Below are 60,948 nucleotides of genomic sequence, written 5' to 3'. Positions count from 1 at the left end.
ACTGTTCACACGGATCCATTTTTAGAAATCAAGCCAGCATTGAAAATCTCTTGCAGCTTTTGATGCAGTTGGAGGTGATACGGATGCATTTCAGCCTTCCTAAGAAGTCTTGACACTGAAGATTTTAAAATGCCTACCTCACCACTCACATCACGGACGCTGGAATGAGGGTTTGCAGCCATGCAAGGCAAAATGTCTCCTTCAGCCTCTTTACTGGGGGTACCCTTTCTGTGCCGCGTCTTCTTGAAGCTACCTATTTCTTTAAACTTCAAGTAACTCCTCATGATTGTGTTCGCGCTAGGTCTTCCCCCGCAATGCCAATTTCGGCATACCTTGGCAGATTTCCTCTTGTCGCCCCGTGCCGCTCCTAAGGCTAAGACCATGTCCGCCTTCTGCTCGCTTGAGTACGGCATGCTTTAGGCAAACAAATTCTGCGAAACGGTCGCGCGGCACTACAGTAATCGACAGTCGAGCGCACATGCATCTAGCCGCTGGCACAGCATAGAAGAAAAGCGGGGTTGTAACAAATGATGCTCCCTCTCTCACAGCTTTCAGATGTATGATGCATGTTTCATGTGTATTTTTTTTTATTCCGCATCGATTTGAACGCTGGGAAAAAAATTGCTCTTCTCGTTATATCGGAATAAACCGCTGATGACGGCGTATTTTTCGGCGACAGGCTCGAGCGGCTGCTGACGGAGCGCTTTTTTGGAGCGCCGTCGCCAGCCCCAGTCGGTAATGTCATAGCCGAGCAAAGGTTGAAGTCCTTTCTCGTAAGTGAAGAGAAGGCGCGTCGCTGGCAATGTTTTTACAAATCACTCACGAGCGCTGAAATCGCGGCGCATTCAGGTGCACAAAGCGCGCTGTCACATTGTATTTTTTTTAACTCCGCAGGCTTTCGTTTTTCCCGAATGAAAACAGACACGCTAAGTCTTTTTCGATGGAAGTACCAGGGTTGGGCAATATTTCCGAAGCTCCACAACTTTCCTATTGACGTCTGAACGTTTCAATCTATATTTAAAAAGTTAATTAATGTATTTCGACTAATTACTCAAACAAACGCCCTCAAAATATTGGCACTGTAATTTAAATAAACGCTCACAACATCCACGCGATTTCTGTTCTGGAGTACACATAGGTTTTTTCGAAATCGTGGTCGAAGTTAGCTGGGACAATATATATATATATATATATATATATATATATATATATATATATATATATATATATATATATGTATATATATATATATGTATGTATGTATGTATCATGGCAAAGAAGTCCGACAGGGCTGTGGACGTGACGAAGGACGTCGACAGGACGAAACAGCACCGTAGGCAAGCCAGTCATACCAGGAACAGCGTCTAGCCCGAGCCCCACTTCAGTAGCGCTGGCGATCCGGCTGCGGAGCTCTGCGCGGAGCACTTCTTCCTTACAACTTCCCCCCTCGCTGAAGACCTAGCCGCACAGGAGGCCTAAGGCGTCGTGAGGACAAAAGGCACGTGATACGGCTTGCGCCGATCTACGTGCACAGTTTGGCGGCCTCGGCGACGCAGGTCCGTAGGGTTACGTCAGACGTTCGATGACTTAGTTGACCGGAGAAGTTTGCTGTAGAACCCGGTAGGGTGCATAGTATCGGCATACAAACTTGGAGGAGACACCTAGTATCGAAGTAGGACGCACCCATAACCAAACGAGAACGTCAGGCGAAAATTGGGGATAGGGACGCCCGTCGTCATGACGGAAATTCTGCAGCGCTTGTTCTTGCGTTATAAGGGAGCGAGCTAGTTGCCGACGTTCTTGCATACCGGGCGGCTTCGGAAACCGGTCCCCTTTGATAAGTCGGGACAGTAAGGAAGAATAGTGTCAATGGGTGATGATGTTTCGTGGTCATATAGAAGAAAGAAGGGAGAAAAGCCCCTAGTTGTCTGAGGTGCCGTATTGTAGGCGTACGTGACATAGAGAAGGATGAGGTCCCAGTTGGTGTCGTTGGAGGCGACATGCATTGAAAGCATGTCGCCAGGACTTCCGTTAAAGCGCTCTGTCAATCCGTTCGTTTCCGGGTGATATGCGGTGGTACAGCGATGAATAAGGCTGCATTCAGCGAGAAGTTCTTGATTGACATGGGCGAGGAAGACGCGGCCTCGGTCGCTCAGGAGGTCGCGGGGAGCGCCGTGACGTAGAATGAAGCGTTCAAGCAGGAAGGAGGCAACGTCACGCGCCGTCGCGGCTGGTAGAGCGGCTTGTTCTGCATGCCTCGTGAGGCGGTATATAGCTACAATGACCCAGCGATTGCCAGCAACTGTGTATGGCAGAGGCCGTATAGGTCTATCCCAACCCTATCAATTGGTCGCGAAGGGCACGGCAAAGGTTGCATTGGTCCAGAAGGGTGGCAAGGATCAGGCATGCGGCGTCGACATTCCGTGCAAGAGCAAATGTATTTTGCACACATGTGTACACTTTGCACAAATGTGTACATACCGCGCCAATAAAACCTACGACGTAGTCTGGAGTAGGTAGGCACTGAGGGTCGGCGTGGAGGATCATACATCAGTGCTGAGATGCCGGGGTATTACAAGCAGCCATTTGCCGCCGTCGGAACTGTAATTTCAACAATAGACCATTCCTTTGCGGATGGCGAAGTGCGAAGCTTGGGTGCGTATCGATGGGGTTGGTGGGCGTGCAGGTGAATCAGAGATGTAATCTATCAAAGCTGAAATCCGGGAATCCTTGCGCCGCTCCAAGGCCATGTCGATAGAAGCGAGTGGAAGACGTTGGTCGTTACGATGGAGGCACTGACAATGTCGGCGTGGACAGGCGAGCGCGAAAGAGCATCGGCATCGGCGTGCTTCTTGCCTGAGCGGTAGACAACCCGGATATCGTACTCTTGGAGCCTCAGTGCCCACCGGGCTAAGCGGCCGCAGGGATCCTTGAGAGACGACAACCAGCGAAGTGCGTGGTGATCGGTAATGACATTGAAGAACCGACCGTACAGGTATGGCCCAAATTGTGTGATGGCCCAGATGATCGCTAGACTTTCTTTTTCCGTGACTGAATAGTTCGCTTCAGCTTTCGTGAGAGCGCGGCTCGCGTAAGCAACAACATATTCTTGGCAGCCAGGCTTTCGCTGGACGAGCACAGCGCCAAGACCAACACCGTTAGCATCCGTATGGATTTCCGTGGGAGCAGTTGGATCGAAATGGCGCAGTATCGGTGGTGTTGCGAGCAGGCGACGTAGCTTCGCAAAGGCATCATGGCAAGCCGGGGCCACGCGGAAAGATCGGGGTCTCCCCGAACAATCTCTGTCAGAGGTGCCGTAATTGAAGCGAAATTTAAGATAAAGGGACCGAAGTACGAGCAGAGGCCAATGAAAATGCGCAAGTCTTTGAGAAACGTTGGCCTCGGGAATTCTTTACCAGCACTGAGCTTAGTGGCATCAGGGAGAACGCCGTTGTTCAACACAACATATCTGAGAATTGTCAGCTTGCGTGCCCCAAAGTGACATTTTCTCATGTTTAGTTGAAGGCCAGCGTCACTGAGGCAGCGTAAAACCTGCTCTAAGCGATGAAGGTGAGTAGGAAAATCTGGTTTAAACACTGCTACATCATCCAAATAAAACAAGCACGTGTTTCATTTGAGGCCTCGAAGAATATTGTCTATCATCCGCTCAACAGTTGCGGGCGCGCTGCACAGTCAGAATAGCATCACACAAAATTCGTATAAGCCATCTGGTGTGATGAAAGCAGTTTTAGGCTTATCGTCTGCAGCCATAGGCACCTACCACTAACAAGAGCGTAGATCGAGGGAGGAAAATATCTCTGCACCTTGTAAGCAGTCCAGGGTGTCGTCGGTCCGCGGCAATGGATAAACATCCTTACGGGTTATTTTGTTTAGGCGACGGTAATCCACGCAAAAGCAGATCGAGTCATCCTTCTTTTTAACTAAAACAACTGGCGACGCCCATGGGCTGTCGGAAGGTTCAATGAAATCACGCTTTAGCATGTCGCTTACTTGCTGATCAATGACGCGCCGTTCTGTCGAAGTTGCACGGTATGGTCGCGGCCGTAGCGGTGAGTGAGAACCGGTGTCAATCCTGTGACATTTAGTCTTCGTTCGGCGCAGAGAAGTGTTATGGGTGACAAAAGCAGGGCGAAATATTTTGAGGAGACGGAGTAGGTCATGGCATTGCTTGGGGTTTAAGGCGTTGTCGATGACGTCGCTGAAAACGTCTTCAGGCGATGGGGTAGTTATGGGACTACAGTAGAGGGTGTTGACCTCTGACGATCCATTAGGAAGTTCCAACGTGTTTATGGTGTCGTAAGGCTGCACAGTGCCGAGAGATTCACCGCGAAGCAATGTGATCGGGAATGGGAAGTGGCTGTATGGAGGAAGTTGAGTCGCACCAGCTTGAAGGCCTAGCAGCGCTGTTCGGAGTGGTGAGAGATGGCGACGGACGAAATCAGTGGAAGGTGCGAAGAGTACGGTAGAGTCAGAGGCAACGGATCAGGATACACGTGCCAGAACGGATGCGTTGGAGGCATTTGGATGTCGTGAGTGAGGGACACCTTGGAGCAGGAAAGCGAAACGTCATCAGATATGGCATTGCCAAGCGAAGGGAAGGCGACTTCTGCACGGAAGCGATCAATGAGAGCTTGGTGACGGGAGAGAAAATCCCAACCTAAAATAATATCGTGGGAACAGTGGCGCAGAACGACGAACTCGACTGTGTATAGCACTCCTTTAATTTCAAGTCTTGCGGCGTACGCAGCCACTGGCTGGACGTTCTATGCTGTGGCCATGCGGAGTAAAGGACCGAAGATAAGCGTCGTGACTTTTCGTATTGAGCGCCATAGTTTCTCGGTACCCACAGATATGGCGGCATCTGGGGCAATGAGGGTGAGCACAGAGACACCTTTAACGTCGAAATCAATAACGTTGGGCGGAGAAAGAAGAGAATCCTTGCGGCGATGACGCAGTTCTTGCCTCGGGAACTGCGCCACTTAGTTTTCCGTGTCAGCGGTAGAGGGACGTCGACGCATCGCGGAGAACGAGCCACGACGTGGAGAAGGTCAACGGTGGTCAGAAACTGGGCGAAGGCTTGGGCGGGGAAGCGGTAAACTGCGGTCTGGAGCGTAAGGCAACGAATGGTCGTACGCGGCTGTGTGTGGGTCGTCACGTGGATGAAGTGGACGGCGGCGGCACAGGCCTGCAACGTGTCCGGGAATACCGCAGGAATAGCAGATGGGCCGATTGTCCGGTGTGCGTCAGGGATTAATTACTCGATGGACCGGAGGTCGTGGCGGCGTGGAGCTAAAAACACGTCTAGGCATCGGAAGCAGAGGCCGGAAGGTTGGTGGTCGGGGTCGTGCGACGGCGTCGGCGTAGGTCAATGGGGTGGTGAGTTGAGGCGCCCGTTCCAGAGGAAGGACCTCGAGCACTTCTCCTATAGCGTGTCGTAGGGTCGGACTAAGGGACGCACTCGACTCCGGCGGGTTGAAGATGAGGGAGAGCTGGCCAGGCAATTGTTATCGGACGAAAGCCTCGATCTGCGTGAGGTGGGTGGAATCTTGAAAAGGGGAGGTCAAGCCGGACAACGATTCCTGATGGGGAACAGGACGGCGGTTAAGGAGGCGTTGACGGTGGAGCTCGTCATAGATGTGGCGCAGTTCAATAACTTGGGCAACAGTAGAGGTGCTCTTTGAAATGAGCATCTGAAAAGCGTCCTTGTCGCTACCCTTCATTAGATTCTTGATTTTATTGCCCTCAGTCATGGATGCATCGACGCGTTTACAGAGATCGATGACATCTTCGATGTAGCTTGTAGCGGTCTCACCAGGCTGCTGAGAGCGCAACTGCAGACGCTGTTCGGCACGAAGCTTTTGAACAGCAGGGCCGCCGAAGACCTTGCTGAATTTTGTCTTGAACACCGTCCAGCTTGGGACTTCACTTTCGTGGTTCCGAAACCACAAGTGGGCAATGCCGGTGAGGTAAAAAGGGACAGTGGTCAATTTCGTGATGTCATCACATTAGTTGTTCAGAATGACGCGTTCGTATGATGAGAGCCAGTCATCAACGTCGTTGTCGTCAGTGCCGCTGAAGATGGGAGGGTCCCGCTAACGAAGTGTGCCGGGGGCATTAGGACGACTGGGGAACAGGCGGTGGTAAGCTCGAGGCGCTTTCGGTGGTTATGGTGGCAGGGAGAGTCCGGCTGCGCAATCCCAGGATTACTGGAGACCCAGCGAACCTCCACGAATTATGACAAAGAAGTCGGACCCGGCTGTGGACGACACGAAGGACGGCTACAGGAAGACGCAACAGCGTAGGCTTAGCCAGTCACACCAGGAACGGCGTCAAGCCCGAGCCCCACCTCAGTAGCGCTGGTGATCCGGCTGCGGAGTTCTGCACGGTACCCTTCTTCTTCCTTACACTATATATATATATATATATATATATATATATATATATATATATATATATATATATATATATATGTATTACTCGGTTGCCTTCGCCCAAAAAGATCACGGTCTCGTTTCGCGTGCGGCAGAAAGGATGTTGCACATCCGCTGACACGGCTTTTAAGTGGTGGCGATGGTTATAACACTTCCTGGCCTCTACTAGGACACACAAATGCACAGGAACGTGGATGGGGAAACTGCGCCGCGGTAGCTGAATTGGTCGAGCATCACACGAGTTATGCGACGGTTGTGGGATCGTCCCCGACCCGCGGCAAGTTGCTTTTTTGTCCACTTTCATATCCATTAATTTATCGTTTCCTTATTTCATTTATGAGGCACGAGTTACTTCCCTGATGTCGTCCTTCGTGTCAATGTTCGTTGGAGTCTTATGATATTACTAATAAAAATTGGGCCCCTCGGTTAACCATCCTTCCTCTATATATGAAAGTGTTGAAGATGTGAATGACAATCTTATGGGCATCATTAAGGAGTGTGCAATAGAAGTCGCTGGTCACTCCGTTAGACAGGACGCCAGTAAATTATCGCAGAAGACGAAAGATCTGATCAAGAAACGCCAATGTATGAAAGCCTCTAACCCTACAGATAGAATAGGACTGGCAGAACTTTCCAAGTTGATCAACAAGCGTAAGAGAGCTGACATAAGGAAGTATAATGTGGTTAGAATCGAACATGCTCTCAGAAACGGAGGAAGCCTAAAAGCAGTGAAAGAAACTAGGAATAGGCAGGAATCATATGTATGTTCCTCAGTTCCCCTGTTCCTCAGCAAGTCCTAGTGTTTTGGTCAGCGCTGTGTATGTCGTCTATCGCTGTCCTTGTCCTTCGCGCTGTACGTTATTTTTGATAATGAATTACTAACTAGCCCAAGCAATCACCCTACTTCACTTCATTTCTAGTACAATGGGCCCTTTCCCTTCGTCTTTCCCCTGTTCCTCAGCAAGTCCTAGTGTTTTGGTCAGCGCTGTGTGTCGTCTATAGCTGTCCTTGTCCTTCGCGCTGTACGTTATTTTTGATGGGTGTAACGTTAAGGGATAAAAAAGAGCAGATTGTGGGAGGGAACAAACGCGACTTAATGACATCTTTGTTGAAATCAACAAAAAGAAATGGGCATGGACAGGACATGTAATGAGGAGGGAAGATAACCGATGGTCATTAAGGGTTACGGACTGGATTCCAAGGGAAGGGAAGCGTAGCAGGGGGCGACAGAAAGTTAGGTGGGCGGATGAGATTAAGAAGATGGTAGGGACAACATGGCGAGAATTAGTACATGACCGGTGTAGTTGAAGCATGGGAGTGGCTTTTGCTCTGCAGTGCGCGTAAGCAGGCTGATGATTATATATATATATATATATATATATATATATATATATATATATATATATATATATATATATATATATATATATATATATATATAGTGATCATAGCATAAGAAGCGAACAGACACCACGGACAACACAGGGGAAATAACTGGACCTAATAATGGAATTGAAGATATGCCAAATTAGTAGGAATGAAAGTTGATGAGCAAACTACATATTCATCATCATTTATTAACCCTCTAGGACCCCTTAAACGGGCATTACATAAGGGGGGGAAAAGTATTGAAATAACATGTAATGGAGCGAATGCTATTCAACAATGAACCAACTACGTTACAAGTACAGATGGCGCGCGCGCGCGCGCCCACACACACACACACTCACGCACACACGCACGCACACACGCAGGCATACACGCAGGCACACACACGCAGGCACACACACACACACACACACACACACACACACACACACACAAAGGATACAGTAAAGAGCAGTGGAAAACACATGGCAAAAAAGGTAAAACACACATCCTTCCATAGAAGGATGGCATGGAGCAAGTAATTAGGAATAAGCTAACAAACTAAGCTATACATTGTAGTAAGAGATTGACATACCCAAGCGGACATTGAAATACAAGTCAAAGTATACAAAGCATAATGTAAATCACTGGCTTCTATTGGACAACGCCTGTGATGTAAGAATGGTGCGAGAAATGAAAAATGCGTAGTTCGAGTTATTTTTCTAACAAAAAGGTCAGTTAAGGACTGCCTGAATTTTTCTGGATTTCTCTCAAGAACAACTGTTTCGGGAAGGCAATTCTAGTCTTCAATGGCTGCGGGAAGAAACGATTTGTTGAATGCAAGAGTCGAACCATGAAGGCGTTGGACGCTGTTGGAGTTGAACAGGCGGCGAGAAGTTTGAGTGGGTGGCAGTAACAGTGTACCATGCAGGTTAAAAAAGTTATGATATAGCTTATGGAACAGGCTGAGACGTGAGATTCTGCGTCTTACGGCTAAAGGAGGTTGTTCAAGAGTTGATTTAATGTGGGTTACGCTGACGTGTTTTATAGCTTGATGAAATAAATGGAGCAGCATGATTTTGGACCGACTGGAGAGATAATTAAACAATCTTGGTAAGGGCTCCCAATGGGAGAGGGATATTCGAGTTTGCTCCTAACGAAGGTTTCGTAGGCTATTTTCCTAATTTCCGGGAAGGGGGGGGGGACAGACGGTGTGTTCTTTTTAAAGAACCTAGCCACTTTGAGGTATCACTTACAACATTTGAGATATGCTCCGGCCATGTCGGTTTACTGTTAGTGAGGACGTTGGACGCCTAGGTATCGGTAAGAGCTAGCATGTGATAAATCTATCGAATTAAAGGAATACTGTAAGATCAGATTAGTTTTTTTTTGCATTGGAGAACCATGCATTTGCACTTTCAGGTATTAGGCTCCATCAACGAGCGCGAGCACCACGTTTGAATTAGGTTTAGGTCGCGTTGTAGTAATGATTGATCGCTACAGTTTGAGATTTGACGATATACAAAGCAATCATCAGCAAAGAGGCGAATAGATGGCGTTATTCCAGATGGCAAGGCATTTATGAAGATAAGAAAGAGAAGCGGGCAAAGAACTGATCCCTGACGGACGCCAGACACTACTTGTGCTGCTTTTGAAAGCTTACCGCCAATGACTGTGAACTGAGATCGTGCTGTTAGCAAGCATTTGAACCATGACAACGTAAGCGGGTCAAGATTAAGACAACTGAGTTGGGCCATGAGACGACGATGAGCTACACGACCAAATGCCTTTGAAAAATCGATGTAGAGGGCGTCGGTCTGAAAAGACGAATGCAAGTTCAAGTTAACATCTGTAGCGAATTCGAATAATTGTGTCTCGCATAATAACCCGGAGCGAAAGGCGTGCAGCTTGCGGAAAAAGAAAGAATTATTATCGAGATGACTGGTGACGTGGACATATAAGACGCGTTCCATTAGTTTGCATGCAACGCATGTCAGCGATATAGGCCGATAATTTGATGGGTCAGAGTGGTTGCCCTTATTGAAAACCGGGGTTACTTTCGCAGTCTTCCAGTCGTGCGGAATTTCACTTTCTAAACGGGACTGCGCAAAAACTATCTGCAAGATGCGACTCGACACGTCCTGAGTATTTTTAAGGAACTTTGCAGGAATATTGTCAGGTCCCGGAGCACTCGAAATTTTCAATTTGTTAATGAGGCACAATATACCTTCAACTGTGATGACGACCGGCGGTATTGCACCAAAATTTGGTCTAGGCAGCGCCGGTACATCATGAACAGGTTCGGAGGTGAAAACAGACGAGAAATAGCAATTCATGACATCAGCCCGCTGATCAAGTGGAACGTCAGAGCCGCCTGGATAAACAGGCGCAATGTTATGGGATTGCATCTTTGGTTTTAAGATGCTCCAAAATATTTCAGGGTTAACACTAATGATGGAGGAAGACGAAGAAGAGCACGGAGCAGACACGTCTCTCACATCGGCTCCGTCTTTTTCGATGTTCCGCTGGCTAATTTTTCGAGGTACGACGATTTCAAGCACATCATCAGATTCGTGAAGTTGCCCAGACTCGACTGATACGAAGTTTCGAGGTGGGAACCAATTTTTGACAATTTTATTGGACTTTCTCTGTTCAACCTGTTTGGTCAGCTCTTCATTAGCTTTACGCAAAGAGTTTACCTCCCTAATCAACTCTTCTATTCTGGCATCATTGCTTTCAGTCACCGCCGGCGTAGTGGCGCCACCAACGATTCTCACCGTACCTTTGACTTTATCCGCCCAGGCGGTCCCAACTGTCGGCTTGGCACCAGGTGTTCCATCTTCTAAGCGCGCCTGCGCTCCTCCCGACTTGGAGCGGCTTGTCTCCCTCGCGGCCGATCGCGACCGGGCGCGTTCCCTTTTCACCTGCGCTCCTCCCGACTTGGAGCGGCTTCTCTCCCTCGTGGCCGATCGTGACCGGGCACGTTCCCTTCGCCGAGCTCGTACCACATAGGGTGTTTGAAATCTCTGCTTGCACGTCTTGTCTCCGGTGGGATGGTCTCCTCCACAGAACTTGCACTTGGGCGTGCAAACGTGGTCCGCTCGTGGGTTGGGGGCTCCACACCCTCTACACTGAACGCGTGGAGTACATGGGAGGACCGTGCGAGGATATGGACCGCGATTTCACCGAGGGTGAGGTACGGGCCGCCCTCCATGGTCTCTCTAGTAGATCGGCAGCCGGACCCGACGGTATTACCAATAAACTCTTAATGAATCTAGACGATGAGTCGATCACTTTCCTGACGGATCATTTCACCGAGTTGTGGAGAAAGGGAGACTATCCGGAGGAATGGAAGATAGCTAACACCATCCTCATACCAAAACCGGGCAAACCACTCCATCTGGATAACCTACGTCCAATATCGCTTACATCGTGCATAGGTAAAGCTATGGAACACGTTATTCTTAATAGACTCACTAGATACGCCGAGCAAAATGACATACTCCCATATAACATGATCGGTTTCCGGCCCGGACTATCGACTCAGGACGCCATGCTCCTGATCAAACACCAGCTCATACACGTTAGCCCGGTGCACGCGAGAGCGATTCTGGGACTAGACGTCGAAAAAGCTTTTGATCGCATAGAGCATAAGGCCATCCTCAAGGTCCTGTCCGAGCTGGGGTTGGGCGAGAGGCTATACAGTGTAGTCAAGGCGTTTCTGGGCGGTAGGCAAGCGAGCCTCACGCTAGGTGAACTAAAATCGAAGGTGATGAACCTGGGAAACAGGGGCACCCCGCAAGGGGCCGTACTTTCGCCCATGCTATTTAATCTAGCAATGACCAGAGTCGCGAGGAAACTGGAGAGTATAGAAGGTATACACTTTGCAATATACGCCGATGATATAACCATATGGAGCGCCAACGGTAACGTAGGGCAAACGGAGACCAGACTGCAGGAGAGCATACACGCCGTGGAAAGCACGCTAGGCGAGATGGGACTCAACTGTTCGGCGGCAAAGTCGGAGCTTTTGGTCCTAAAACATCGACGCAGGGGTCGAAGACCCAGGGGCTACGTCCCTGGGGAGGAACCCAAGATTATGTTACGCTGTCACGACGGATCCGCGATCAGGCAGGTGGAAAATATTAAAGTTTTAGGCTTCCACATAGCAGCGGGAGGTACCAACATGAATGCCATTCAACACATTTCAAACAAGACGGACCAAGTCATCAGATTACTAAGGAGAATAAGCAACAGACACAGAGGCCTGGGTGAGGACAGCGCTCTAAGGCTAGTGCACGCCTTGGCTCTATGTCACTTCACCTACGTGGCAGGTCTATTTAAATGGTCGCAGGCCGAGCTGAACAAGCTAAACACTCTGATCAGAAAGTTAGTGAAGGCTACCCTAGGTATACCCATCAGCACCTCGAACGTGAAGCTCATGAACCTAGGCGTGCACAATACGATAGACGAGATGGCGGAAGCGCAACAGATGGCGCAGCAGGAAAGACTGACGAAAACGCGAGCGGGCAGGCTTATACTCAAAGCGATAGGGACAGACGCAAATAGATCTATGAACCCGAAGGAATCCGAGGTAGAATTGAGCGGGCAACTTAGAGACGCGATCAGAACCACCCCCCTCCCGAGAAATATGCACCCGGAACACAACGTTAGCAGGAGAAAAGCGAGAGCGAAAGCTTTGTTGAAAGAAATTGAACAGCTAGGACAACAGGCGGCCCTTGTAGACGCTGCCTGGGTCCAAGGCAAAGAGGCCTACACCGCCGTGGTGGTCGACAGCCGGGGCGAGGTACGGGACGCCGTCACCATCTTCACTAAGGATTCCACGGTGGCGGAGCAAGCCGCGATTGCTCTAGCCATCAGGAACCGTAAATGGTCTTTCATCTATAGCGATTCCAAAGCAGCAATTAAGAGCTTTGACAAAGGCTATGTAGCTGGGACTGCGGCTAAAATTATCGACAAGGTCGAAACTATCAAAACAGAAATCCGATGGTTTCCTGCACATATGGGACAAGTGGACGAGACTCGGCCCAACTTCAACGAGGTGACGAACGACCTGGCACGAGGACTTGCTTGCCGTGCCGGTCAGAACCGAACCGACGCCCACTACCATTCCGGGGAACATAAAGATCAGTTACTAACTTACAACGACATCACTAAATATTACTACTTGGGGCGTAGGCGATTCCCTCTGCCACACGTAAAATTGAACAGGGCTCAGGCAGTGACGCTACGTTTACTGCAAACCGGGACGTACCCCACTCCGTATTTCATAAATAAAATTCACCCCGAAAGAGAAATTAGGAAAGAATGTAACGTGTGCGATGGCATCATTCACATCAGACACATGCTGGCGGGCTGTCCCGCGACTCTCGCCGACCCCGAAGAAGAATGGCTTTACTGGCACAAGTTTATAACAAGCTCTTCATATCAAGATCAGCTACGGGCTGTCCAGAGGGTCCATGATGACGCCATAAGGCTCGGCCTGGCGGTGCCGACGTGGACGCGGCCCGCCTCGGTCTGAAAATACCGGGCTTCAGGACACTAATAAAGTTTTGTGAATGAACGAATGAATGAACACTAATGATATTTTTTTAGATCCTCAAGATGAAATTTGCGTTTCGAGTGCCTCAAAAGACAGGCATATTCGCGCAGGCAATCCGAGTATTTCTTCCATTTATATGCTGAGTACCAATTCTGAGCGACGCGATACAAGCTTTTTTTCTTGCGTGATAGCCTTTTTAGCGAGTTAGAATACCAGGGCCGGCCTGCATCACCTCAAATACGAATCAGAGGGACCTGTTTTTTCAATTAAATTGTGAATTTGCTGTTTGGACAGCAACCGGTCATTGTTAACTGCTCGTGAAGAAGGAGATTAACGAAAACATTCATAGAAAGATTCGAGTGCGGAGTTAAAACAGCAGATATATACAAATATATATATATATATATATATATATATATATATATATATATATATATATATATATATATATATATATATATATATATATATATATATATATATATATATATATATATATATATATATATATACATATCATACGCAGCCAACCAAACACCAAAGACAACATAGGGGAAATAACTTGTACTTACTTGAATGAATTATACTTTCTGATTAATTTCCCCTATGTTGTCTTTGGTGTGATTGCTTGTTGGCTTATCATGATATGATTAATAAAAATCGGATTCCTCGGTTAACCCACGTTCTTCTCGCATGTATAGAGCAGTATTTCACGGATGTTTCGGGCGGGGTGCGGAATCTCTGGTATTCGCGTGTCTTCTAGAGAGCACTATGCAACTCGCGTCGTGAATAGCATACAATCGGAGTACACAAGATTTGGTGACAAGAGAAAACTGATACAACCATGGATAACATTCGCGAAATTTGCGATACATGCAGGCGCGTCCTGCACTGAGGTATAACTTTTAACATTTTTAGCCGGTGAAAAAGCGGTCACCCGAGAAAGATAAGCAAGTACAGAAGTCAATATTTAAGTAGCACTCGCTGCTTCTTTTGGCAATTCGTAGGAGAAGGACGCTTCCATCAGCACAGCTGTACCTGTAAGCCGATTTCACGTGTGTGTTGTCTCGAGCGGCTGGACTGAGGGCGTCGACCGCGACAGCCATTCACCTCTGCCACGGAGCCCTCGCCCGCGTCACCGCGGGGGATGCTGTCAGGAGTAGAGGAGGGATGTTCTGTCTGACAGCAACATCTAAACTTTGAGACGCTACAAAGCTCCGAGGAAAGCACCCCGCAAGTCGACTGTGCTTGCGCAAGCGCCCTTTGCAGCAGAGCCTTTCCGTCCAACGAACACCTTTGTTCGTTTCATGGAAATTACTGGAAGAGCCCAAGAAAGGTTTTCGCTTCAAAACAACAACGGCGTTTGTTGACTCGGTTGCGGCTGTGAAACTGTTTTGTATCATGTATGATGGCACAATCGCCACCACCCTACTCTGCTGCACTGCCTGTCTGTTGGCGCTGGCGCTACGTCATGGCGAAAAACAAATAGCTGGGTTCTGGTCACCCCTCGCGACAGTGGACGCGGCGTCATTGCAAGGCTAGCAGCACTAGCTGGTAATACTGTAAGAAACAAAATCCACAACAAAATTTTCGAATGTGGCTTCCGACAACTTTTCTCAGCTCCCATTAAATTGATCAAACTCCGACCTTTATTTTTGCGAACTATAAACTGTATAAAGAAGAAGTATACGCGTGCAGCCGTTGCCATCGCGTTTAGCGGACCCTGTGAACGCCACCAAGCGTGGCTGGGACGACACTAAAATAGAAGGATTCAGTGGCCAGGTGGCCAAATTCGGTGACACATATTGTCTGGGAAGCCAGATAGCAGCCATTATCAATCCGTCTATTCGAGCCCACAACCTGTGACCGAACTTGTCGTCCCACACACACGTATATATATATATATATATATATATATATATATATATCCACAGTGAAGTAGATGCGTGTATGAAGCGGTTTATCGACGTTTCGGCCGGGGTCCGGCCTTGATCAGAATACATTGCATGGTGTCAGTATAGTTAATATACCAGTGCCTATCAACCAAATGAAGATATGTTTACATGAAAAACGAATAAAATAGGCGAACAAAATGCAACTGAATCGTTCAAAGTACAGCTGACACGTGTATAGACCGATGGCGATTGCAAACATATCATATAATATACAAAGCATAAACTGCTTTTTTTCGGGTATGTTGGAACAATGGTTCCGGAGAAGACCGCCTTGAAGCATGTCTACTAGAAGTACCCAAAGAGAGCTCCGTCAGTGACCGTTGTAGGTGACTCCCAGACGAAGCATATTTACCAGTACTTCGATCCTGCGGTGAACGAAACGCCAGCGTTTGTGTCTCAGTGCGGGCATCAATCAGTGACGTACCAGCACTATTGGATTTCGTCCCCCAGAACATCAGAACAATCGTTCTTCATGTAGGCACCATCGACCTAGCTCGAGTATCAGCCCGAAAAGCTTTCCAAAGTTACAGTGAAGTCATCAATCACATCGCCCAGGAACGTCCTGAAGTCACCAGAATCTATGCCACTCTCATACTACCAAGGACCAGGAAACGCCGACGAGGGTACCCCAGCGCCACATTTGTTCGCTGCTTTAAACAAGAAGCGTGTTATTTCAACACTCTGCTGAAAAAATTCTGCAGTCGCTCTCGACTAGTATTTTTCGTGGACCATGGGTTCGAATGGCTGCCCCCGCACCGCGTGTTCGCAGCTGATGGTTTGCACCCGAACTTCGAAGGCGTCTCACTCATGGCCTGTCACATTTGGCAACTCTCTTACAAGCCGTCCAGTGCTATGTACCATTCTTGGTTAGACAGTGCTCCCAGCAATCCGCCTCAACACTGCACTAAGGAATCGAGCGTTGAAGGCCCATCTTGTGACCCGCCGCTATTGATAGGACAGACAACGAATGGTAATCCCTCTCAAAAGGAGTCATCACCCCACAATCGAAAGACACAGGTCCATCGCAAGAAGGCTACTTCAAAGAACCGCAAGAAGGCTGCTTCAAAAAATCGCCCAAAGAGCGCCGCAGCGATAGCTCCGTCAGCTGAACAGTCGCCTTCAGCACAGGGCGCTACAGGTTCCTCCCTGAAAGATCCCCGCTACGAGTTTCACAGAGCCCACACGAAAACCATGGATGATGCACCGGCGAATTGACTGAAGGCTGTGTCTCCGGGTAACAATATTCTTGCCTGTGTTCAAATGAATTTCTAAGGCTAAGGAAGGTTACAGAAAAAATAATTCGCAATGCTCTACATGTAGATCCGCTAAATACCTACCTAGCTGCGGCTGTTGCACCAAAGGGTCTCCGTATTGTTGTAAAACCAGCTCTGTCGGACATGTCTGAGCGCAATATAGCTAGATGGGATACCATACTAACAAATGCTTCACTACAACTCACCCGGCCGTGTCCTGTTAGATCACTATCGTTCTTCCAGTAAGAAATTCATGAACCAAGAAAGTCAAATTGCTGCGAGCTTAAACTTGTCCTCTAGCCAATCCGCCGCATTAGAGGCATTCGCAACGAAAAAACGGAATGAAATCTACGCCAAAGCCAAGAAACCGTCTCGTGACGGTGTTGTGTGCCCTTCTGGAAGCCAGGACAAGGTATTCAACTCTGCCCCTTTTCAAACCAAACCTCTAGAATTACACTCCGGCTCTTCTTCGTCATCCTCTGTTAGTAGGTTTGCCCATCAGGAGCAGAATAATATTGTTAATATTTCGGACATTCTGCTAACAGCTGAGGAGTGCAGTGTTCTACGTCGTGGTCTTAATTTTTGTCCAGCAACAGGTGGACATAATGAATTTCAACTACTGAAAGATTTGGATAATTTCGCCCGTAACTTACGCTTGCGCGAATACTTCCATGGCCGGTCCAATTCAAGCGATTCGAAACACACGTTACCCTCTGGCAAGCGCTGGGTCCCTCCTACACAGCGTGATAGATTTTTGGACATGTATATCAAAGCAGTACAACGAAATGCTCTGCAATTGTATCAAAAACAAGCACCATTCCTCCGTAATTTGTCTGCCAGCGAAATGAAAGCACATGATATCCTGCCCTCTCACCAAGACATCGTCATTAAGCCTGCTGACAAAGGTGGTGCCGTTGTCATAATGAACAAGTCCGATTACGCCGCAGAGGCCCACAGACAGCAGGCAGACGCGACGTTTTATAAACGCCTTGATGCATGACCCCACTGAGCAATATAAATCTCTGATAAAATGCGCAGTGCTAGATCTCGTCAAGAAGAAAAAGGTGCCTGATAATTCGGTTCATTCTCTAATTTCACTAAGTCATGTTGCTGGTCGTTTTTACCTTTTACCTAAAATACATAAGATAAACAACCGAGGTCGTCCCATTATTTGTGGTATAAGTACAGTAACACAAAATTTGTCCAGCTACGTAGATTCCCTGATTAGCAATATCCCAGCTACGTTGGCCTCTTACGTAAGAGACACTACCCACTTCCTGTCGGATATAATCGATCTCATCATTCCTCAAGGTTCTCTTTTGGTCACACTTGATGTAGCATCTTTGTATACTAACATTCCACATTCTGATGGCATCATGGTCGTCAATTGCTACGAATGTGTATCACCCGAGAAACTCATCGACAGCGACACATTGGCAACTTTGCTAGCCCTTATTTTAGAACCTAATAACTTCGAATTTGAAGGACAGCACTATGTGCAAGTTAGTGGGACGTCTATGGGTACGCGAATTGGCCCGAACTACGCCAATATATTTATGGGTCAGCTAGAAGATAAATTTTTGCTAACCAGGACGTGAAAACCTTTTTATTACAAACGTTACATTGACGATGTTTTTCTGATTTGGCCTCATGGGGAACAGGAACTGCTTTCTTTCATATCTGACTTTAACAACGCCCATGCATCCATATCATTTTCTCACACGTATTCTGCATCTACTATTAACTTCCTTGACGTCAGCGTTTCAGTGCTAAATGATAAACTATCTACTGCCCTATACAAAAAGCCGACAGATAGATGTGAATATTTGCACTTCGATAGCAGTCACGTTAAACATTGCAAGACTAGCATTCCTTATAGCCAAGCCTTACGCTTTAAAATAATTTGTTCTGAGCAATCAGCGTTTCAAAAGAATTGCGGTACCCTAAAAAACGCTTTGGCCAAACAAAATTAACCACCACAATTAATTGACGATGCAATAAAACCCGCAGACGTGCATGACCGAAGGACGCTCCTTTGCATTAAGAACAAACCGACTTCCTCACCCCAGAGAAATCTTGTCCTAACCCACACTGCGCCATTCTAAAGTGTTTCACATGTATTAAAGAAACACCACCATATTCTAATGCAAAGTGAACGTCTCAAAAACATATTCTCAGATCCGCTTAAAGCAGTATACCGTAAAGCTAGAAGTATTCGTGATATACTACCATCATCATCTAAGACTGACTGCCCTGATGCCATCGGATGGCATCCTTGTCGAAAACCGCGATGTATAGTATGCCCCTACATGGTCACATCACAACAAGTTACTAGCACGTCTTCAATCTTATGTTTAAAAATCAAAGGCGATTTTGACTGCGACACAAAAAACGTAATATACATGCTTGAATGTACGCTCTGCAAAAAATGGTACATCCGACAAACAGAAGGGCCTTTGCAGATTCCGCTTTAACAATCATAAATCCCACGCTAACACGTTGGCCAAGACACGTGCATCTTCTTGACCACTCATTTGATAAACAGAGATACACGTTGCTTGAATCTGGATTTTGTTCAAATTATGATAGAGAAGCCCGCGAATCCTTCCTTAGCTATAAGTTTGATACCGTCGCGTGTGGTATGAATGAATGTGTAGGAAAATTGAGTTGCCTGTCTTTGTAGCCCGTCACTTGTCCCTTCTTGTACTAGTACGTCGCTATTCCCCTTTTTCTGTGCCTGTGTTTGCCTGATAACATAGTCCATATTGACGTTTTGTTGTCACGTGGCGATTGTTTTTTACAATTCATTTCGGTGCGTTTTTATGCTTTGTATTTTAGATATGTTTGCAATCGCCATCGGTCTATACACGTGTCAGCTGTCCTTTGAACGATTCAGTTGCATTTTGTTCGCCCATTTTATTCGTTTTTCATGTAATCATATCTTCATTTGGTTGAGCGGCATATGTATATTAACTGTACTGACACCACGCAACGTATTCTGATGAAGGCCGCATCCCGGCCGAAACGTCAATAAACCGCTTCATACGCGCGTCTACTTAACTGTGAATATATATATATATATATATATATATATATATATATATATATATATATATATATATATATATATAATCTTGAGCGGCGCTACAAGGTTAACAGAACGCGAATTTAATTTCAGCAGTTTAATAATAATAATATTAATATTAATATTTGGGATTTTACGTGCCAAAACCACTTTCTGATTATGAGGCACGCCGTAGTGGAGGACTCCGGAAATTTTGACCACCTGGGGTTCTTTAACATGCACCTAAATCTAAGCACACGGGTGTTTTCGCATTTCGCCCCCATCGAAATGCGGCCGCCGTGGCCGGGATTCGATCCCGCGACCTCGTGCTCAGCAGCCCAACACCATAGCCAATGAGCAACCACGGCGGGCTTCAACAGTTTCGACCGGTGGACCAATCTTCCTCAGGTAAACCCTGATGAAGATTGGCATATATATATATATATATATATATATATATATATATATATATATATATATAGTAATATTAGTCATATCATGAGAAGCCAACAAACACTGACACCAAGGACCGCATAGGGGTATTGCTTGTGCTTAATAAATGTAATGAAGAAACGATAAATTAATGGAAATTAAAGTGGATGAAACAACTTGCCGCAGCTGCGAATCAAACCCACAGCCTTCGCATTTCGCGTGCGATGCTCTACCAATTGAGCTACCGCGGCGCTGTTTCTCCATCCACTTTAATTTCCATTAATTTATCGCTTCTTCATTACATTTATTATGCACAAGCAATTTCCCCTATGTGGTCCTTGGTGTCAGTGTTTGTTGGCTTCTCATGATATGACTATATATATAAATATATATATATATATGTACAGGGCGCTGATATAGGGCGCTGCGGCATATATTGGACGTTTCTGTAATGATATCGACAGATCCATCAGTTCTAAGTTGTCACCGAACCTTGTGTGTAATTGACTGCGCGACGCGAATTGCGTACTAATGTTTTCTGGAAGACAGGCGGTGACGAGCGATTTTTCGGAACTTTTGTATGACTCATGTATAAAAGCCGATGCGCTTGCCCCGCAAATGAGATTTCCGAAGATGCAGTCTTGGTTCGCCGCTATCGTGGTGATTTTTATATAGCCTGGTTTTCTGGGCACATTTTCGCCCAATAAGGAGTTATTTTCGCCATTATTAGTTTTGCTGTGTTCTCGACAGTCACTACGACGTGACAATGTCTTCATTGTAACTGTCATACGCCATCTAGCGAAATTTCCTTTAATCAAGCGAATAGCTTTCGAGAAACGTTCAGCACTCAGCTCACAGTGCCAATCATCGCCTAGGGTTTCCGCGCGATTTATTTTTAAAGGCAAGGGTTTTTTGCGAACCTCTATCGGCCGTTCTTGACCATTACTACTGGATGCTACCGCTGTTTCCTCACAAAGCTCAAACTTACAATGATTACTACGGTGGGATCGAGGCTCAGTGCCCCAGCACATCAGCGCCTATGATCCAACCATTGCGCCCCAGTCACACGCACAGCTGCATCGTTGTAACACTAACGACATGTTTGACGTGATTGCCTCGCGTGTCGCATTGGTGCACACGGCTGCGCGAGAGCACGTAAGCCCGTGCCGCCTAACGCCTAAACGCCGGAATGCATTGTGAAATTTAATTAACCCATTAGGGACCGGTTTCTTTTTTCTTGCTATCTTGAAATAAATCTAATATATTAACTTACCTTTGTACTAATAATTCACATGCAAAAAAGCATTACTCTTGCCTAATTAGTTTTTGCAATATAGCCCGTGACCATATGGTCACACTGGGCCCTTACGCTACAGCAAAATACGCGAAGGGAAAAACATTTATTCCAAGCCATGAAACATCACAGAAAACATGCATAACGAATAGTCGAGCACTTATTTAGTGTGACATGGTTTAGATCATGGAATACACATGCCGTCGTTATACTATGTGCATTGTGTGTGCACTGCGCTTTTGCAATTATCTCATGCACACCTCCACCTCTTGCCGTTAGGTATTGGTGCAACAAATTGGGCCACTTGGTCATACCGTATACCAGTCACAAATACCAGTATACCGTATACGTATACCAGTACACGTATACCAGTACAAATCAAACATTAATGTTTCACAAATGCTCATCGAAGGTCACATATTCAAAGAGCAATATGGAGGTGAGGATATCCGACTATTGCTCAAAGAAGTAGTGAAAAAAAAACACATTACCCTTTGGAGTGATGCATGCCGACGCTACTCGCACATCAACACTTATTCCCCGCCCTTGCGATGGGCTCCCACAAAACGACTTACACCTGCTGCCACTTGATATCCATAAAGGGAACTCTCATCTGTCTAACGGCATGTCGAAGGCGATTTTGGTGCCGTTTTGCTAATCTTAATTAAATCAAATCCACCGTGCAGACTAACGTGACCATATGGTCACGCTGGTCTTTAATGGGTTAAGCGCTTCACGAAAGCGTCGCTTTTTAAATATCTTCAATGATGTGTTTAAACCTGTATAATTATTTTTCTTATCTGGCCTCGCTGCGCAGCTCGAATGAGTTCAAGTATGAGCGCAAAGGGGAGCCAATATTTCTGGCTGCACCCAATGGTGGAAAACGCCACGCTAAATGTTCTCGCGAATTCGAAAGGACTCAGTCTGTAATGTCTGGCTTATTTTCTATTTATTTATTTCTTTATTTATTTATTTATTTATTTATTTATTTTATCATCCACCTTTACTATAGGAACAGGTCCCGGAGTTGCAACAATTGTTAGGGGGACGTCCTATTAGTAATTTTATTATTATTATTATTATTATTATTATTATTATTATTATTATTATTATTATTATTATTATTATTATTATTATTATTATTATTATTATTATCAGGTATAGAAATGTGCAAAACACAAACGAAACAGGGAGGGAGCAAGCTGACAACTGCCACCGAAAGGGGCACAACGCCTGCCTACTCTTTCGGGAGGAGGGAATGAAAAGAGAAGAGGAGAAAATAGGAAATAAAGGAATAGGAAAGAAGGTAAGAAATACAAATTTACAGAGACACGGGCAAAAGAAAGTAGGAACACGGAAAAATAGCTATAAATGGGAGGCCCAATAAGTTTTCCGCATGAAACTTAGCGAGGCTCTATGGGCCTGGTCGCGTTGAGCAACACCCCTTCTCGGAAACATGCAATCAACAAAGGTTGTGCACTTGAGTGCAATGAGTCCATATTCCTTAATTAGTTGTGCACGGCATGTGACGAATGCGGGACACTCCAATATAAGGTGTTCAAGCGTCTAACAGGAGCCAAAGGACGTACACGACAGACTGTCCATACGTCCTGGACGATTCCAACGTTCGCACACCAACACATAGCCAACTTGTAATTTCACTAATAGTGCTCTGGCACTACGGGGCAAGCCACTACTGCGAACACGGGGAGGAAACAAGCCGTTTAGAACCCGCTAGTTTGGGTGCCGCTTTAGGAGGTACCGGCGGATAAAGCCATGGGCGTTGTCAATTATACAAAGAATTTCTGTGCACTCACTCTGTTGTGAGCACAGGTTGAAGTGAGGCGATCAGCCTCCTCATTTCCAGCAATACCCACGTGCGAAGGTACACACTGGGCAGTGAGGGACACTTCACGAGAAGTAATTTTATCGGTGCACTCTATTATACAGCGGAGGATTGCGCTATTGCGTTCAGCCTCCCAAATGCAGCACCGGGAGTCTGTAAGAATGACGACCTTCGATGTACTCATTTCTTCCTGTACCTACGCAGCGCAGCATCAATCGCAGGCAGCTCCGCAGTTGTTGATGAGGATGGATAAGGTATTCGGTACACCCTTCCTACAGGTATGTCAGTCAAAGGGCACAAGAAAGCTGTTTCAGCACCTTGAGTGTCGCTGCTTACCGATGCATCCGTAAGTAATTTTAGATGGTCTCCATATATTTCAAATAAGTGCAGTTCGGCCCACTGGAATAGTGCCGAAACAAGCTGGTCATCTCAGGAATCGAAAGATGAATAGGTAAGGGGCATTTGTCGCATTCCTTCGGAGTCGTCAGTGAGGTAGTATCGTCTGAACTACCAGCAATGGCAACGAACAATGCTGCCACTTTACCCATGAAAGCGAGCGGTCGCTGAATCAGCTGGCTGATATGTGCTTGTCTAGCTGGTGCTGGGTGCAGGCGCTCGACGTCATGTAACGCTCTCAGGTCTGCTTGCAGCCTCAGCGGCAGTTGATGTGCTTCGGTGTGTAATAGAATAGACTGCGCCTGACGAAGTAAGCGAACAATGACTCGGATGGCAACACGATCACCCCGTTCCAATTTAGACATCAAACTAGGCGGCACGATCAACACTGGCAAGGCATACATCATGCCAGAAATTACAGCTGACTGATATATCTGTAGCGCTGTCATCTGGTCAGAGCCGTCTCCCCTAGCATTCAAGGCAGCCACATATCTGAGTAGGGACTTTACTCAGTGCAGCCCATATGTGACGGCAAGGTTCCATGATAGGCAATCATAGATAACTACGCCCAGATAGCGGTGTTGCTGTCCCCAATTTATCGGTGTATCTCCGAGGTGTAGCCGGCTGGTGGTTCAACGACCGCGTTATCTAGGATGACAGGCACTTGCAGCTAACTAGTGGGTGAAATCTGCAGACCAACTTCATCCATGTACTCTAATGTGACATTCAGAACTCTCTGCAGTATTCCACGAAGACTAAGACCGCGGTGCCAAGGACCGCTGATCCACAATGCGATGACATCAGCATAGATTGCTATGCCTATTGGAAAGTAACATTCTTGAAGAAATCAGCTTGGAATTCCAGGAAGTACGCTGTTGAAGAGAAGCGGCGTTAAGACGCAGCCTTGCGGGAGAACACACTTACCAGTGCGAGATTCACTTGTTTGTCCTCCAACACGCACTTTCATTTTGCGCTCCGATAGGAAATGGCCCACAATACGAAGCAAACGACCCGACATTCCCGCAGTCTTAAGTGCGAAAACAATCTCCCTATGTGGTACCAAATCAAATGCTTGCTGTATGTCTAGGAATAGTATATATGCAGAGCGCTTGTTTTCTCGAGCACATTCAAGCGATGATACGAGGTTTGCAATGCTCTCAAGGGCGGAACGATGGCGACGAAAGCCGCTCATGACACCAGGAAAGAAATTCAGTTCCTGTAATCTGCAATCTAGACAAAACAGTACCATTCGTTCCATCAGCTTGGTAACATTAGATATTAGTGTTATTGGCCGGTATTACTTGAGGTGTTTTGCAGGAGGTCAGGACTCTAAAACAGGTATCACCATAGATGATTTCCGTTTGTTGGGGATCAGACTCACTCGCCATACTCGATTATATTCGGCCAACATAAGCTGATGAAAGGCCTCATCGATGTTACATAAGGCTTGGTATATGGCAGTGTCTTCGCCTGGGGCAGTGTGGCGTTTAGAAAGGCTAAGCGCATAGCTTAGCGCCTCGAGAGTAAAGTCTGCGCAATCCGTTGCGCAAGCAGGACCATAGCAAGAGGTTATGGCAGCGTGACTTGTCAGAGAATTAGGGTCGCTGTTTGCTTTGTCTCTTGACATATCAGTTACGAAAAGGCCGGCAAATGCTTACGCGAGAACTTTTGGTGACCGGCCGGTCATTATGCACAAAGCAGCAGTTGGATTCGGGCAGATCTCTTGAGTTCAGAGAGCCTTCAGTATGCGCCGCACACTTCCGAAACCGCTTGCCGTATGCAGCGAACTACAAAGTGCCGTACAGATCTTTCGACGAAAATGTTTTGTGTGCCGCCGTATAGCTCCATCTATGCGGTTATGCACCGGCCAATCAGAACTTCGTTTAGAGCGCTGCGCGCTCCTGTAAGCGTGGCGTCAACAGGCGCGTAGCCTCAAGAGCTTAACATCAGGGCTTCGTTTTTCTATGCACCACCATCGTCGTACGGTAGCTTGTTGTAGACACTCACTCACCAGATTGAACAGCTTGTCGTGTGATGGCGCCTTTGAAATGAGCTGACGGAACTTTTCCCAATTTGTTACAGTGTAAGCGGCCGTCTGGTGGCTAGGAGCATTTTCTGTACTCAACCAAACCGGTAGGTGATTTGAGCCCCATCGGTCAGCTTCACATGACCAGGCCAGGTGCACATCTCTCGTTGATATGCCACGTCGATGGTGGATTGTTGCTTTCCTCTGCCGACTAATTTAGGTGATCTGTCATTGAAGTCGTGTAGATCATGTCTAAAAATAATGTTTATTGATCTCCACGCCACGACTGCCTTGTGGACGAGAACACAAGCGAGCATGGTGAGCATTGAAGTCTCCGCACAGCACAAATCATGGGCCGCAACGAGAGGCTAAGCAGTCCACTAATGTGGTGTCTGAAGACCACGTCGGTCGATAATGTATGCTTGCCACAGTCGTCGTTGTATCTCTGAGATTTACAGCTACAGCGCAAATAAAAATCAGCGTCACAGATGTCTCCTGTGTCAATAACTGCGAAATGTTGATCAGACCGTACGTATAACGATGCTTTTGAAGCATATCGTGGATGTGTGTCGTCCGTGTACTGGACAGTGCCGCATGCCGGTAACGTGCATCGAGTGTTGCTGTGGGCGCCTACGAAGCCTGGAAGTCTTAATTCTTTGCTCACATTGGTTTCTTGAAGACCTTTACCATCTGCCGAAGTGTTCATTGCGAGAAGCCGAAGGAGTAGGTCAACATGCCGCGGTCGTTGGCACCTGACATTCCACTGCAGCATAGTTGGACGAGGCTTTCGACAACTGTTCATAGTGTTTGTAACGGAGGCCATCGAGAACTAAAATGAGAGCTTCGATAAGTTGCTCTGCGGCTAATGTTGCTTATGTCTGGCGATGGGCAATCAGATACCGAATGATGTTGACAAGCACCTTAAAAGGTTGATAAGCTTGGCATCGTCGTTGAAACTAATGCCGACCCTAAACATGAAAAGAAAATAAACCAATACGTTTCGGCTCCCATACGGGGACCTCGTTCATAATAAAAGCAAACGAAAGCGGGATATGATCATGTACGTTTCTGAAGACACGTACATAACCATCCCTCCCTTTCGTTAGCTTTCATTGTGAACACGGCCCCCGTATATATGGCAGCCGGAATGTATTGGTTTCTTTTAATGTTTTTGGTCCCTGTTTCTTCTACCTTTGACTATAAGACGTCAGTTTTGTCAGGCAGGATCCTCTAAACAGAGTAAATTAATGGAATATTAAAGAAAAGTTGGTGCATTTCGGTGTGGGTAGGGATGTAACCGGGCCACCGGAGTGCGAGACAAGCGGATTCTTGACGCCGCGGTGGCTGGATGGTTATTGTTCATTAAAATCGTGCCTATTGCCTGCGATATTGCGCATGTCACGTCACTTCCTCTGTCACTGTCTCCCACGTACCATATGTTCTTCGGATTTTATCGATGCTGTATGTACGGCGATGCACCCGCGAGGCCAAATCATGAGTGTCTCAAATGAGTAGTGCCTAGTGCGTGCGTCACTGCACACGTCACTCGCTGCCTCCCGTGCCTCACTTCCTGTTCGGAGTTCATCGGTGCTGTGTCTAGTGGCATGCATTCCAAACCTTGTATGTCAGCGGCAGCTGTGAAACGTGGTCCGGCTTAGGAAACTTCACCGCTTCCGTGGCAGTAGAGTCACTGGTAAAAATTTCGGAGTACCGCATTCGTTTTCCCCGCGCTGCCGACGCATTCATTGGCCCAACAGTACCACGTCACTTTGGGGTGCCATATACCTTCCAAGTGCCGGGCGGGCCGGCTGAGTTAGAGCGCAGGCAGTGCAGGTTCCCTACGTTTTTGGTGTTCCTATTGTCGCGCTCGCGTTTGGCTGCAAGGAAATCATGCCTACCTGCTGCGGCTTCGGATGCATTAACCGAACTGGGTCTGGAAAGACTTTCTTCTATATTTCGATCGGGAAAAATGACCGAGAGCGTCATTCTGCGTGGTTACACAGAATCGGCCGGGAGAACTTCAAGCCTACAAAAAGCACTCGCGTGATCGAGGTATGGGTACACCTTGATTGTGCATTTCAGCACTGTTTTAGAAGGTATTTAAGCGAAGTGCACACGGTGTCATCGATGCTACGAAAATAGGAGTTCATTGCAGGGATCGTTCGCGTCTTGCACGCTTGACGCGAGTAAACGTGTACGCGTTTGTTGCTCAACACACGCGGGTATTCCGTGTTCGTGGCACGCGAAGGCAAACTTGTCGCGCGAGAATTCCGCGTCCTCACGTGCACCAGGTACTCGCGTGATTTCTCCGCGCACGTGAGCGCGCTCTTGCTTCGAGTCACTCGACCCATATGGCACTTGTTTTTCGCAGATCGTGACGATCGCAGTCAATATAAACATGGTCAATACGAGGCCCATGATACTTCCTTTTTTCCACTTATCCTTTGCTCATTTATACATACGCATGTCGAGCTTGAAACCAATGGCCAGCTGATATTCACAACACATGCTTCAAATTTTGAGCTTCTGAACCGGGCACATGCAATGAACTGAAGTCAGCAGGCATAATATGTTTAATGTTGAAATGCTACTGTGCGTACCCCAATAATGTTGTGCTTGATGCATAACAAGAAATACAAACAACAGAACACCCAGTAGTTTTCGTTTCACTCTGTCACTATGCATGTTACATAAACTGCTCTAAAAGCACAAGAATCTTATATATTGCCTACGTAACTTAGAAAAAAAAGTGATCCGTCACCAGCGGGCGTTCAGGTCTTTTTTTACACGGGCAGGAAATCTTGGCAGTCTCAGAAAATATGTCATAAATAGGTTGAGAATTGTAGCCGCTCATGAACGCACTAGACAGCCGCGTTCATAAATCGCAAGGTAGCAAACTCTTGCTCGTTATCAGTGTACACAAGTATATATACGTTGCTGTAATCACGCAAATAGCTCATATTTGCCTTGCACAAGATTTAGTGCACAAAATAGTCAACGAAGTTGCTTTTTATGCCTGCTGTGTACAGATCGTCTTACGATCACGGCCAAACACCGGTGCGCACAAGGCAGTCGCAGTGTGGCGTGCGTATACGGCAGACGAAGTCACCCGGCAGAATCGAGACCGGGCGGTATCCGTTTACAAACTAAATTAAATGTATCCGATTTAGCTAGTGAAATTATACAATGAACGTGCGTGCCTGTGACACTGGCAGGTGTTAGTTTCGTCCTGCTTGGAAACATTCAATAGAAGCCGACGGCGGTCCACGATGTTCATGCCCAAAAGCACAAGCTTGCCTCATTCCGGCTAGAAGTGACGAAATGTTTCCTTCGTAGCTCGCTACGCGGAAGGGGCAAAAACGCGTGAATAAGCTCCCGATAGCAGCGCTAAGCTGCTGCCCACAATCGTAGCACAGTTCCAGACGTAAACACCATCGGCGTGCAAAACAACCACCGGCTGCATTACTTCGCACAAGATAACATTTTATTTTCGTTCTTAGCAACCATTATCTCAGAGCACAAAGTATTTGTACTTCAATAAAGACTCAAACCGATGTATAACCACGGTTGCCTTCCCGCGACGCAGTCGGCTTGGAAGGTACATGGCGTTGGCCGCTCAGTGTTGCCAGTCAAATCCCGACCTTTGCGGTACTCTGAAATTTTTTCCAATGACTCTTCGTGGCAGAGGTAATTGGCGCCATTCATCGGGAGGGCGGGAAAGCAACTACGCTTCCCTTGTACGGCTGCGGCGCGCGCCGATCTAGGAGGCTGTGCCCTTTCGCACCTCCTCTCAACTCCTCTTCCCTTGCCCTCACTCACAACCCCATCAACTTCGGCTCTCTCTACGCGCGCCCGCTGGCCCGGTGCCATCTTAGCCCGCTGCATGACGTTTCATGTTTCGTTATCTGCTGTTATCGGGAAGCGTGCGCTGCTGTGCGTTGACCGGCGTGGGTAGATTCGTCAGTTTCGTGCTCCTCGGTAGCTGTCTGCTTGTGCTCCATGATGTTTCACCCGTTTCCCGAGTCGTACTGCTCCTGCATCATGCAGTGGTCCACGAATACCTCAAAAACCAGCCGTGTAAGGTTATTTCGGGTAACTAAACAAAGCAGGTGAGCGCGCAGTCCCAAAGACATAAGAAGACACATATACACGAACAGGGCGCTGTGCATGTGTGTGCTCCATGAGTCTCCAGACGTCGTTGCGAACTTACTGTGCTACATGGCCATCTTACCGGTAGAGAAAGCTGAAAAATAGATGTTCCTCCTCATTGTCACCTGGTGTATGACTTGTTTTTCTGTGCCAAGTCTCATTCTGCAACTTCACTAATTCGCCCAGTTTTCCATTCCGCCCTCAGTGCCTTTTCTGCGTGACACCGTTCCACAAACGTACTAACAGCTGAAAAATTAGCGTTCATGTTTATGTATTATCTCAGTTATTGCCTATGAGAAAACCGCACGAACAACCTTCATGTGTAGGCATGATGCGGTTTCTTTTTCTGGAAAGCATGAGTATTGCAAGTGTCCTATGTACAGATTTTTTGCAGTTCGTGTTTATTACACAAAGGAGTGCCCAGCAGGTATGACTTAGTGCCTTAAGTGACGTAATTTTGCTGCTAAGCATCTCACTCGTGGTGAAAGAAAAGTCGTGCTCTTGGCTTATTTCACCTGGTCTTTGAAAAAAAAAATGAGCCTTTCAGCGAATGTTTTTTATGTGCTGCCGCAAAAGCTGAATATCTTCTGCTCCCCCTTGCTACCGGTACTAAATTTGTGGTCACGTGCAATATAATGCGATAATGTATATTTCCTTTCTTAGTACAATGTTATTTTCTTCTCCCCTGTGTTTTTCATCTTGTTCAGTAGTAATGAACATGTCACGCATTTCAAATACTTTTGTGCTGGCTTATATGTTCTTGTGTTTTGTCTTGCGACGGCTGTCAAGAAAACAAACTTAGTATTTTATTCCATTTTTGGGGTATTTTGCACGTCATTGTTGTTGTCATTGCCCGTTAATTTCTTCTTTCTTTATTTGTCACGACTATGTCATACATGTCGTCCAGTTTGGTAATATCTCCGTGAATAAATCAGAAGCTCTCAGTGCACATGTCACACGATTTCCTACACTTTCGTCTGTAGGGCATTATATAAAAATCTGTTGTATGCGTGTACATGAAACGGCGTTCGCGTTTTCACGAGTTTTATTTATTTATTTTTTTGTTATTAGACTGTCTGTGAATTTTTGTGTTGTTTAGTAGTCATGTACATGTCATGCTTTTTTCACTTTTGTTTATTTTCGGGCCGTGTATCATACGAAGCTATGCAAAAGTATTCCTTTTAGGAAACGGAGGTCAACAAAACGAGGCCAAAGATGTGTGGGAAGTGGAATTTATATATCGTCTGGCATATGCTGGCATACTCAAAGTATGGACAAGACTGCGTGCGTGCTAACGCCCAATCAACCCACGGCACACCACTGGCCAGTTCACAAACAATGTCTGCGGTAGCACACATGCGCGATAAAAAAACTAAATACGCGCCGTGGACAAGCAAAAAGAAAGCAAAAGTAAAGGCACACGGAGCATGCGGCAGGGTGTAGAGGGTTCGGAGCGTATCGGCATGATAAAAACCAAAAGAAAAAAAAACCGCTAGGGAGAGAAGGCGCCGCGCGGCTGCTGTTCCTGTTGCCATGACAAAGTAACAATCGTGTGCACCGCCATTTTGCTTAGCATCGCCGTCCCGTTAGGGCCGTAACTGAAGGGGATGCTGGCGCAGGCGTCGAAAAGCGTGTGCTTCAAAACAACCAGTGGCAGCCATGCGGAGATTCACTCCAGGAACGTGGTCGCCCACTGAAGCAGGTCTCAGAAGACAAAGCAAAGGAACACAAAGAACAACAACCAAAAATGTTTAACCTAGACGATTAAATGCTTTCGCATTCCCACACGTAAGCACTGTTAAGTGTCTCTGGCGAAATTTATTTACATTTGAAATGTAACTCTAAGTATTTCCTTTAATTCAAACTTTATGTGTTAAGCTTCTTTTATTTTGATGACCTCACCCTTCTCATTTTGCCAACCTCCCTATAACCACTGGGTTATTGTCCAATTCTACGTAGTGCGTTAACGCCTTTATTTGAGCAATAGGCCGGCAGCCAAAACAAAGAAACAAGCACGATGCTGGTCTTGACTGGGGAATAAGACCGTCGTCGAAATAAATGGATTTCGAGCCGTAGAAATCGCTTAAGTCTTGTCTTCTCTTGAAATTTGTTGCATCTCGAAAGGCGAAGGATATGGTGCCTACCAGCTGCGTCGTGTGTCCTTTGCAGGACTCGCTGGAACAGCATAATCAACAACAAGCCGCGTTACGCAGCGGACAGCGGCTCCCGACACTGGCACCTGAAGGCAGGCCGGAAGAAGTTAGTGCGGTCGCTTCGCTGTTGCGCAGCCATGGCATCTCGAGCAGCGACCTCCAACCCTTGCCGTCTCCGTTCAATTCGATGCTGCTGCTGCCCTCTGAAGACAGGGTAAGCGCCGCCAGTCCAAGCAACCCGTGTTGTGAACATCATGGGTGTTTAAAGGAGTGGTCATTTGAAGTTATTCGCTTCTGTCTAGCGTTTGCAACACCAGTGTTCAGGCCTTATCGTCGATTCTTTGCAAAGGATAATTTTCCTTGAACATAATAAATTTATGCCGTGAGGAGGTGTCACATGTTTCAGCTAAGGCGTATTAGGGCTCTTAAGGCAACTTGCACTTTTCAGCTATAAGCGCATCCACGACCCCCACTCAGTTGGATATCAGTTTGTTTCTCATCTATGACGTAATAAATTCGCAACCATAAATTACACAGTACCTAAACAACAAACCACACATGTGAAATAATTTCATGCAGCTATCACACTGGCAGACGGCTTAAACATGCTTCCTCTCGCTTATCCACATGTAGGTGCAGCTTGGAACAGGACGAACCAGTCGCTTAAGTTAAGCCACAGGTTCCATTATCACCTGATTAGTCGCTTAAAGTGGCGTTGGACAAAAATCTACTTGCTTTTGAATGGTGCACATTAGTTTTTTTATTGACATGAAAACGGCAGCTGTCACTTCATATGCACAAACTACAGAAAGACTGCGTTGGAGTAACTCAAGTAGGCACTAATGAAGGGAAACTCGAAAGCCAGAGACTCGGTATTAGCAACCACGCGATGCCAACCAACCGGTGAGCAAACGAGCGTACCGAGCGTTTGTGCCATAGCCGCCGTCGTGCTGTCACGGTGTACACGACGTTTGCACGACCCCTGCGTAGAGGGCTAGAATGTCTCGAAATACGCTCAGTGCATTGGTATGGGAAACAATATTGCTGCAGAACCTATCCCATGATGGACAGACGATAGTAAGGCATTAACACTGAATGAATATAGTGACTCATCTTCTACGGCAGCCGAGTGCCAAGGTGTGTTTATTACTTCGGGGGAGAGAAACTCTGCACACCCTACCGAAATGCGGTTCAATTCTGCCGTAGCTGTGGCACCGTGGGACACCGCACCGACGTATGTCCACAGCCCGACGTACAGGTGTGCCGCTCGTGCGGGGTGCGGGAGCCTGCCGATGGACACACGTGCACACCCAAATGCGCGATTTGTGGGAGTGATCATCCAACGGGTGACCGCCGATGTCCCAAAAGACTAAAGCCAGTCAGGCAGGTATCAAGACCACGGCCAAAGAAACCAACGAAGACCCAGCTACGGTGGTTCGCCACTGAAGACGAGGACTCCGAGCTGGAGTTCCTTCCGGCCATGGATCGTCGCAGCCGCTCCAGAACCCGCTCGCCGTCGCGGGGCCGATCTTGTTCCGGGCAGCCGGGCCAGAGGAGACGGTCGGCATCCCGACCCAAGGTGCCTCAGCAGCAAGATCAGACAAAAAAGAAGGAGGCCCCAAGAAGCAAGTCACCAGGGATCCTACTGGCATGCAGCACCCCACAAAATAATCAGGTGAGCTGGGCGCAAGTCGCATCTCCCACTGCCAATGCTAAGAATATACCTACACCAATCACACAAAACCCAGAGTACAAGAAAATAGTAGAAGAAAACAAAATACTTCGAAATAGTTTAGCCGAGCTACGAGCCGAGTTTGAAGCTTTTAAGCGCACGGCAAACAACAGCACATCACAGCAACCCATACAAATTGCGGACCACACTTCCAAATCACCACCACAAACATCACTGCAACAAAGTACCGCCTCCAGCACTCATTCGTTAACGCTGGAACAGTTAGCACAAAACATGCAACTAATGTTCGCAGAGCTACACAAACTCAAACGAATGGTAGAGGATGTGCAAACAAAAGCCGCAGCCGTCCCCCGAAAGAGGGTCAGTCAAAGTCCGGGAGCTCCTACCAGGACACCGAAAGCTATAGAACACACTGATAGCGACAGTAATATCCATGGATAATATGGCAAACAACACAAAGACCGGACACATTGAACTCTGGCAATGGAATTGCTGCACGCTACGCACTAAATTGGCTAATTTCACGCACTACATAGAATCGGCGCCAATCCCTCCCGACGTTATCTGTATTCAGGAAATAGGGAAACAAAATCAAAAACTCAAAGGGTACGAGCTTTATGCTCACCCTGACTACCCTCAAGTAGCCACCTTTGCCAAGAAGGATGTCGCGATTAGCGTAAATTATTTTTTCCGGGAACCTATTCAGCACCAGATAATCACAATTTGGCCGCAGAAAAGGGGCAAACCTAAAACAATTATTGTCAACGTTTATAGTTCTCCCAGAGAAAAACAGGCGGATTTTGAAAACGTGGTGGCCACCGCGGTGCGACTCGCTCAAGGTAGGGACAAATTTATATTGTTAGGCGACTTTAACGCTCAACACTCAAACTGGGGCTACAGTAGAGTCAATCCCAAGGGCATATTGTTAGCAGACGTTGTAGAGCGCTACGGACTTTTCCAGCTAACTCAACCGGATCTCCCAACGCGAATCGGGAACAGCGTGTCCCAGGACACTTCCCCCGACCTCACGTTCACCAACAACGAAAGTGAGACGCGATGGACAAACCTCGGTGAAAACCTAGGAAGTGATCACTATATCTTAAGCATATCGGTTAATGCAGCCAGGATTCGAAGAGCTATTGGCAAGGCAAGGCTATCCGACTGGACCAAATTTCGTGAAAAACAGAAAACAATCGGCAGCATAACAGACGTAGGAGAATGGGCCGAGCAGATCCGAGTTATTCACTCTAGGGTCACCAAAACAATTGAAACGACAACGGAGGCTCCAGCCGTGGACCGTCACCTGTTGCATCTCTGGGAAGCCCGGAGAGGCCTCACAAAAAGGTGGAAAAGGCAGAAGCTTAATCGTAAACTCAGGATACGGATAGCTCAGCTAGCGCAGGAAGCTAACGAATACGCACAAAAGTTAAGCGACAGCAATTGGCGTCAGTTCAGCGACTCGCTTCGGGGCACGTTGACTACAAAGAAAACATGGCGCATCCTTCGAAGTATGATTGACCCGGGAGGAACAAAAACAGTCGCGAATCGCACACTTAAGCTGCTTGAAAACGAGTTTGAAGGTCGGGAAGCTGACATGATAGACAAAATTAAAGAGATATACGTAGGAACTGTACCAACCGGGCAATCCACCAAACCCGTTTACGAAGGTCAGGACCAACCGGAACTGGACGCCCCCATAACCTTTGAAGAGGTTTACGCAGCGGCACACTCCTTCAAGAAAAACACGACCCCAGGGGTAGATCAGGTCACGAACGCAATGATTCGCAATCTAAGTGACGACACGCTAAAGAGCTTGACCAAATTCTTTAACGAGACGGTCTGGACAGAGGACGGCGTCCTTCCAAAAGAATGGAAGGAAGCAAAAATTATTCTTATTCCAAAACCAGGTAAGCCTCGTAACATCAACAACCTTCGACCCATCTCCCTAACGTCGTGCGCGGGGAAACTCTTTGAAAAGGTTGTGCAGGTCCGGCTCTCGAACCACATAGAGCTAAACAACATGTCCCCCTCCAACATGTTCGGTTTCCGACCCCACGTGTCAGCGCAGGACGTTTTTCTACTACTAAAGCACGAGGTCCTGCACCCCAACAGAGGGTCGGAAGATAAATTTGTACTGGCATTGGACATCAAAAAGGCCTTCGACAGCATCTCCCACCACGCTATTCTGGAGGGACTGGAAGCGGTGAACTGCGGAACGCGAATTTATAACTACGTGCGCTCGTTCCTCAGCCACCGCACGGCCACAATCGGATTAGGCTCCACGAGGTCCGACACCTTCAACTGTCCCGACAGAGGTACCCCTCAGGGAGCTATACTCTCTCCACTGCTATTCAATGTAGGGATGAGAAAGCTAGCCCTGGAGCTAGATAAACACCCGAATCTCGGTTGTGCGATATATGCCGATGATATCACGTTCAGGGCTCACAAGGGGTCCTACGGGGACAAGCAAGAAACCCTTCAAAAGGCCATAGACGCAGTCGTGGAATACGCGAGGGCGGCGTACATGGCATGCGCACCTGAAAAATCGGAATTCATTCGGGTGCGTGCGAAGTACGCAAGAAAGAAGGACTGGGTGCCGCTCACTCTGACTCTCGACGGGGTGCCAATTCGTGAAGTGGAGACACTCAAAATATTGGGGATGTGGATACAGCAGAATGCTGGAACATCTCACACCCTACAAAAACTAAAGGCGGTCACAGGAAACGTGGCCAGAATGATAAGGAGAGTGGCAAGAAGCAGAGACGGCCTAACTGAGGGAGAGACCATCAGCCTGGTTCACGCATTCGTAATTAGCCGACTCACATACGCCCTTCCGTATCAGGCCTTGACAAACCAAGAGATTAAACAGGCAAACGCAATAATAAGAAAAGCCTTCAAAGCCGCCCTTGGTCTTCCCGAATGCACTAGCACAGAGAGATTCGAGGGACTGGGCCTGCACAATACTTTTGACGAGTACGCAGTCGCGACGTTATATTCCCAGAAAGAACGACTTTGTTCTTCAACTCAGGGCAGGGAAGTATTGGCGAGGTTAGGCTTTCCCCTGAGACCCCAGTATTGCGGAGAGGAAACGGCACAGATAGACCGCAATGTTCGATCGCACATCGCGGTGGCCCCAATTCCCAAAAACATGCACTCCAAGTACCATCCCGGACGACGCAGAGCAAGGGCAAAGACCCTTCACAAACGTTTCGGCATGGGACCGGGGGTGTATTATACGGATGCCAGTCGAGCCAGCTCAGACACTTTCACCATAGTCTCTACATGCAACAACAACGTAACAACGGCATCCTTCAAAACCGCCTCGGCATGCGTGGCAGAGGCTGCAGCCATTGCCTTGGCCATTCAGGACGCCGAGCGCCAAACCAATTCGGCTGTCATATTATCCGACTCACAAGCGGCTTGCCGCCTGTTTTTACAAGGAACGGCACCCAAATCAATTATCAAAATTTTAGGCACTCAACTAGAGGGGCACCACACTATCATCTGGTGTCCGGCACACGAGCGACTGGCAGAAAACGCTAGGGCAGACCGTATTGCTCGAGGTTTGAACGTCCGAGCAACGGCATGGCCTAGCGACGTCCTTCCACCGAATTCTCGTGACATCCTCCTACAGCAAAGGCAGGAGCGGAGACGTTTTGGACATCCTCACTCCGATTTAAACAGCGAACAGGAGAGGGACTGGCGTCGTATTCAGACGAATACATACCCCAACCTGCACCACCTACACAGAATACACCCCACGAGGTTCTCTGACGAGTGCCCGTGGTGCACAGACACACCCACACTAAAACACATCACATGGGAGTGCCCCAGGAGGCCTCCGCACATAGACAGTCCCATATTACACCAACATCCACTAATGAGGAATAGGCAGTGGGAGGCATGGCTTGCGGACGAGGGTCGGGAGAGCCAGTTGGCTCTCCTGGACCAAGCCCAGCGAGCCGCTCGTGCCAGTGGGGCCCTGGAATAGGGGCTCCAACCATCGTGCCTTATTTTATTTCCATAGAATAAAGTTTTACTCTCTCTCTCTCTCTCTCTTATTAGCACGTCGAAAAGAGTAATGAATGAGGCGCTTATTGCCGTGTGACTCCTCTATCGCGCTTTCCTAACGCTCGCCACCGTCAAACGCCACCGCCGCGAAGCCTTCGTGTGCCCTTCGAAATGCATTGCGCTCCAGTGGGCATGAACGCTGAGAAACGCCTCACGCATCAACCGGTTTCCTCGATCCCGCTACTTTCTCGATTCACTGCGCCATCTAGTGGTACTGCGCAGAAGTGCGCACCTGGTATTCCGAGGCGAGAAGCGGCGCGCACCGGTACCTGCGAACACTGAGAATTGTTACCCAGATGGGCGCACACTCAGTGGCACAAATCAAGTTACCCAAGATGACGCGAAATTCATCAAGAGTGGCGCATGCCCATCTAAATCGCGGCGCAGTTCGCTAAAGCGTTGGTGTGATTGGCGTTCATTGACACACCCAGTACACTTGTGGCGCAGCTCGATAAAGCGTCAGGTTGCTGTCATTCACGAACACATCTGACGTGGATTCGATTCTACCCAGCATAGAAGAAATTTAAAGAATCGTTTTCGTCGTTGTAGCGTGGGACATTTTCAGTGGCACATACCTAATGGCAGGTACCCAGGCACCCAAGTTCACATCAAAAAGGTTCATTGAAAACCAGCACTGGCCCAGTAGCACACAACGAGTGAAGAGAAAAGAATGCCTGCCTAGTCCAGCATATAGAGTGACCCATGTTGGCTCATCGCCGCATATTCAGCGATCCAAGTTGGTTTTGATTTTTTCCCTCTGCACAGCAGCTCGATTCGCGCCCATTCGAAGACGGACTACCCAGATACCCATGCACGTGGAAGAAATGTCAGGTACAAACACACATGAATGGATAGCCCCGGAAAGTGCGTGAAATACTGTAAAAGTGGATGCGCATTAAATAACTAGGATGGAGCATAGCGTCGACTTAGCCTCTTCCAGCTACCCCTCTCCAACGTCTCCTTTCTCTATGTGGCGAACTTGTGCGCGCTGCCTCTGGAAAATGAATAGGACCACAGGGCTACCGGAACATTCAAAAGACTGTTCATTTCGTATTACCTTTTATACCGGCGTTTTGTAGGTGACGGCCGCCTGCTTCGCATAAATCAAGCCGTCGTCCTGCCCTGTTTCTCGCTATTGTTCCAAACAGATGCATGTATTTTACTCAGATTTCCGTCAAGTTGCTTCGACAGCAAAGTATTAGTTACAAGCGGGCGCTATTTTCGAATTCGATGTTCTCCCATTCTTGGTCCATTAGGCTTAAAGAGAGCAGATGTACTAGCTGGACCTACGAGAATTTACGACGTGCGGGGTTAGCCAGGGGGAGTCAGATGCGCTGCCCCGATTGTCTGACGCGTTTGCTTCAGTCGTCGGACGAACCGCGCTTTCACCGCAAGCGGCGGCGACTCTTCCTGATTTCTATGGTTTTCAAGAGGAACCCGTAACCTGAGTATATATCATCAAGTCTGTCGCTATTCGATACGCGTAGACAGAGGCCGAGAAGTGCTCCATAGCAGAAGGGCGTCTCTCAGGTGCAGTTCAGGCTTGGAACTTTTTGAAAGGGCATGCCTCTCCAACCTTGTCTAGCGGGACAGCGGCGCTGCTCTCTACATTCGAAAACCTGTGAAGTGCCTATAAGGCTCGCTTTATGCAGATGCGGTCAAGCTGAAAAGCTCCGGATGAAGAAAAAGCCTTATATTTTTGTGACAGGCTGCAGCTCCTTGGCACCTGCAACCTCAACTGGGCTTTCCCAATGGCCAAGCAGTATGTCACATACGGCATCCATGACTTCACGCAAACTGCCATCCTGTCCGTGTATGCATTAGAGACAGCGCACAGCGGTTTGGCCCGCAAGGCTTTAGTGTTAGAAGACACAGCGACATGGCATTGAGCTACCATCACCCAGCCATGTGCTACCTCGCAAGCTCCCCTCCACGTATCAAGCATTTCTGGACATGAGGTTTTAGTTCACGTGAGTGCTACGGCGTGGCGTATTGACCGTAAAACCGCTTAAATTGACCTTAAAATATTGACTAATCATCCTAAGAGCGTTTCGCTTCGACGAGGCGCTACCAGACGCTACCCGAAAGGCAGTCACGGCTTATTTTGTATAGTTTTTATGCTACTCAGCAAAGGTGCTACGATAATCGCCGGAAGCACTCCGCTGCCACTTTTCTTTAGTTGGCACACATTCTTAGCGTCGAAACATCGCACAGCGTTGACGAGAGGCGCCGTCATGGACTGCTTTTGATTTTCACCTATCGGTTTCGTTAAGGTGGCCTCAATTATTTCCTTAGCGACTTTGGTATCCGCACTCATGGGCTACCCTAGCAGCTGTAAATGTAGATGTGCTTAAGTATTAAGATGCAAACATGGATGTGGATACCTTGAGGCAAAAGGCACGACACAAGAATTGCACTGTCTGTGTCGTCGTCCGTTAGCATGTTATGGCGGGAGATTCTCACAATATTACGTCATATTTACTGACCACGGGGCCAGGTACACCTTTGCGTATGAAATATATAGTACTTGTAGTTACTTCTCAAGGTTGTGTCCTGTCACGGATAGTCACGTGCGTGGAAGAAGACCGCTATTTAAGATTACTCTATAATAATACATGCCGGGTTTGTCTCTTCTCTACATTGTCACGTGGAAGTGACGGTGAAGAAGGATGCAAAACTGTGAATGACGAAATTAGCGCTTTGTTGAGCGAGCCTTTGCCCCCAAAAGCTAGTTACACGGAAAGAACAACGATGGCGGCGAACACAGTCGGCCGATCTTCGAAAAAAAAAACTGATCAGCTCGTCAAGCGCGTCGTCGTTTACACATGAGTCATCGATGTTCCCAGCGTATTGGCTGGTACCCGCGTGCATTCCAGAAAGTTCTGAATAATTCGCGTCGCACATTGTATCAGATTACACAAGCTCGGTGACAACAAACAGCAGATAGAACCGTCGATATCATTCGAGACACTTCCGATACATGCGGGGACGTGCCGCGCTAGGCGATAACATACGCTCGGCGGTGAAAATCGGTCACCCGAATATGAGAAACAAGTGCACTTGAATATGCCCCCGCATGTCCCTTGAGTATGCCACTTGAATATGCCCCTTGAAAAGCTTCGCTACGATGCTGCAAACATAACAGGAGAGCGCAAAACAAACAGCACACATATTAAAGAAAAGTAGCCAAACAACAAAGAAACAACGTCCAAGGTTACACAGTCCAAAGAAGAATGTCCAAAGTTCTGATATGCAGAGTCCCAAAGTTCGTTAGCGCTGGCAGAACGGCTTAAGTCGCACAACGTGGACGATTCCAGGTCGTGAACGACGCCGATGTGATAGCGAAGTGCCGTCTGGCACGACCTGAAAGTCCAGTGCGCCAATGCACCGGATGAGCTTGTAGGGTCCAAATTAGCACCGTAAAAGCTTCTTGCTAAGTATTCATTGACGTGTTGGTGTCCTAACCCAAACACGGTGGCCGGGCTGGTACTCGACGTAGCGTCGTTGAAGGATGTGTTGTCGGCTGTCGGTCCTCTGCTGGTTCTTGATCCCCAGGCGGGCGAGCTGTCGGGCTTCATCGGTACGCTGGAGATAGGCGGCGACGTCAAGGTTCTCTATGTCGTTGATGTGCGGCAGCATGGCGTCGAGAGCCGTCTTCGCGTGCCTGTCGTCAACCAGCTTGAATGGCGCGATCTCTTGTTTCTTGCACCGATCATGTTGTAAGCGAAGGATACGTACCGCACGACAGCATTTCACGTCTTGTGTTCGACGTCGACGTGCATTGCTAGCATATCGGCGACAGTCTTATCAGGCGCTCCGTAGGACCATCTCTCTGCAGATAGTAGGCAGTTGTCCCCTTGTGGCTTGTCTGGCTGTATTGCAGAGTGGCTTGGGTGAGCTCCGCAGTAAAGGCCGTTCCTCTGTTGGTGATGACTTTTCTGGCACCAAGTCGCAGGAGTATGTTCGCGACGAAGAATTTTGCCACTTCAGATGCGCTGCCTTTCAATAGAGCTTTCGTTTTAGCGAAGCAGCTTAGTAGTCCGTCGCCACAGCGATCTTCTTATTTCCGGATGTTGGCGTCGGAAGGGTCAAAACAAATCCACCCCGATCTGCTGAAATGTTCGGTAAGGAGGCTCGATCCGCTGTAGTAATCCCGCTGGCCTTGGTATGTATAGCGTCGCTGACAGTCTCGGCATGTCTTTACGTAACGGGCGAAGTCGGTGGTCAGGTGCGGTCAGTAATACCGTTCCTGCATCCTCGATAGCATCCAGGAGAACCTGAGGTGGCCAGCGGTAGGATCGTCACGTAGGGCAAGCAGTACTTCTGCACGCAGTGCCGATAGAACAACGAGAAAGCAGTTGGCGCGGACTGGTGAGTAGTTCTTCTTTACGAGTAGGTTGTTCTGAAGCGAGAACAAATACAATCCTCCCTCAAATGCCCTGGGTGGAAAGTCGGTGTTTCCTTGCAAATACTCGACTGGGTATTTTAGCTCCGGGTCTGCTCGATGCTATTCAGCAAAGTATTGAGCGCTTATTATTCCAAGGAAGGCGTCGTCATCCTCGTCATCTTGCGGCGGCGGGTGAATAAGGCACGTGATAAATCGGCATCATAGTGTTTTCGTCCGGACTTGTAGTTAGCAGAGATCTTATATTCTTGCTGTCTGAGGGTCCATCGCGCCATCCTTCCTGAAGGCTCCTTTAAATTCACTAGCCAACCTAACGCGTGATGGTCACTGACGACTTTGAACGGCCTGCCGATAGGTAAGGGTAGAATTTTTCTGCAGCCCAAATGATGGCTTGGCATTTATTTTCGGTCCTAGAATAATTGTCTTCTGCTTTTGACAGTGACCGGCTAGCGTAAGCTATCACCCGTTCAAGTCCGTCTTTCCTCTGGAATAGGACGGAACCGAGTCCTAGGCTAGTGGCGTCAATGTGGATTTCTGTATCGGCGTCCTCTTCAATGTACGCAATTGCCGGTGGCCACTGCTTGCGTTGTTGGAGTTCGCGAAATGCGTCGGTCTGCGGCGTTTCCCAGTTGAACACGACATCACATTTAGTTATATCTGCCGATATAACTCAGCTCAGATATGCGTGAAAAGTCCTTGACAAAGCGCATGTAGTAGGAACACATGCCCAGGAATCTACGCACTGCATACTTGTCGGTGAGCTGCTGGAACTTTGCGATGGCAGCTGTCTTCTGTGAGCCGCGGCGGACTCCAGATTTGCTTATGACGTGCTCTAGGAACACAAGCTCATCGTACGCGAAACGGCACTTTTCCAGCTTCAGAGTGAGCCCTAATGACTTCATGGCTTCTAGTACTGTCGCAAGCTGGCTTAGGTGATCGCCGAAATTTCCCGCGATGACGACGACGTCATTCGAGTAAACAAGACAGGTCTGAGACTTCAATCATGAAAATACCCTATCTATCACATGCTGGAACGTTGCAGGTGCCGGGTACAGTCGGAGTGGCATGACCTTGAACTCGTAGAGTCCATCTGGCAAGATGAAGGCGGTTTCTTCGCGATCCTTCTCGTCGACTTCTATTTGCCAGTAGCCAGCGGTGAGATCCATTGACGCGAAGTATTTAGCGTTGCAGAGCCGATCCAATGTGTCTTCTATCCGTGGGAGTGCGCGTAAGTACTTCTTCTGATGTTGTTCAGTCGACGATAATCGACGCAGAAATATAGGGCTCCGTAATTTTTCTTCGCCATCACTACGGGGTTTTCGACAGCTGAATGTCGTCGCGCAGCATTTTGTCGACATTTCACCTTGTAGCTTCACGTCCTCGCGTCGAAACTCGGTAAGGTATCTGTCGGAGTGATTGAGCGCACACTTCGGTTATTACGCGATGCTTTACAACTGGTATTTGTCGAATCCTCCGTGACGTCGAAAAGCAGTCTTAGTATCCTCGGAGAAGGCTTCGGACCTCGTGCTGCTTACTGAAGAAGAGACTTGGATTTGTGTCTAAATCTGAATTCAGTAATATGGTCGTGAAGGTAGATACGGCAGAATCCGAGAGGACAAACGCATTCCAAGCCTCCACAATTTCCTCGATGTATGTGATTGTCGTGCCCTTATTTATGTGCTTGAACTGCTGGCAGAAGCTTGCGAGAATCTCTTTCAGTTTTCCTTCGTGGAGTCGAGTGATCCTTCTTGCGCCCCAAATTGTACGGTCTAGGACTACACGTTGATCGCCCGCGATGACGCCTTCTGCGTCTACGGCTGTTTCGGTGCCGACGAAAACGATCCTGCTGGACCGAGGCGCGATGCTGACATAGTCATCAAGTACACTCAAGCCATGATGACTACGAGCGACCTCCGGCAATATAGCTTGATCCTGTTTTAGGGCATCCTCTGCTGGATGTCCACAGTGTACGGACCTGCAATGCGAGAAACAATGCAAGACGTACTGCGCATAACATTGCGCCGGCCCCGATGCTATACCAGAAAGAGCGTTCACCTGAAGACAAAAAGTATGACTGAATGAAGCGCTGTGATTCACTGACGATTCGTAGCTGATCTATGAAACAACACCGAGCTGAAACAACTTATATGAAGCATATGGTGAAAAGCAAAAGGAAATGCGGGAATCAAACGCAAAAAAAACTACGCCTTTCAACTTCACCGCTGGAAATGTCAACTACTTGGAGCAACAGGCTAACATCCATAGTCTAAAGTAATCTTATGACGAGTTCGAAAAATGACATCGCTGAAACCGCTGGCGAATATGCACGTTATGGCTCCCTGCTTTCTTACAATGTTGAAATGTCAAAACCACCTAACCTCTCGAAGGTGCCTGTTTCGCAAAATACACCCTCTTAGCACCCTCAAATTATCGAAAGGGTGCGCTCTAAAAACAGTTGCGCCCTTTCGGGTGTATATTTGCCACACAGCAATAATCGTCATCTTTCTTTCCGCAATTCCTTTCATTAAAGCTGTGAGCCCAGTACTTCCGAGTCGCGAACGGCATGCGCGTTATCAGCATGAGAAAGCATTCTCGACAGAAAAGTTGCGAGTGCAGCGTTTTCAAGAAAGGAAATGCAAACAAAACAGATGACAATTATTGTTGTGCAGCAAATATACACACAGAAAGGGCGCAATTGTTTTGAGAGTGTGCACTGAAGGTGTTCTGCTAACGAATTCTATTTTAGCACTACTCTGGAAATTATTAGAGATAGTAAGGGTGCAAAAAGAGCATTTCGACATTCAGCCCTTCTTGGAGGGTTTGATTTTCCTGTCTTATTGCAATTAATTTCCTTTGAATTTGCTGAACTTACGGCTTTTGGAAAACTTCTCCATTCGTATGAAAAATGATAATATAAACTGTGTTTTTTTTATTTTCCATCCGCATAAAATGAATGTCCAACATGTTGTAACGTAGACTGAAGACGAAGTCTGGAAAATAGACGCTTCTCTTTAATGACGGGCCAGAGGAAGAGCGTGCAGCTTACACGCTTCATCGTCTTTCATGGCGCCGACCTTTGCGTGCGCCGTCCCGCGGTGCGGAAGCCCCTCATCATTGCATCGATTGCCCTCCGTGGGAAAAGCGACCATCGACAAGAAATGGACCTGCTCAGTTGTATCTCGGTGTTCACGTACGCGCATAGTATGGTTTCAAGCGCACTACATGAACAACTTCAGTACGAGGACGAGGACGGAGCGAACCGGAGTCAGAACTGCAGACGACGTCGTAGGTCACGTCACTGAGGCGGCGTGCAGTTTTGTAGGGACAAAAATACCGGCGGAGCAACTTTTCCAAAAGTCCACGGCGACAGATGGGCCCCCAAACCTACACGCAGGCGCTGGTATTGTAATAGACGTCGCGTCGACCCTGGTTGTATCGAAGGGTGTCGGTAAGCTGTTGGCTCCGTATACGATGCCGAGCAAGCTGGCGCGCTTCTTCGGCTCTTTGTACAAACTCTTCGATGTCTTCGCTGGTGGGACTGGTGCGTCGTGTGGACGTGACCTGGCGCCCGTATACAAGTTAGAACGGCGTAAACATTGTGGTCTTCTGTACAGCAGTGTTATACGCGAATGTCACATAAGGTAAAATCTTGTCCCACGTCTTGTGCTCTACGTCGACATACATGGAGAGCATATCAGCCAGCGTTCTGTTCAGACGTCACGTTAATCCTTTGGTTTGAGGGAGATGCACAGTGCTCTTGCGGTGAGAGCAATCCATCAGCAGGAGAAGGCCCTGCATAAGTTCGGCTGTAAATGCTGTACCGCGCTCGGTGATGAGAGCAGACGCTGCACCATGTCGAAGGACGATGTGGCGTACAAGGAACTCGGCCAGTTCATGCGAGTTTGCTTGCGGCAGAGCGTCGCTTTCGGCGTACTGGGTTAAGTAGTCGGTATCGACAACTATCCATCTGTTGCGCGAAGAGGTTACTGGAAATGGCCCAAGTAGATCCATTGCTATTTGTTGGAACGGTGCTTGAGGAGGGTCCACAGGGTGGAGAAAGCAAAGCACTTCAACTTGTGGTTTCTTGCGGCACTTACAATCGCGGCAGGTCTTCACGTACCGTTGCAAGGAAGACAAAAGCCGGCACCAGTAATACTTCTGTTGTATCCTTGCTAATGTCTTAGCGAATCCCAGTTGTCCCGAGCATGGCTTATAATGGCAGGCTTGCAAAATGTATTGGCGCAGCGCCGACGGCACGACAAGGAGGTACGTATTTGGATCGCTTCCGTAGCTTTCCTGTAAAGGACGTTGTTGGGCAAATAGTACGGTGATAAGCCGAGCACGAGCGAGCGGGGTAAAACGCCGTCCACTCCTTGGAAAGTGCTCAATCAGCGGCAGCAGCTGAGGGTTTGCTCACTGGTGCTCAGCCATATCTATGGCGTCGATAACGCCGACAAATGGCAAGTCGTGGTTGGGGTCCGATGACGTCATAGGTACTGGCGCGCGTGATAAACAGTCAGCGCGCTGTGTTTCCTTCAAGATCTTGAGACAGCTGCAACGTCGTACTTTCGTAAGCGCAGATTCGAACGGGGTAGTCTGTCTGAAGGATCCTTGAGGTTAGCAATCCAACACAGGGCGTCGTAATTGCTGAAAGCCTTAAAGGTTCTACCTACAAGTAGGGTCGGAATTTACTAATTGCCCACACAACCGTTAAGCATTCTTATTCAGTGGTTGAGTAGTTTTTCTCAGCCTTGGTGAGACTGCGGCTTGCATAAGCAATGGTGCGTTGCGCACCAGCTTGCCGCTGTGCATGAACGGCGCCGACACCCGCATTTCTGGCGTCAGTATCAATTATGATGTGAGCCTCTTCGTCGAAATGAACAAATATTGGGGCCGCTTGCAAACGCTTGCGCAAGTTATTAAACGACTGCTGCTGCCCGTCCTTCCAAATGAAAGGCGCATCGTCGCGAGTAAGCCGTGTCAGAAGCTCAGCAATTCTCGAGAATCCCTCGACGAAGCGCGTTTAGTATGCGCACAAACCGAGGAAGCGCTGGATAGCCTTCATGTCTGTGGGTGGTGAAAACTCGGCGATGGCAGCTAACTTGTCGGGGTCTGGTCAGACTACTTTAGGGCCAATGACATTGCCAAGAAATTCGAGCTCTCGGGACGGGAAGTAGCACTTTTCCAATCTTTATGGTGAGGCTGGCAGTACGGATCGCAGCGAGGACACTTTTGAGCCGTGCGAGATGTTCGTCAAACGCGCTCTAGAACAGGACGATGTCGTCCAAGTATACGACGCAGGTTTGCGATTTGAGTTCAGCAACCACGGTATCCATCATCCGCTGAAAGCTGGCAGGTGCGGAACAGGGACCGAAGGGGAGAACTCTGAACTCATAAAGCCTGTCAGGTGTCACAAACGCTGTTTTTAACGATGCTGTTGATCTACTTCGATTTGCCAACACCCTGATTTAAGATCCAACGAAGTAAAAAAAAAACTTGCCGTGTTGTAGACGATCCATTGCGTCGTCGATGCGTGGGAATGGATAAACGTCGCACTTCGTTACACGGTTCAACTTTCTGTAATCTACAGGTTAGCGTAGTGTTTTGTCTACCTTTCTGTCTAACAATGCAGGCAAGGTCCACGGGCTTGTGGATGGCTGGATCACGTCGTCTTGGAGCATCTCTTTCACCTGATGCTTGATCGCTTCCCTTTCCACTGGAGACACTCTGCAAGGATGCTGATGAACAGGACGTGCGGACTCGTCCGTTATAATTCGGTGCTCTGTGATGGACGTGCGCCGTACTTTGTATGATGTTGAAAAACCGTCCGAAATCACAAGACTATGTAGACGGTCTTTCTGATGGTTTGGCAGAGCAGCGGTAACGTGAATCCGTTCTTTTAGGCTGGGTAACTCAGATTTCTGAGGCGACGCGATTTCGAATGTGGCAATGTCAGCAACATCAGTGCTTTCGCGATGAAATACAATTGTCGTTCCTCGCGACATGCCGATACTTGTTGCTGACGTTTGTTGCCAAAACAACTGAACATTTGTTTCGCACGTGAAGAAGCAAATGTGGCGCTCAAGAAGCAGGGGGATGTTTGCCTTAGCAATTCGTTCGGCATCGCCCTCCATGTCACATAGGAGAATAAGTATGCTGCTCTTAGGTGGCAACGTGAAATGATTGTCAGATACGCGAAGCACGATGTCACGGTCGTTGTCATTACTGTTCGCTATGGCTTGCGTAGTAGCGAAGCTGACTCTAGACTCTTGCAGGTCGATGATGGCACCGTTCGCCTGAAGGAAATTCATGCCGAGTATAAGGTTCTTTGAACACAGGAAGAATGATGAAGTCGCCGATGTACGTGAAGCCCCGAATGTTGACTCGTGCCGTGCACAGGCCCATTGGCTTTATGAGGTGCCCTCCTGCAGCACGAATCGGAGTGCCGGTCCATTGCGTCGAAACTTTGTTCAGTATATGCGTGAGATTCCGGCTCATAACAGACGTGTGCGCACCCGTGTCGATTAACGCCGTGACTTCGTGGTCATCTATGGTAACTGGTACATCGCAAGATACTAATACCCAACTGCACTACTTTCTCTGATTCTCAATTACGTCATATCGCGATTGCGTTGTGGAGGATCTTCAGCGTTCTCAACGTCAGCAACTTCACCTCCACAGGTCGCTGGACTCAGTTTTCCCGAGGGTCGGGGCTGGGTGAGCGACGCCTTGTTGCGCTCGGCGTGAAGCGGGGGCTGGAAGACCTGTTTCGGGCACGTGACGGTGACTGGGGGTCACGGAATCGTGGGGCCAACGAGGTCCTGGCATCCTTTCGGATGCCAGTGCCTCGTTCAATCTCCAGGGGGCGTTCAGCATTGCGCGGTCGCGGCGCATTCAGTGAAAATCCACGGAGCCCATCTCGGCGATAAGGACACGCCCCATAGTGGTGATCGGCTTCACCGTAATGAAAACAGAAGGGCCTCCGGTCTGCAGTTCGCCATACGTCGCTCTTGCGGGGTGGTCATCTATCAGCCATAAATGGCGTGCGGCGAGGCCTCAAGTCACCAGTTGCTTGTTGAACGGCGCGCGCACCATGAAAGGCCGGGGACATCGCTCACATCGTAAAAAATTGGGGACAAGGAACTTCGCGTAGCTTCCGCATACGACATGCGAGGCTGTGGCTGCCTTACCTCGTGCTCCGGTGTCTCTCTTCGCTCTGTGACTTGGACCGCCTGCCTGATTTCCTCCCGGATGACCTCAGCCAGAGCGAGTCGCGGTAACGATGTCGGAGCCAACCGAAGCTGTTGGAGCTGTTCTCGAACAACAAGCCTAAGGAGCTCCCGCAAAGCGTCGGTTATTGTCCAATGGTATATAGCGAGATGGTCACGCGATAGGGTCAACACGTGCCGGTTGTACTGCCTTGTTCGCTGCTGCAGTGCCTTTTCCATTGATATGGCTTCCACGAGAAACTCTGCAACGGTCTTTGGTGGGTTGCGTATTAGGCCTCCGAGGAAGAGGAGGATGGAACGTTATTACAGCAGAAATCGTTGCGCGGTTTATTCCAGGGTGGTTCGCTCTGACAGGGCTCCACTGGCGATCGCGGCTCACCGAGCCTGGTCGAGGATCGCCAGTTGGTTTCCCAGATCGAGTTTGGAGAGTCTCGCTCCCCAAGACCACGTAGTGAGTGTGTGTGGTGTGACTCGTGTCAAAATTGTGTCGCCCGGACGGCCGGTGCATTCGTCTGTTATGTACACGAGTGTCGCTCTGTGGGTGCTGCACCAGGGACATGTCCGGGACGTATACCTGTCTGGGGAGATTGCATGTAGACGAGACAAGTGTAGGTACGTCTTCGTTTGCAGGCAGCGCCAGTCCCTTTACTGGAGTTTATTTAGAGCTTTGTGTGGGGGAGCGTATTGTGTTCCTTCTAGACGTTCGTCCTGCAGTATTTGTTGACTTGTGGTTAATAACTCGTGGGTCACTCGTCGGTCTCTCGGGGACTGAAGAACGGTGTGCTCTGCCGCTCGGCTAGTGAGACCTCGAGCTGCGCAGTACGGCTCTTCGTTGCCCCGCAGGCCTTCGTGCCCGGGGCACCAGACGATATCATGGGTCCATTCTAGTGAACGGCCCAGGATTCGAATGGCCTGTATAGTTGTATAGGGAGTGTTCCGTTCATGTATAAACGACACGCCGCTTGTGAGTCCGTAAGGATGCGGGGGACCTTCGCTTGCTCTCGGCGTCGCGAGGTGCGAAAGCGATAGCTGCTGCGTCTGCTGCTGTGCTGCATAGGGCACCGATGGAGGCAGAGGCGACCAAGTTCCCCTGATTGACGACAGCTATTGCGTATTTGGGCCCACGACGTGGCGACGAGGGATACGGGCTAGCTTTCTTGTAGTATGTATCTGGGTCTCTGAAACAGCGTTTGTGCAACATGCGGGCACGCACTGCTCTCCTCTCTTGACTGTGGGTGGTGTGCATTTTCTTGGGGATAGGGTCTGCTACATTGTTCTCTCTAACGTGGTTTCCCAGGAGTTGTCTTTCTTCTTTGCAGTACTGGGGTGTCAGCGGATAACCTATCCGTTGAAGAAGGTGCCCTCCCTGTTGTGTCTTGTTGAGATGCTCCCTCTGCGCTATGAGCGTGGCACTTGCTAGCTCCTCAAAGGTGTTGTATAACCCTAGCGTTAGTAATTTCTTTGCGCTTGTGCTTGACGGTAGCTGCAAGGCCCTTTTGTCCGCCGTTCTTATAAGAGTGTCCATGCACTCGATCTCACTTTTGCGCTTGACTTGATGCAGGAGTGTGCACGTGACACCGCTTATGACGAGGGCTTGTACCAGTTTTAAGGTTTCGTGCTCTGTGAAAGCATCTTTGCCGCGCACTACTCTGGCGAAGAGTGATGCGATGCTTCTCATTACGTGATTTAATTTCTCTTAGGCTACCTTTATTCCATTGTTCTCCTGGACTTAAATACCTAGTAAGCGTGTTGTCGGGATGCACTTGATAGGTTGCCTTGGAATCTCGAGATGTATTGGCAGGGCTCGATGTTTCTTAGCCTGCTTTGGCCAGACTTGAAGGTACTCCGATTCGTGTTGGGCACACCTCACTCCGGCTGCTGTTAGGTTTGACTGGATCTGTTCGATAGCTTTGAGTAATGTGTTTTCTCTTTTGCCGTATGAACTTGGTTGTCCATAGGATGATATCGTCGGCATAGAAGGCACATCCGATTTTGGGTATGCTGTCCAGTTGTAAGGCAAATTTTGTAAATCCGATGTTAAAGAGGAAAAGAGATATTAGTACCCTTTTGCGGTAGACCATAAATGTCTGACTGTATGCCTGCTATGCCGATGCGGGCTTTGCGGTGGCTGAGAAAAGCCACGGTATACTAGTATACTCGCTTTCCGCCTCCTATGGCGGCGAGGCCAGCTAGGGTGGTTTCGTGTGCTATATAATCAAAGGCTTTTTCCACGTCGAGGGCTAGGAGTATGTTGTTGTTGCTGCACGGTTGTGGGTTGAAGACTCCTTCCTTGAGGAGGAGGAAGACTTCCTGTGCTGGCATGCCTTTCCGGAATCCGTGCATGCAATTGGGGTGTAGTCCATGTTCTTCCATGTGCTGTTCTATTCGAGTGAATATGATTTGCTCAAAACGTTTGCCCAGGCAGAAGGTGAGCGAGATCGGTCGCAATTGATCGAGCCTACGCGGTTTTCCAGGTTCGGGTATAAGGACTATGTGAGCGGTAGTCCATTCCTCGAGGAACGTTCGCCCTGGTGTCCTTATTTCTTCGTTCAGCTGCTGTGTAAAGACTCGGAGGGTTTCATCGCTAGGTTTCTGAAGATAGCGTTGGAGGTCCCCGATAAGGTCTCGTTCAGAGGTCCCGTATATTGAGGGTATGGTTTCGGATTCTCGGTCCGGATTCCCGTGTATGTTTTCTGGAGTTCCTGTATGAGTTCATCCTGCGTTCCTGGATATTCGCCAACAATTTTTGTAGGGTTGTGTTTGCTTCTGTTTTCGTACTTGAAGGATCGATGATGCTGCGGAGTATATTCCGCGTCTTTTTGCTGAATAACTCTTGCTTGACACCAGGCATCATCAAGTTCCTGAGCTTCTTTTCTTCCAGCGTGAACGGATCCACGCGTCGGAAAATTCGGCATATGCCTTCGACAAACATTGCGACGCTTTCGTTCGGCCGCTGTACTCTCGCCTGAATTGATTCAGTTCGCTCTTTGCGAACGAGGCTGGCGTATGTGCTGATTAGCTGCCGTCGGAATCCGTCCCATGTGGCTAGAGCCACCTCAGAGTTCTCAAACCATGTCCGCGCAGAGTCCTTGAGGGCAAAGTAGGCGCTGCGTAGCTTGCACTTTCGAGTTCAGCTGTTGAATTCTCCGACACACCCAAAGTGATCGCACCAGTCCTCAACATTTTCGAAGGTGTCCCCATGGAAGGATGTGAGGATTCGCGGCTGGTTAAGGACGACTTCGGTCGGTGCGGTTGAGGAAGAAGACGGAACTGATGTACTCGTCCTTCTGAGTCGATTGGGTAGAGGCTCGTGCTCAGGTGGCAGTCCTTGAAGTCGACGGCTTGTCCGTACGTGAACAGGAGACAGCTCGACCGGACTTCGTACTGGGCTTGTAGACAGTGTTCGATCTGGGAGTGGTAGCATGTACCCCGCACCTCCGCCAGAATAATGTAGCGTATATTGAAGACGGAGTCTTGAAAAAAGGCGGTTCTCTTTAATGGCGGACGAGAAGAAGAGCGTGTAGCTTACGCGCTTCATCGTCTTTCATGGCACCGACCTTCGCGCCCGTTGTCCCGCGGTGTGGGAGCCCCACATCATTGTATCAATGTCAAAAACAATACGTTGGGCTTTCTAGGGTGAAATTTTAAAAAGTATTGATTTATTTGATTATTATTTGAAGTAGTACAAGGCAACATTCATCAACTGGGTGGGCTCCACTATGTGATCAACAAAACAAAAATGCTCCGCTGAACCTCCTTTCTGAGCTTTCAATAACCAGGAAAAATGCAAACACAGCGTTCTCTTTTCATGTCCTAAATCTAGAAAATATTTGAATGCAATGGCACAACAGGGCAGGCGAGCACAACTTAGCCAGCCTAATTAATAACGAACGCTTTGTATTGACACAACGCATAACAGATAAGACATAATACCTAATAAAAGCATACATATTATACTTCACTGCCGGCAGAACGACACAAGAAGCAGATAGAGCATGGAGCTACTTTCAACGTATTTACTGCATCATATCCTTGCTTAAGAAGGCATAGAATATGACGGTGTACACAAAGATAGAATGGCAGTAGAATGTTCAAGAAAGGAAGATAAGAAGTAATTCTGTAAAATGTAGTTCGGAGTTGTGCAGACAATGGAACCAAAACTTATAGAATCCGATAGCCTTTATATAAAGAAATTAAGTTCTGATAATTCTCGGGCCGCAGAATCGGGGCTCCTTTTCAATAATAAACTGTCATTCCGCATAGTTCGACATGCTCAATTATCTCAGTGGAGAGGTAGATGCGAGCTGGTTGCGGTCGACTAAGACGTCCATACTCTTTCAAGTGCTCATTAATGCAGCGACTGGCTGATGTATACATTGCCACATTCCTAAAAGTATATGTAACTACATCAATAGGCCATTCTACGCACTTGGCATGTCTTTTTCCCGCAATGTTGCTTCCTGATTCTTTGCGATACACTGTTGCACAAATGTAGACAGGTTGAAGAGGGCAGGGAAAACTGGAAATTGGTGCGTGCTAGCCATGTTCTTCAATTTATGAGCAGCCGTAATGCGGTGCTACTAAAGGTAACTGAAGAGGTATGCAGAAAACTAAGATGCGAAAAATGAGAGCAGTGTTGACCAATGAATGATTTCCTTTTGCCAAAATAAGCATTTCTGGCAACGTAAAGAGGAGTCTGGACAATAGCTAAGCATTTAGCAAGTATCCATTAGGTTCAGTTCGCTTCCTACGCGCCTTTCAATTTTAAAGTAATCGCTCAAATTACGAGGGAGACCCTGTATATGCTGCATGTCGCACGTACTTTGCGCGCATCACAGTCTAGCGAGTCCGTGCATTGGATGCAATGCAAATGCCGCATTAACCGAACACCTAGTTGGCCGCCTGGTGCTGTACGGTGATAAGAGTACTACTACTTGTGCTAATTGTGCTACTTTTAAAGTCATGACAAGAGAACGCGTACCTACATATGAGGTAGCATAGTTCAAACCACAAATGCAGACAGTGCATGGCTGGAAATGATTTCAAGAGGTCGTAACCTGAGTGTAAAACCGTCATTTCTTCCCTTAGGTATCCCTCCAGAGTGAAAAAAAGTCGTAACGCTGCAGTGGAATACCAATTCGAGCAAAATAATCGTTCTTACCTGTTTTAACTTTTTGCTTGAATTTCGGTTAGAGCATTGTTGGAAACGTGAGAATTTCGCGCAAGTTCACCAGATTTCTGCTCAGCGGATGCATGAAACCTGTGAGAATGAATGTCCAATTAAGTCAGGCTAACTTTGCGGCACAGGTTTCCCCCTGCTCTAGCATGTGGTTTATCCACCGTGTTTACAAAGCATTGCTATGCGCTTTGAATGTTCTATCGCTCCATAAAAGTTTATATGATCCCGTTAGCTTAATGGTTGTTTTGTTGCAGTGGTGAGTACAAAGTACCAAATATCACTTCAGACTGGGGCGCACGCAATTTGATTGTGGGTGCATTGACAATACGCTCGAGTACAGAGCCCTGGGTCAAGCAACCTCAACGTAGTTGAACTTAATGCGTAGGCCTTCACCACGGTGGTTTTCTTGGTACGCGCGTTGCACTGATAGCTTAAGCCGTGGTGTTCAGTCTGTCACTCAACCTGCAAACTTAGCGAAACTAACAGTTCATTCATCCGCTGCTTGATCGAGGTGCAGGCCGTTCCCGGCGACATCCGGCCCGATGCCAGCTGGTCTCTGCCGCAGCTCTGCATTGGCCTTTGCGCCATGGTGGCCTTTCTGTTGGCCATCTTCTTTGCCAGCACTCTGGCTGTTCGTACCCTGAAGCACTACGACTTTCTGAATCCCGCGGCTTACGGTAAGGCCAAGATCCCGCCCTCCGAACCACCTGCGCCTCCAGCCACGCTGACTATTGACCGAGAGGCAATGCCTGACGAGGACAATAGAGACGTCCTGAACACTAGCTATGTGGCCTTATACGCGCCAGCCCTCCGCTGAGCATCGGGCGTGCTCCCATCAGAAGGGTAGAACCACGCAGTAAAGAACCGTGTGTTCTCTCTTCGAACATGGCACTTCGATATTTCGTCGCACTGCTCAACACGAAAGAAATAAACTAACACATTTACTACGGGGATATTTCTTACGAAATGAGTGTTGCCTGTCTGTTTTGCACATTGGTTCTTTACTTAAGTATTATACCTCACTATTACGAAACTCTAAACTTTGCATCTACCTAACAAATGATATAACAGATACCACCACTATATGGGTAAACGGAATACCGGGACGCTGCAGAAAATACCATTATATCTACCTGTCCTTCAAGCAGTTGTTCAATGCCCGAGAAAGCTACCTATTCTGTGCTAGCGTGGAAAGTATGTGCTTGTAAAGACCTTATATTTTTCTCGTAGAAAAAAAAAACATTACGCAAAGTAAGGCCGAAATTCTCCACAGTGACAACCTTATTTGGAGTATTACGTGCAATCACAGGGCTCAGTTCTTAAATGCGGGGCATTTCTTGGCGAAGATTTGACACTTTGACAGTATCTATCTATCTATCTATCTATCTGTCTATCTGTCTATCTGTCTATCTATCTGTCTGTCTGTCTGTCTGTCTGTCTGTCTGTCTGTCTGTCTGTCTGTCTGTCTGTCTGTCTGTCTGTCTGTCTGTCTGTCTGTCTGTCTGTCTGTCTGTCTGTCTGTCTGTCTGTCTGTCTGTCTGTCTGTCTGTCTGTCTGTCTGTCTGTCTGTCTGTCTGTCTGTCTGTCTGTCTGTCTGTCTGTCTGTCTGTCTGTCTGTCTGTCTGTCTGTCTGTCTGTCTGTCTGTCTGTCTGTCTGTCTGTCTGTCTGTCTGTCTGTCTGTCTGTCTGTCTGTCTGTCTGTCTGTCTGTCTGTCTGTCTGTCTGTCTGTCTGTCTGTCTGTCTGTCTGTCTGTCTGTCTGTCTGTCTGTCTGTCTGTCTGTCTGTCTGTCTGTCTGTCTGTCTGTCTGTCTGTCTGTCTGTCTGTCTGTCTGTCTGTCTGTCTGTCTGTCTGTCTGTCTGTCTGTCTGTCTGTCTGTCTGTCTGTCTGTCTGTCTGTCTGTCTGTCTGTCTGTCTGTCTGTCTGTCTGTCTGTCTGTCTGTCTGTCTGTCTGTCTGTCTGTCTGTCTGTCTGTCTGTCTGTCTGTCTGTCTGTCTGTCTGTCTGTCTGTCTGTCTGTCTGTCTGTCTGTCTGTCTGTCTGTCTGTCTGTCTGTCTGTCTGTCTGTCTGTCTGTCTGTCTGTCTGTCTGTCTGTCTGTCTGTCTGTCTGTCTGTCTGTCTGTCTGTCTGTCTGTCTGTCTGTCTGTTTGGACGCCAAAGTCTTGGTGCTCGCGTGCTCGTTTGACTAACTTGGTATGCACGAAAATTCGCATAGCCCGACAAGGGTGTATGTCCAACATAAATTATTGTTCATCGCATGAATATCATGACATATGTGCCATCTACGTCATGGAAGAGCCGCCGTTGTCTTGTAGCTCTCATGGTCGTTTTGTTAACTTGGTAGGCTTCCCGCACACTGCTTCACATAACATCGATTACCACACGGCGTGGGATCTGCCAGCAGATCCCACGTTTCTTGCATTATCTCATGGAGACGATATTCCAGGCTGTTTGGAATAGCCCCCACACTACCATCTCCTTGCGGGAAGGTGGTGACGCACCTCTCTAGCACCGCATTTCATTTCATATCGTGCTATTTCCTTAAGGACATCGTGGGGTGGCATTACACAAGGAGTGGAATACATGGAATATGTTTTAAAAAGTCATCAAAGGGCTTTAAAGTGAAACATGAATATTTCAATTTGTTGTAAAGGTCGAAGGCGAGGTGATAAGAGCGATGTTACGGCAAAGCCCGTTCTACTATGTGGCTGCTCTTAGAAAATGGAAGCAGTTAAAGTAAAGGATGAATATTTACAATTCCTGTAAAATGGCGAAGGTCACGTGACAGGAGCGATGTTGCAGCAAATTCCATTCCTGTATTTGGCTGCACTCAGAAAAAAAGGAAGCACTAAGTGAAAGACGAATATTTACATTTGTTGTGAAGGGGCGCTATTACATAAAGCTATGCCAAACTTTTCTCCTCCAATGCGGCAATCAGCTCTCCACAATTGGTCAGAACATTTTCGGGCCACCCCCACATGGCCTGCTCGTAAAAAGACGTCACAAAAACCGCGATAGCTCACCATCTGATATGACGTGTACACACTGATTATGCATGATCAGACCGAAAAAAAGAAAAATAGTTATTTCTGAGGCGACGCTTTTTTGCTAATAACCCTCTGCTATTGGTAAAAAATTTTCGGGCTGCACCCACTTCACCTCCCTGTCACGCGACTTCACAAAAGCGCAAAAACTCAAAGTGACGTGTACGCGTTAAAAATGCAATAAAATATCGAAAAAACTGTATTTTTTTTCTAAATAGCCGCAGGGTTTCCCAGTCCGAATGGAATAAAAGATGGCTGTCGCCGATTGCTCATGCACTCGCTACTCGCCCCTGCCGGAAGCATGGGTTTATTTCCGTGTGAGAAAACTTCTTGCATGATCGTGTAACGTTTTCGATCACTTTCCACACGTTTACGACGTCGCTCTTCCGACTTTGCCAAGGATTCGTTTTTGCGGCAGTCTTAACCTTCCCAGGGTGTCTATCAACCGGGAAAAGCCGGAAAACCGGGAATCCTCAGCGAACTTCGATAGTCTGGAAATACTCAGGGAAAAATCAGAGAATTAGTGCTTATACCAGGGAAAGTTAGCTGCAATTTTATTGAAAAGGAACGAAAGTCATGTTAATGCTGGCTCCAGTAACAGAGCGATCGCAACGAATCGTTATTGACGCCTTTTCATCGGCACGAGGTGTTGCCAGAGTAGTTAACGACCGATTTTCCCGACGCCCGATTTTTCGGACATGCCTAATAATTCGCACGGTTTCGCAGCACCACCACGTACTCAATAGACTCAATGTATATTTTCCTGACTGCAGTTCTGAAATGGCATTAATAAGCCGTCACCGCCACCATTTTGATTATCTCGCCGCCTCGAACCGGTGTTGTCACATGCAGATCCGCTGGCGGCCGTAGCTACCACCGCGCAATGTTCATCCTAGCTGCTTCTACGTTCGCTAGCTTCTTGCCATGCGTCGCCGTGTTTTTCATTGAAAGAATTCGCCGCTGTCAGCAATGGCACCGACTCTGCCTTTGTAATCCTCGCCATTGGCTTCGAAGCTCGCAAAGCACCGTGCGTTGCGTAATGCCAATCTTTGAAAGGTAGCTTCGCCTCCTTACAGTATTGTTACGCGGCGAAGCATAATATGTCTGGGAAGGGTAAATTGTCACGGGACAAAGTATGTATCCCTTAATTATACACGAGTGCACCCTCGTATCCTGTCAGAGTACGATCACCGATATTCCTAACAAGTGTACTGGCAGGCCTTAAGAGCTTTTTGGACGTGCATGTGGCAATGTGATCCCTTAACTCTTAAGTTACTGCGAGAAAATGATTGTTTTTTATAGGTCACGAAAAAAAAATTTACCACTACAAATAATATTCCAGCACACATTGCAGGATAGCATGTTGTGCATAATGACATTCTTTCTCGAAAAACATGCGTTTCCAAACAAGAAAAAATTTTGGTAAAGCAGAAATTCTAGAAAACGCCATTCTTGCTGCCAGTTCATAAAAACAAATATAAAAAAACGATGTCTGCTGATACATTAATATCAAAGGAAACTCCGAATGTACATTTCAAAGATAAATAGCCCAGGAATAGTGTGTGAAAAAAAATGCTCAGTACACGGCCGTTCTTCTGATACAAAAAAAAGGAACTAAGACCAGTTCATCGCTCTGCCATGTGGTGAAGCAGTTCCTGGATTTTGGGAAGCGTAGGTGCACTCCGCACTTTTCCCACGAGAAGTCTGGTATTTGTTCATAGTTTGCGGTCCTCGTAACACATTTTGCAGTTTCGTCTTTTCGAAATCTTCATGGGATGGTCCGATGAGAAGTCCAGGGAACGTACTTCACCAGTTCGTTTGTAGTCACGCACCTCTTCCAGGACCAATTGCTCCCAGCGTAGCCGGGCAACTACAAGATTATGCATCCAAGCATATCTGTTTGCATTTTTGCAGACTGTCTTTATCACTTCTGCAGAGAAGAGGAGTAGAAAAAGAATCCCACGCCTTTGCAAACTGTCTTGCACTGATCCGCAGTGCTGGGCCGAGATGTGCTACGGGTGGCCTTCTTGGCGTGAACAGAAGTTTCTTGGCTGCCGATCGCACCACATCATAACCAAGCGAAGCTCTCAGGTTGTGCAAAAAGATCGGCAGATAAGTGCGCTCAAAGAAGGCTGTAATCTAAACTCGCCAGTGAACAGTTGCGGATGTCCCATGCGGCCTCAAAACATCGTAGTTGTCTGAGCTTGAATCTGCTTTGCTTTCATCTTCAGAATCATGACTCGCGTCCTCATCACTAAATTCAAGTGCGGGTGCAGCATAGTTTCGAGCATGACGCTATTCTGGCTACGCAGCCGCGCGGGATGACGCATTGGGAGCCACTTTCAATAACTGCGCAGTGACACCGGCAGCGCCCCTTGCCTGAATTTTACGAGAGAAGTGAAACTGATGCTTTTGGAAACTGGATGAAAATGCCAGGTCCACATGCTAGACATGCGGCAGACCTTCTGAAATACACTTTGGTGGAATAAAACGACTGTGACTCCAAACCAAAGCTCACTAGTAAGCAGCTGGCGTCATTTTCTGTTAATTATCACCGCTCAGCATTGTCGGACGACAAAGCCGGCGATATAATTTAATTCTTGACTTACTGGGAGTCATTTGATTGCAAAACTTTGATGCTAGTGCAGTGTTCTCGCGAGCGACATGATTTTTTTCTCAAGCGCGGCCGAAGATGACGGCCACTCCTCTTTTCGCTACAACATACGCGCATTCGTTCGCAACAACTTCCATCAAAAATCACAACATGACTGGAGCGCGCAAATTTTAACTGGTTCGGAAAGCTCAGTGCCTGTACTAACTACTGGGTGGCATGAAGTGGATGTGAAATGGTTCCAACATGGTGAAATCGGCGATCTAAGTATCAATCCACTGTCATCGATTTTAATATGCGTGGTAACAAAAGAGTAAGGGCAGTTAAAGACATGCATTCATTTTTTTCGGACTGCCCCATTTTTCGTATGTTTTCGCAGCCCATAGCGAGTCCGAAAACTCGGACGTTGACTGTACAACTGGCCAAGCAGATGCTTCAAATGATACGTGGAGTGCACGCGTGGCGGAAGCAGGATGAGAACAGAAAGCACCGACGCACTGAGGAATGAACGGGAAAGGATGCCTGCCGCCGCCTCTTTGAAGGAGCTTGAGCGCAAAAAAGCAAGTGTTGGCCGACGCCGAGATGCAGGTGTCCCTCGTTCAAACCGAAATAAACTCTTTGAAGCAGTGAAACCCAACACTGAGATGTTGTGTACGTAGTGAGAGTACACTCCCAGCCAAGTCCTGGCTAGAATCCACGCATGCAGGCAGGAAATCAGATCAAATTACGGCCGCTGATATACCGTTCGCTAGGCGGCTCCACAGGA

General features: G+C 47.9%; 1 protein-coding gene across 1 annotated transcript; it reads left to right on the top strand.

The window, feature by feature from the left end:
• The first annotated feature begins 3,564 nt into the window (after positions 1 to 3,564).
• LOC142570651 (uncharacterized) lies at positions 3,565 to 55,473 on the top strand. The gene is made up of 3 exons (XM_075679011.1): positions 3,565 to 3,570; positions 31,968 to 32,165; positions 55,046 to 55,473. Exons 1-3 carry the CDS (start codon positions 3,565 to 3,567, stop codon positions 55,343 to 55,345), a joined length of 504 nt encoding a protein of 167 aa, XP_075535126.1. The 3' UTR covers positions 55,346 to 55,473.
• The last annotated feature ends 5,475 nt before the right edge of the window (positions 55,474 to 60,948 follow it).

Source organism: Dermacentor variabilis, chromosome 2, assembly GCF_050947875.1.
Source record: "Dermacentor variabilis isolate Ectoservices chromosome 2, ASM5094787v1, whole genome shotgun sequence".
Classification (NCBI taxonomy): Eukaryota; Metazoa; Arthropoda; class Arachnida; order Ixodida; family Ixodidae; genus Dermacentor; species Dermacentor variabilis.
This window is presented reverse-complemented; position numbering and strand designations above follow the sequence as displayed.

Bases quoted from the DNA above. Each gene is read 5' to 3' on its own strand.
- LOC142570651 (XM_075679011.1), top strand. The intron at 32,166-55,045 runs GTAAGCGCCGCC...ATCGAGGTGCAG, and splicing joins TGCTGCCCTCTGAAGACAGG to GCCGTTCCCGGCGACATCCG.